Genomic DNA, 72,089 nt, shown 5'->3' with positions numbered 1-72,089 from the left:
TACATAGGAGATGTACTGAGGATACACTGGGAAGAGTCTCTGGAAGATTGCATGTGAAGCCTGGAACAAAGCAAACAGCAATCATCTGGGAACAACAAAGTTGATCAGGCAATTTCCTGTTCACCTGGAGTCCTGTTTATACCCCCAGGTAGCTGTCCATTGGATGAGCAAGTCAGCTGAGAACTGACACAACTACCACTGGATAAGAATCTATCAGGTGCTTCAGCCAAGATGGCTGCACCCATGACCATCGCCGCAGGAACTTCAATATGGAGGATTGTGTGACAGTCATCTGGGCCCCAGGGAGAATACTCAGCAAGTCACCTACCACTGCATCTGAAGTCTCACTGCTCACGCTAGTGAGGGGAAGCCGACGCTGCGGTAAGTAACAGCCAGTCCCAGGCAGAATCCTGACACCAATTTTGGTATAAATTAGGTATGAACAGCAAGCTTCCCCCGGCAGCTACCCCTGCGGACTTCACCTGGTCCAGTGCATTCTTAGCATCGACCATAAAGGCAAGCATGTCCACAAACTTACCCTTTCTTATCCGTTCCCTAATCTTTGACATAAGTATAGCCATATTCGCACAGCGAACCATATCCCCTGCTGCATCCGGGACCTTAGCTTCCGACACTATAGTAGATCTCTTTGGGCTCCCACGCTTCCCCTTAAGCTTTTGTGTCAAATACTTCATGAACTTGTGCGGCTTGTTGGTGGAGCTGGAAGATTCACTGGAAGCATCAGAAGATGGGGGGAAGCGCTGCAGAAGGGGGAACAACATGCTCACCAGATCCTGCAGAAGATGACCTGGCAACAGCCGAATGCGTGATTCCTCCTTGTCCTTCAATGCACCCACCACGTCTTGTTTTGCCGTTGGATCAGCACGGACTGCTAGCAATACCTCCTTTGTGACCCTGGAAGCCTCGGAAATGGAGACCTGATGACTTGAAATGAGAACATGTGAGGTGGGAGGAAGGGGTATACCCACCATAGGTGGATCAGGAGGGAGTGCCACTAGTGGAGCAGGGATTGCAGGGCCTGCAGGAGGGGGTGGCAGGGGGGAGGGAACTGGAGCGAGGGGCACTGGTGGGGCTTGAGTATAAGTTTCTGAATGAAGGGCTGGCCGTGTCAGGGTGAGCTGGTAAATCTGGTAAAAAACCTGCTGCCCCTTTCAACAGGTATGGCCTTAATCAGAAATTGCTAACCTTGTTGCACGCAGTGAGTACACAAGCTGTGTATGCCGTCGCAGTGGCTAATTTATGCACGCCCAGGAAAGGGCACGCCCAGGAAAGAGCACGCCTGCGTTTCTCCGACCACCGTCACCACCTCCAAATCCAGTCACTCTACGATGGCTTTGTATCTTTGTAGGTGATCACAGAGTGATTGCAATGCTAACTCATGCACGCGCAGTGTGGTGCATATGCATGTGCAGTATGCACCATCGACCGTTCTCCATACGCGGTTGCAATTGCGATCCATGATGAATCAGGCTCTTAGGCAGCAAAGAGGAAACTGTGATACTTTGCCAGCCTGGTTGAAAACTAGAAAGAGGAAGATGGCTTCTCAACCAGGCTATTTATAAGGCTTGTAGTGACCCTACCCCTTAACTATCTGCCATAGGCTATCCTTTTGACTGACAACCTCCCAGCTATGCCCCTTTCCTCCCTTAACCCTTTAATGAAACCAGCAACATTCCTTAACATACAGGGTGCTTTTCTTTCCTCAAACTTATGGAAGTATTTGGTTGCTTTAACCACTATCATTGGCAGTTATATATTATACAGTATTTTGTGCAGATCCTCCTAATCTAACATTACCAGGCATGTATTGTAGACATTCCTCTCAGTACAAGCCACATATTACAGAGAAAAAAAATTGCATGCTACATAATGCAGAGAAATAACTTAATTGCCAGCTATAACTTGCACTTATAACCTCCAAATGTAAAACATACTGTATGCTTTATGTACCAAAAATATGCTGCATACATACTATTCAATTACTACCTATTCATATGCAGACCACCAGTTGCACAGTTCTCCACCACATACATCACACCACTCGTCACAGAAAGTTACTACAGTATTTAAAATGTCCTTTTCAGTTTCCCCCAGCCTTCTCATATCCCTCTCTTTTAGGGTCTTTCAGAGCTATGCGAGGCCACTTATTGGTCCCGAAGGTGTTGTAGAGGCTCTGGGAAGAATGTGTACCATCTTAGTTTACAACATCAGTGGTCTACTTTATTTTTATTTAGGACACTTTTTGTTTTGGACATTGTGTCCATCTACATTTCACCTTGGCTTAGGTCTAAAATCACCATCCTGGGACAGATTTATCACAGCTTTGCATGCCGACAGCACAGTCATCCTACTTCAAGTCTATGATAGAGGGTTGGCAAATTAAATGGAGAACGCTTAATGGTGAGAGCACTGTTATCTCGACATTTGACCGTGGGACTAGTTTAGTTCTGAAATAAAAAGATCTCTCTGTTGACATTTATCTCTCTTCTTAAGATCCCCTTGACTTTGGATTAAACTGTTCCGTATTATAAATCATTAATGATGCAAAATTAATTGGTTTGTTATTTGAGCTTCCCATTTTGAAGGTATTTAAGAGAATCACCACTAGCTGTTATTTATTGTTATATTTGTTAAAATGCTTATTACTTTTACTGTTCTAATAAATTGTTAATACGAGGAATAGATGTGGATTCCAAGCTATCAGTATACTGCTTATTTTGCTCCTATTTTTCCCTATTAGCAGCTGCACATTTCTTCTATTATATGAGTTCTGAAGGCCCTTGTTTCATTTTTCATTTTAATAAACAGGGCCAGCGTAACCTTCCCACAATTAGTTTTACACACAGCCAGTATATACTTATTTAGTACACATTTTAGCATTTGTTAGAATGGTTCCAGTCACATACTGTAACAAGGAGTAATGCAGTATCTGTAGAAAGTGGATGATGCATAAAATAATAAAAAAAATGTTTAATGGTTAAATGTACTTTACATGAAGATTTTCTAGATAATATGTTTCATTACAACGGAGAAATTAAATTGTATAAAATACTGTAGCTGAACAAGATTGGATACTATTTGGATAATGCAGTACTTTGCAATAAATTGGTAAAAATCAATGATATAATGAGCAGAACAGTACCTGAGCAATGGTTAGATAAAATCTTCCAAAGCACTGGATAAATAAGATGTCCCGGGGCAAGGTTTGGAACACTCATGGGTCCTTTAGATATTTATTTCAATCATTTCTATAATTGTTTATTTTAAAGTGTCTAGATATGATGATTATATTGGTTTACTGTATAAAAATGTAATTTTTACTGTATGCCACAATCAATTAAGGCATGTTTTGAATTTAATATTATTGCCCCTTTAAATCCAGCAGCGGAAACCAATGAAGATGCGACAGCTTTGAAAAGTGTCATACAGCAGTAAATTTGCTCCATGAAAACCAACAATCAATATAATTGTTTTTCTTCCTACCACTCAGGTACCCGTATCAGCAAATCCAAAGACAGCCAATCAGGGGCATTATTGGCTTGAATTTAGTTGTAGATGAAAAGAATTACAGATTTTTCCTCTAAAGCTCATAAGATTATAAGTGATCTATAATATTGCATTATATAAAAAATTTAAAAAACATACTTATCTCCACAAAAAAAAAACAATACATTATTATTCATTTGGTATATAAGTATTACTAGTATAATACAGTAATAATACAGTGCAAAACCATTTACATGGCTCTGAAAACTCCTGGCCTTGAAGCATCAAAATTATCTACCAAATGGTTATTTTCAGTTACTCTTTTGCCAAATACAATAAATCGACTTTAAATCATAAAAGGAACATCATGACATTAAATCTTCCAAGGTGTAGCACATCAATAAGGAACCCATAAGTACCAATATGAACTTTAAATAGTCGTTAAAAGTATATGATGATAAAAAGGACATGCTAAAATGATTTTAAAGATAGAAAGGGTCCTGCTGGATATTCAAACTTTGCACTTTTCAGCCAGAATGACTCAATGGAAAGTTGTGTCTAGCTGCTTTTAAACACTTATTTAATTTTAAGACTTTACCATTTTGTCTAGTCTATACATTTTATTACGTAAATTCATATACAGCATTAATATACAGTATATGAATTGGCTAGGCACAATGCATAATATGACACAAAATCCCAATAATCTTATATATGCATATTTATTACACTTTACTACTGTTTATTTCAAAACAATACTGGAAAGAGATACCGAATTCACTACTTACATCATTACTTATTTCTGTTCTTTTGTGTTTATTATATTTTTGTTTTATTGTAAGATTTTTCTAGAATCTTGTAAGTGATCTAAATGCTGAATAATATAATAAATTATTTATGAAGTTAATTGTTTTATCTATTAACATAAAGGACTGATGGTTTATCATTAGGCAGTCATATTCAAGCTATAATACATTCATATTTATAATATTTTCCATGCACTTAAAAAGATCTCTGCTCACCATCTTATCCTTATACAGTACCCTACCTTGCATAAAAGAATCACATAGGTGCATTATCTGCACTGTCGCAGTGTGACGTTGCTGCTAATATCAGCGCTGTGAGTCGCATTGTTGCATTGTTATCATAAATATCAGTGCTGTGAGTCACACAGTGTGAAATTGTCATTAATATCAGAGCTGTGAACCGCAGTGTGAAGTTGGCTTTTTTTTTTTTTTTTTAAAAACCTTCATTTTACTTTTATAAAACTGGTGTGTGTTCAGGCAGGCCAGGCTGTGGTACTGTGTTAAATAATAATGCTCAGTAGGTATCGTGCTACCGCATTAATATTATAAGCGCTGTTTGTCAGATCACATACAGGGCCTGATTCAAACCCGGTCGCAAGCGCTGAGCGCTTGCACATGATGGAGCCGGCTCCGTTGTGTGCATACGCGAGACCCGGATAGCAACGGGCAATCCGTTGCTCTGGGTCTCGATGTTGAGTTACAGCACGCCCCCTTTGGTGGGCAGGCCGGGGGAGTGGCTGCCCAAACAGAGGCGTTCCCATGTGAACGCCTCCGTTTGGGGGCGGCCCCACTGACATCACAAGTGATGTCAGTGGGAGAGATTTTGGCTCTGTTTGAGCTGAAATCTCTCTGGGGCTTGCGGCATCGAGACCCTACCACAAGGGTCTTGTCGCAAGCCCGATGGTCGTGATGGTCTTGACCATCGTAACCATCTTCCTGGCCGCTCGCTATAGCTGTGGGTGGTCACCCACAGCTATGCGAGCGGCCAAGAGCCCCTTCTAAAAAAAAAATAGCCCGGCCCTGATTCAGAGCGAGCGCTTTGTCAGAGCGTCTGGCTCTGAATCAGGGCCACAGTCTCTAGAAGAGCAGGAGCAGCAAACAAGTACTAGCACTGCAGCTGCTGCCAGTCATGATTATACTAGTCCTTCAACATCTACTAAAGCCAGTGCTCAAGGGCATAGAGGGTTTAAAAAGGGCACCTGAAATCAAAACAATATTTCACAATGTTAAAGAAAAAACATCTCCTCTAATAATAAAGGGAAAGTTTCCTGCCAAAAAACATAAAATTGCCAACATGCCATACCCCACACGCAGTGACATGGAAAGGCTCAGGCCTTGGCCTTTATTTGCAAATGATGGCTCTAGAACTGCTGTCAGTCAGGCATCTTTTTCTGTAACCTCACATGATGATGCACCACCTTCTCATTGAGATTCTAAAAGAGGTGTCATATGCAAAACAGGTAAATCAGTGCCGGAAAAAAACACTAAGGCTGAAGAACAAACTGTGTGTTCAGCAATGTCACAAATCTTTTAGGAGAGTCTAAAGGTGTCCACGAGTGTTATGTGTGAGTCTGACATTTCTGATACTGTACTCGTAGAGAAGCCTCATTCCGCCATTTCTGCACCCTACACTTGTGCTACTCATCCTGAAAATGTGGGGATGAGTAGCACAAGTTAAGATGGTGACATATGTCACTGTGGAAGTACAAAAGGATGAGGGGGATATATGTGTAGCTGACACAACACTGCTGAGGATGTTGAAGAAGAGGATGCTGTTTGTGTAAGATAGGCACCAGTGGAAGTAGTTCTTGCCCACAATAAGAAGAAGGCCATTGTCATTGCCTGGGCATAATACCAAAATATCCATCTTTTATGTAAGGAATTATTTTTACCTAAATCCTGATAACAAATGTCATGCTATCTGTAGCATTTGTAAAGCCAAAGTAAGTAGAGGTGGGGATGCTAAATATTTAGGAACCTCCTCCCTGTTACATCATTTGCAGCAAGTTCATGCTAAAGTTTTGGCAATATCTGAAAATTATGCTAAAATAAAAAACAACAAGCAGTCCAGCATCAGCTAGCTCCCTTCTCTTAGCTAGATCCCAGCACCTGCAATCTGCAACACCTTCATCATCAATCTCCTCATTAATGATTGGAGGTAGTCCTGCATCCAATTTTCTGACTCCTCCTCTATCCAGAATGCCTCATAAAAATCCTTGAGTGCTAGGCCTGCTGCTGATGCTGCTGCTGTTGGGGGTGGATCTTCATCCCAGAAAAGGACCAAGAAGACTGCTAGTAGTTTCACATAACAATTTACTGTGAAACACTCCTTTGTAAGATGAAGCAAGTATGACAGCTGCCACCCAGTTGCACAGCGGAACACTGAAGCCATGATGGTTATGCAAGTATTAGATCTGCGCCCAATACCCACTATTAATGCATCTTATTTTAGACAGTTAATTGAGGTCATGTGTCCCCGATGCCAAATTTCATTTTACCAGAAAAGCAATTCCTCGTCTCTACCAGGACATTAAAAAAAACTGTAATCACAAGATAACCTTGGCGCCTGATGGAGACCTGTGGTGAGTGAACTGAGAGGTTACAGCTGCCAACTTGCAGAATTGGAGATTGCCTGTCTCCAATGCAAAAAGAGAACTAAACCAGGGATATACTGCAGAGGCGCTTATACAATCATAAAAAACAAAGGAATAATAGAAAATATATCAAATTTAATGCAATATAATACACATAAGCAAAAACAAAACTAAATGCTCCCGGGAGTAAATAAATAATAACACATAACAGTCAATAAAAACAATTATATGAGAGCTTGATGACTGGTAATAACTGGTAGCAAAGGAGCATAAATAGAAACCTCAGTGATGCTGAATGCAAAACCAAATGGTAAATAATAATCTCAAATAGAAATAAGTCTCCAGTGTTGATTGTAACAAAAGAGTATTAATATGAGTTCCACACCTGTTTAAATGGAGGGTAAATATGCTGAGATGGAAATCCTTTTTGGGAATAAGATTGATGTAACAGTATATGGGAGAAATCCCTTTATACTCACTGCAGTAAGTCCTCTTTAACAGACTCCGGTCTGAGTGTTTAGCGTGGTAATTCTGATGTCTAATGAGTGCAGTGTAACTGCAAGGCCGTGGATAGAGGACCAGGTGAGTCAGTTCCAGATGGTCGTGGTCAGCTGACCGCCAGTCTCCTGTGTGAGTCCTGGGCCGCGCTGGGCCTCTGTGAGTGGGGTCTCCATTAGGCTGTATGCGCTTGCTCCAGCAAGCCAGTGAAACAGATGCTCTACTGTGGAAGAAGTGGCAGATAAGTGCTCCAGATGAGGAGGCACCTGTAACTTCTACGCATTTCCCTGTGGTACACGGCTATTTCAAGAAGCAGGTGTCTCAGACACTGGATTGCTGGAGGAAGCGCATACAGCCTAACGGAGACCCCGCTCACATAGGCCCAGCGCGGCCCAGGATTCACACTGGAGACCAGCGGTCAGCTGACCACGACCATCTGGAGCTGACACGTCCTCTATCCACGGCCTTGCAGTTACACTGCACTCATTAGACATCAGAATTACCACGCTAAACACTCAGACCGGAGTCTGTTAAAGAGCACTTACTGCAGTGAGTATAAAGGGATTTTTCCATATACTGTTACATCAATCTTATTCCCAAAAAGGATTTCCATCTCAGCGTATTTGCGCTCCATTTAAATAGCTGTGAAACTCATATTACACCTCTTTTGTTACAATCAACACTGGAGACTTTGGGCCTGATTCAGAGCCGGACGCAATTAGCGCTCGCTCGTCCAGAAAATAGGGGTGGCTATTCAAATGAACCGTTCGCTGTTTGCAGTCTGTTCACGCCTCTAGGTCTGAACGAGCGAACAAAACTTGCGGTCGTTTTTTGGGAAACTACGCCCCCTGGCCGCTCGCATCCTACGTCATGTCCGTTATTTATTAGATTAATCGAGTACATCGACCAGGGTATGAACTGCTCGCTATTCTTGTGGTTGGTTTTTCCAACCACAATTTTGCGAGCAGTTCTGGCTATAAAATAACCCAGTGACGTGGTCAATGACGCTGCTGTTTTAATTATGCACACCCATAAAACGCCCGTTTTGACCTTTAAGCATGCCTGCGATCGGATCTCCACTCCCCGTTTTCAAGCACCTTCCCCTGTTACCACCCACATACGCCTCTTTCTGTCACTCAAATTATCAGGCATTCGCTATTTTGCGAGCACATGAATTTCGGCCGCACTGACTGGTTCGCGCATGCGTATAGCGATCCGTACGCATGCGCAGTTGGGCAAACATCGCTCGGTGCGAACGAGAGGCTGCTTACGAGTGGCTCTGAATCAGGCCCTTTGTTTCTATTTGAGATGATCATTTACCATTTGGTTTTGCATTCAGCATCACTGAGGTTTCTATTTAGGCTCCTTTGCTACCAGTTATTACCAGTCATCAAGCTCTCATATAATTGTTTTTATTGACTGTTATGTGTTATTATTTATTTACTCCTGGGAGCATTTAGTTTTGTTTTTGCTTATGTGTATTATATTACATTAAATTTGTATAATATATATTTTCTATTATTCCTTTGTTTTTTATGATTGTATAAGCTCCATTGCAATATATCCCTGGTTTAGCTCCATTAAAAAAACTGGCCTACAAAAACTGGCCTACAAAATGCCATTGTAACTACTATCCACTTAACCACAGGTATGTGGATAAGCAGTACTGGTCAAACTAAAGATTACATGATTGACAGTCCACTGGGTGGGAGTACCGCCTTCAGCATCAGGAACAGCAGCAGCATCTAAAAAAAAGCCAGTTCATTCTCTGTATCATTGGTTTCACTAAGAGGCATATCAGTGCCAACCTGTTAGAAAAACCAAGGATTTCATAACAAAATGGCTTATCCTGCTATGACTCTCCTCAGGATTTGTAATTTTTGATAATGCAACAAATAATTTGAGAGCTTTACAACTGGGTGAACTTGAACACGTCCCATGTTTTGCACACACAATCATCTTGATGATAAAGAATTTTATATGTGGGTGGACTGAGCTTCGAGGTGTGGTGACAGTGGGGGATATATCTAAGTGGGGATATGGAAGGGGGTGGGTAGGGGGTTGGTTGATACTGCAGCGTAAAGTAGGGGTACCTGGTCCTACTGTCGGTAAAGTAAATATATAGGATGGTATGTGCGCTCCTTGAAAGTGAGTGCAGTTGGGGGTGGGGTGGGGTGGGGGGAGGAAGGGGATATGTGGGGCGGGGGATGGCTGTGTGTTGAGTTATGTCTGGTGTGACAATGTAATAAGTGATCATGCATGTAACAGTTAGGATTTGTCAAAGATAGGGAAATGTTAAATAAAATAGAAATTGAATATATAATGAATGCGTTGCAACATGACAAAGTAAATCCAATCCTGTTTTATTGGAGGAGACACAGTGCTTCTCTAGGATGGTGCTATACAAAATGATGCCAGATGAGACTGACTGATTATGTAGACATGGGAGTTTGTGAACCACTTGGAATGGGTATGGCCAGGTATATTCCTTGGTTGGGAAGTGGGTAGACCCTTTCAAGGGGTTCCTTACTGTGCATTCCTACTTACCTGCATGTTCCCCTGCTGGACCTATGGTCTACAGACTTTGGAACCGGGAATAATCTTAATGCTGTTGTTGGGGACACCTCCAGTTGGCAGCGACCCCCACTGGTATTAGGAGGGATGCTTACCTACCAGTAGGTATAGAGGGTCCATGGCAGGGAGAGCTTCCCTCACTGTTCAATGTATAAGAAGGTAGTCTGCTGGCAGATGTGTTCCTCCATGAGCCCATGAGGTCTGCGCAGGGTATCAAGGCTGTTACCATTTGTTGCTGCCTGGTGGTCTGGTCAGTGTAGCGGTGGTGCGGCAGTGGTGTGCTGTGACTGGATGTAGATCTGGCCCCACAATCCTGTGGGGTCTGTATTGTGCGCAGGGTTATGCACTCTTTCAGAGTGGGCTCAACCTACAAGCCTGTGGGGAGCAGCAGCACACTTTGTGGCTAGTGGTACCTCCACGGTCCCATGGGGGTCCACTTAGCAGCATGACAAATGAGAGCTCCGGGTCTGTGCACAGTGTGTGCCGTGACCGGAGGCTTCAGTCTGTTAGTGGAAGTAGGAGTGATGAAAGTTCGTTTGGTGCATATTCCACCAACACGTTTCAGCCTGTCGGCCTTTCTCATCGCAGTGGATAATTTATGTACGCCCATGAAACTGCATTCAAATGCACTAGTACACCTGCGATTCATCGATCACCCCCCCAAACAGTACATTAAACAATCAAACAATATTGTATTGTTTATACTTAATATTCATACTTTATATTGTTTTTACTGCACAATGTATAATACTGTTTTTTGGAGTGCATTTGTGATGGTCTTCTGTCTCTAGCAAAGATATTGAGGACCTCATGCAGAGTCGGTCGTAGTGGCCGCACGGTCATACGCATCTGATGGTTTTCTTTCTGCGGCTGCGCACAGCTAGCTGTGCGCATGTGCGTACGAGCTCTACCGATGAAAAATACTGTCGGTCGTAGGGCTTCTGACACGGAAGTGTATAGCTAAAGTTGATTGACAGGAAAGAACAATTGTGGGAGTATACGGGAGTGGTGGTCTGCAAACGGAGGCTTTCTTCAGCGTTTCCAGGCGTTTTAGGGGAGTGCATAAATTATCTGCTTCGTATGACCAAGAAGCGGACGCATGACAACATCACTCTACGAACAGGATGATCGTCCAGGCTAAGGTTGGCAAGAAGCGTCCGTAAGCCTAAACAGTACAATCGTTAATCCGATATTACTTGCGATGTTTCTAATTGGAACCACACAAACCAAGCAGCTAAGATTGCTGCATTGTAACTATTAACACTGCTAATTACCTTGTAACTGATTTCACTTGCGTGTGCATTAGGGAATTCGTAACATAAATGTTTATTTGTGCTTTTTAAACTTATTTTTTTAAAACAGTTTTTTAAACATCTAGCATTGTGTTTTGCGTAGCAGCCTTTTCAGATACCATACTTTTTAAACCTTGTATACATTGATATAGTTAAATATAGACATTTTTTAACCAAATTTTTTTATTTTTTTGAAATTCGTCTTTCAGCACAATTTAACTAACAATTGTTAGGGCAACATTTGCATATAATTTAAATAATAAAAAAATAAATAAACAGAAAAAAAAAAAATAAAAAAAAAAAAAGAGCTTGAGACATTGGTGACAAGAAATATGGGGACTGGACAACAGGTGAGGGAGGAGATATCCAGGGCTACTTTCATCATTTGGGCCGGCTCGGAGGAAGAGGTAAGCTACGGACAGCCGACTGGCGTGTAACACGCCGACTGGCCTGGCCAGAGGTAGATGGGATTTCCTCTGGCCTATGCATAGGCCTCTCCATACTTGCGGGGGTGGCTGTTGGGCTGCCAGAGGTGGTGGTCCTGGGAGGAAGGGAGTCTTGCTCCATCTTGGCAGGTGGGTTTGCCTGCTCCTGGGTATTGGCCAAACGATCTAGGGCCCCAGCAATGGTCTCCAGGGCCACCGCCACCCTCACCAGAGTGGTCTCCATCTTCAGAAGAACACATCTGTTCTCCTGAGTTTGGGAGACCAACCTGGTGAGGAGAGGCACTGCTCGGTCTTATGGTTGCCCTGGAGTAGACTCCACAGGGTCCCCAGATGGAGTACTTGGATCCTCCCCTGCAGAGTCTCCATCTGTGCTGGACCCAGACCTGACCTCAGGAGCAGGCACTACCTCCTCTGAGTCTGGAAAAAAAACAAAAAAAAACATTAGTATTTTTCTTTTTAAAAAAAAACGCATACACATTTTAGCTTTATACTTTTTTGAGTCTTAAAAATATTTACATTCTTGCACATGTGGAGCGTTGAAGTCGGCCATGTCAGTGTCCATAGTGGACATGCCAACTATCTCCTCTTCCGTCACACATCCCTGAGCCAACGTCTCCAACCTCATCAAGGCCAGCTCCTCAGGGATGGGACCACCACCTGTCCCCGCAACATGGTCCACCCTACTCCGTAGCTTCCTCTTTTGTTAAGTTGGTACTTAAAATCAGTCCAGCTGTCAATGTGGTTTTGAATTTTTTAAGGGTTAGTTATTTAAAATAAGATCTCGCTTTTGACTTCAGTACACTCTCAATATCATTTTCTTACCATTTTTTAACGACTTTCATGGTTCTGTGGGTTGTCCCCACAGCATTAACAGCCCTGGATATCTCCTCCCAAATCCTGTCTTTGGCTCCAGCCCCCATATTTCTTGGGGCATGGAAAACGTTATCCATTGTCATGGTCACCAATGTCTCAAGCTCGATTCGTGAAAACGGAGGGTTTCTTGGCCTTGTCCTGCTTGGGGCCGCCTCCTCCTCCTCTAGTGGTGGAATTGGATTCCCAGCACCTACAACATTTTTAAAATTAGATAAAATAAAAAAAGTATATTTTTGGAAATATGAACTGTTCTTGTGTTGTATAAAAAATGTGATTCGCACTGACCTGCCTCAGTTGGCCTCTGCTCACCATGCTCCTCGCTTGACATTTTTCAAACATGTGAGAGAGCATGAAGAATACTGCTAGTGCAGACTTTTTTAGAGATGTGAGCGCATCCCTGGATTGGTTACCCGTGCATCCTTATTTGCCTAAATACAATGCACACCTTTCCTGCATTCCATAATCACTGCTTGGGTTGGGCTAGATGTGAGCGCATCCCTGGATTGGTTACCCGTGCATCCTTATTTGCCTAAATACAATGCACACCTTTCCTGCATTCCGTAATCACTGCGTGGGTTGGGCTAGATGTGAGCGCATCCCTGGATTGGTTACCCGTGCATCCTTATTTGCCTAAATACAATGCACACCTTTCCTGCATGAATCAATAATTGATTTTTTTTTCCTTATTTAAGGCAAAGCCAAATGTTCCATTACTTGTGGGTTGTAGTTGGAGTGATTTGTGGTGCAGGAAGGGTTTGATAGTAGTTACATTGTTTGGAGTTGTTTGAGTGGTGCTTGTGTGTTTTTGGAGTGGTGCTTATGTGTGTGTTTGGAGTGGTGCTTGTGTGTGTTTTTGGAGTGGTGCTTGTGTGTGTTGTTTGAGTGGTGCTTGTGTGTGCTTTTGGAGTGGTGCTCGTGTGTGTTGTTTGAGTGGTGCTTGTGTGTGTTTTTGGAGTGGTGCTTGTGTGTGTTGTTTGAGTGGTGCTTGTGTGTGTTTTTGGAGTGGTGCTTGTGTGTGTTGTTTGAGTGGTGCTTGTGTGTTTTTGGAGTGTTGTTTGTGTGTGGGTTTTTTTGTTTTTTTGCTTTGTTGGCTTATTTTATTTTTTTTGTTTTTTTGGGTGGTTGTTTTTTCTTTATTAGTTTTTGGTTGTTTTTATTTGGGTGGTGGTTTGTTTTAGTTTTTTTGTTTTTTTGTTTGGGTGTTTTTTTATTATTTTTTGTTTGGGTGTTTTTTTGTTTTTTTTAGGATTGTGGTGTTGGTTTTTTATTTCTAATTTTGTTTGGGGCATACATTTCCCAAACCCGGTTAGTTGGTGTGTTTGGGTGGCCGTGCTTTTGGTGGATCAAAAATCCAACGTTATTTGAAGCCTCCAGTAAGTGTGCCAGCCAACTGCAAGTTATTTTTTTTTGTTATCTAAACCAAAAAAAAACAAAAACAATTTTTTTTTATTTTTTTTTAGTTGTTTAACAGTCCATTTTGTAATTGAATCAGGTAAGTGTCTATTTATACAAGCCTAAAAGTTTGGTTAGTTTGATTATGAAGTGTTTTTTGCAGTTTTTTAAACATTTAATAATGCAGTTTTAAAATATTTTGAAAAAACAATAATTTATATTTTAATAACAAATATTTGCCATTTTAAAAGTTAAGGTTTGTTTTAACTATAATAGTAGTAATAGTGGATTTTATAAAATAGAATATTATTTTCTTTTTCTTCCACCAAAAAAAAAGCATACAACAAATACACCTGTAGGGATTCCAGAAGATGGCACTGCCCGACCCTGTAAGAATATGCACCATTATTACCAAGCTAAGTATTTTGTGGAAAATATTCAAAAATCAGTCTGACAAAATGTTTATTTTTTTTTAACAATTTTACAGAGCGAAGTGGGCCAGCTAATAATGGCCATGTTGCCCCCCACAAACCTTCCTCAAGGGCCAAGATATATAGAACACATGTCACCCTTTTTGGAATGCCTGATGATGTGGTTGTATCCACTTATCGCCTGCCTCCAAATATTATCCTAGACACTCTTTCAATAATAAAGAATGATCTAGAAAGTCAGATTCACATTCCAACAGCAATCTCACCACTTACACAGTTGTTGGCGGTGTTACATTTCTGCACCTCAGGGTCCTTCCAAACCACTGTGGGGCTGGTGGGTGGACTCTCCCAGCCCTCATTTTCACGGATCCTAAGGCATGTGCTAGATGCATTCTTTCATCATCTAGCACATTTTATTAGTATGCCTTTGGATACGGAAGCCCTTGATGCGTTAAAGCAGAAGTTTTTTGAGATTGCAGGCTTTCCACATGTTATAGGGGTAGTGGATGGCACTCACATAGCACTTCAGCCCCCTGCATGCAGGGAACAAATATATAGGAACCAAAAACATTTCCATTCGCTCAATGTAATGGTGCTATGTGATGCCTCCCTCCAGATCCTCTCCCTGAATGCCAAATTTCCAGGCTGCAGCCATGATGTGTATGTGATCCAGCATTCAGGGATTTGGCCAAAATTAAGCACACTGCAAGCTGGTGACGCGTGGCTTCTTGGTAAGTATAAATCAATGATGTAGCTATAGTAATAGTGTAAACATGTTTTCATGGTCAATTTATGTATCTTTTGGTGTTCCATTTCCATCAGGTGACAGTGGATATCCTTGCACGCTCTGGCTGCTGACTCCTTATTTGAATCCCACACCAGGGCCCCAAACTCTCTATAATGCCATGTTTACTGCCACCAGGCAGCTGGTGGAGCGCTGTATCGGCCTTTTAAAGGGCCTGTTCCGGTGTCTCCATCACTCTGGTGGTGCCCTCATGTACTCGCCGGATATGGTTTCTCGCATTGTGGTCCTGTGTGGGATTTTACACAACATTGCACTAAGGAGTCGAGTACCCATGCATCCAGAGGATGCCTTGCCCAAGGATTGCCCCCCGGAGGAAGGTGTTGTGATTCTGTCGGGGGGGGCCAGACGCGAATCTGTTGTTTCTTGATTTTTTAGGTAATATTTTTTACATTTAGTTTGTTTTTTACACTTCGAGCAAATGTATTTTAAGGTGTACCTAATTTTTGGGTTTCTTTTTCTTCCACCCAAATCCAAACACTTTCCAAAACTGAAAAACTAATGGAACCCATTGGCAATACCCTGTACTGTTTTGGGACAACTAACAAATTTGGACCGGATATACCCCAACATGTTTAGTTAATTTACCTTTTCTTTTATTATGTTGTATTTTTCCCTCAAAATTGTCTGTTTGTTTTTTAATATTGTTGTTTATGTCTGAGTAAGCCAGATATTTTATTTTGAAAAACCCTGTGGGCATTTTTTATGTGTGATTCTGTGATGAAATGCTTTTTACGAGTAAAAGCATGTTGGCAACATGTTTGTTAGTTAATAAAATTGTTTCCTAAAAAAAATGTTTTGTTTTTTTTATTAGGAAAGCCATTTTGAGGTGGATAATGTAGGCCAAACAAACTTTTCAACAACATTACTGCAAATGTTCTTAAGGTTTACCAAAACATTTTTGAATTTGTTACACTATGGAAAGGCACCCAGCTTTGTTCACAAAGTATTTTAAATGCTGAGTTACACCCTTTAATTTGATTAAAAAAAAGAGGACAAATGTTTTTGCAACAAAAATTTTAATGAAACATAATAATTTTGAAATTAGACAAAGATTAGAAACAGAAACTAAAATTGTTCCAAACTCCCCACAATACGTTAGAAGCAGCAGTAGGCCTCCAATAAATGGCCACTGGTTGTTCTCAACTCCTCCCTAATTTGCACGAGGATGTGGGTTAGATCTGTGGACAGAAACAATTTTTTTTAGTTTTTAAACTTATGAAAAATTACCAACATTTGAACATTACACATTAGTCAATGTCCCAAAAAGTGGTTAAACACAATGATGTTAGGGTGTGTTTGAAAGTTTCATGCACACAACATTATTAATATGTTTATACTTTTAAGGTGTAAAAACGATTGGAAAGCCTAGCTATGTGGCATAAGCCAAAAACCTCTATGATGCTGTAAAAAATAATGGGAGGTGTATTCTTAAGTCATGATTGCCATATCCTTAAAACACAATGCACGTATTCACTTCTAGAATGTTCTTGATAATCCACAAATACAATGTGTTTGTTTGCTATGGCAAACATCAATTTTCCTAATGAAGTTACATCTTAGTACATTTTAAACACAGTGTACACAATATTAACAAGGGTAGTCTGGTTCCTAGCACCTTGCCAAGTTCTGTGACATGTTTGTTTAAAATATAAAATACTTTTCCAAATGTAATCATTTTTTACAAAAACAAAAAAATTTGGAAAACCCAAAAGGCATACATTTTTGGGCTCCCCAAAACAAAAAAAGGCCCAGGCACATAACATAAGCTCTAAATTTTGAATAACAGCATTACTGCACAATGATTTTGACACCCATACTGAAATTAAACAACAAAAAATACAACACCCAAAAATGTTTAAAAAAAATGGATAACAACAACACCAAAGACCAAAAAACAAAAGAAAAAAAAAACACATACCATCAGAGTGTTGAACCAAAACCCCCGATGTAGATGGTGCAGGAGAGGGTGTTGGAGATGGGGAGTAATTTGGAGTTGGGGGAATGGTGGGAGGGGAAATGGAATGGCAAAGATCAAAGGGAGGGGAGATTTGGGATGTGGACTCGGCCACAGTAGTGGATATTTGGGATGAGTGGGCAGGGGAGGGAGGAATACTCGGGGAGGATTGGAAGAGAGAGGGAGAGTTACTGGGGGAGTATGGTGGTGGGGAGGGAGGGCTGGGTTGAGCGGATGGGGAAGGTGAGGGTGAGGGCTGCAGGTTGGGCCCTGCATTTCCTCCAATTCTGCGTGCCCTTCTCTGTCTCCGCTGTGTTTCTAAAATATAAAGATATTATAAAAAAACAAAGTTTAGTTTTCTATTTTGGCTACACAATACAAGTACACTTTACACATTCAGGACAATAGGGACAACATACAGGAGGGTTTTTAACATTAACTAAAAGATTTGGAAAAGGAATATACATTTTTAACAGTCCAATAATTATTACATTTATACTGCGTAGTTGCACCCGCAAATTCCGCAAAAGGACAGGCGACCGGCAGCGCAGATCTGACCAGCGCCTCTCTAATTGCGCTATATTGCGCCTGTATCCCGCACTTCTTAGGGCTTGCCTCACCTCCGCATAGGCCGCCCGCTTTAAGTGGTTGGAAATGGGCGGCTGTGCGGTCATAATCCGCCTGTCCATGATCTGGACGAGAATCGTTAATTCTCTCCTGGTAAAGGCCGCGGCTCTCATGATGGCAATGGCCGAATTTTCTGAAAACATGAAATATACATGGGCTAAAAAAAAGATGATTGGCTAAAATATTTACTCAGTTTCCAAAAAATAAAACTATTGGCCAATCCTTTAATCATGTGCCCCGAAAAATAAGGTCAGATTTGATTGGCTAAACCACGCAGTGTGCAATTGCAAACATAAGAGTGCAAATGATCCTAACGCAAAATGCACATGCATTTTTAAAGTTAGCACAATTAGCAAAAGTACATTCACAGATAATAAACCTTACTTTGTTTTTTAAATTGTGTGAAAAAAAAGAGAACGGAGAAAATACCCACGAAATGAACAATAAAGTTTATTGACACATGATAAAAAACTTGTTTTAAAGAACAGCAAGAGTTAAACACTTAATTAGATAATTGACAACAAGCTAATAACAAGCTGATCGATAGTCCATTTAAACATGACATGTGACCATCAAAACAACACATACGGCCGCAAACATCAGAACATAATTAGCATACAGTGACTGACAGCGCCTGACTACGATTGACTCGTTCGTTCGTTCAGATCAGTCGGTAGCTAGAGGAGGTGCGGTGCTAACAAATGGGCGTCACTTTGTTTACGATCGCCCTGCCGTACGATCGGATTTTGCGGTCGTTGACCGTACGACCGTGCGGCCGCTACGACCGACTCTGAATGAGGTCCTGAATCTCTTGTATTGTCCTTACTTCTGAGGCCTATGATTTGCTACATGGATCAGTTTGCAATTGCATAAAACTCACATTTGGATGCTTTGTTTTTAAAACTTTGCTCCACATCTCATATTTAATTTTCTTAATCAATCAATTAATCAACTGATCAATCAATCATTTATCTGCCTTCCACTACATATGTTACCTCCATTTCCCTGCACTGCCCTCAGGCCTCTGATCTCTTGGTTAATGAAAACATTATTGGTTTCTTTCTATGGGGTCGTATAGTTTATTAAACTGCCATCCTAAGTGGCAAAGTTTCATATATGTGCAATAGTCTTTTAAACTGCATTGTGTTTGCTCCGCTGCTCTGTTGATTAGTTTAGCCAGCCAGCCTTTGGACAATATTGGTGAACAATATTGTGAGCTGTGAGGTGGTTACGATTGACTGTAAATGACTGGAAGTTAATGTTATTGAGGTTAATAATGCCGTAGGAACAAAAACAGGCCAAAATTACATGACTTTAGTTATTTTTATCATTTTTTCTTAAAAAATACAGATTCAAAACCAAAACACGTAAAGGTGGTATTGCAAACCCAAAACACAAAGATCAATCCAGATCCTAAACCAAAACACGGGGGTCTACGCACATTTCTACTAGTAAATGGTCTTATGTAGTTGGACCGAGAAAGGAAAACACACACAAATAGGGTTAGAATCCCCAGTTGATACCTGCCAGACAGGGAAGGAAAATACATTTTGGGAGCGATTCAATTCTTTTACTGGGTGCCTTCACTAATGGGCACCCAACGGAGCAATTCAATTCTTGCTCAGAATGCCATAATGCCATTCTGAGATGATGTTATGTTTTTCTTTCAAAATGCATTAAGATTAGGTTTTCAGAATATGATAAATAACAGAGCTTTGCAGAGGAAGAACACAAAATTAGAGGCACTGCTGGAAATTACAGAAAAAGGGGTTATCACTGCTTGATAAGTAAACCCCCAAACTGAAATTGTTTACTTGTTGAAAAACTGCATATATGGTGTGAAGGTGTGCTGTGCATTGGCCTTTTACTTTCACAGAGCATTGAAACACGTAACTACAACTTCTAGCAGCAAGACATTAACAGAGGAAGTGACACATTCTGTCATGGGTTATCTTCTTTATCTAGAGATGCCATGCTACTAAAAGGCTGATAGTATTAAATAGTTTGATTTGTCCATAGGGAAGCAGAGGCCTAGACTCTTCCTCTCCTCTAATGTCATGGTCACATGAAGCAACATAATTACCAGAGGAGGATGTAACTGAACAAAGCAACAATCCTGCTGCTGCAGACCTTCTACTACATTATATTGTCAATTATGGTTTCCCATGAAATAATAAAATGAAAACTTAATAGGATAGAGAGACTACTGTACCTGATGGCATTCACAGGATTGACTCCAATCCCGGTGATGCCTCTGTACGAACACAGAGTCCCAGTTCGGAATCACTTTGGGGTTTCGAGTATAATCAAATATTGACCCGGGTCTTCTCGTAATTCAGAACTCAGATTTTAATGGATCTCACATGTTTTGGATTGCATGTAAGTCCCTACCTCGTGATTTCAGGTGCTTTGAGGTGGTCAAAATTGACTGGAAATGGCTGGAAATGTTAATAATACTAAAGGAACAAAACAGGTCCAAATTATAGCTGTTTTTATACATTTTTAAAGAAATCCAAAACCAAACACAAACCAAAACAATTGAGGGTGGTTTTGATAAAAAACAAAACACGATGATGATTTGGAACCAAAACACGGTGGTCTGCGCATATATCTAATATATATCTATGTGTATATGAATTTTATAGAAATAAGGGCACTCTACAGATAAATTCATACATCAAAGTGTTTATTCAAAGCATATCAGTAATGTTTACAGTAACATTTCGGGCAAGCCCTTTGCCAAGACTGTTAATAGTAACTGCATCACAGGAATATAAAGTCATAGATATTTGAAAATGGCACCTAAAAATTATGCCATAATGACGTCATTGTGCTAATGTCCATCACCAAATAAAAATACATAGTATGAATGAGTTTCAAAGTAAAGTGCATATAAATAAATATCAAATGACATCAGGTGAAGGTACCTGAGCATGTTGCTATTAATAATCAAGCAAAATGGAATAATATTACATGTGCTGAAAGATGGGGTACATGGGTAAAAAAAACATCTACACAATAATTACTCAAGACTCAACCAACTATCAGGAAAAATTACTAGGGGCACCCAAGTCATATAAAGAACATCATATACTGGAAATCACTAATAGTGTATAATTACCCATCCCAAGGGGTAAATTTACTAAGATTCGTTTTGTTCCGAGATTGAAATCTCGGGTGAAAATATAACTTTTTTGCTTTTCGGGAATTTACTATTAATAAACTTGGGTGATTTTTTCATCTTTTGGGGATGAAATCGGGAGTGTTAATCCCGCAAGTTCGGCCGTCTTTTTAACTAGAAATTAATACACAATCAACTGGAATCGGAAGTACTTTTCATTCACTTCAGCATAAATCGGGAATTTACCATTAATCATTTTGCTGTATTTGGCCATTTTTGCTGCCAATCGGAGACTAAATAAAAGTTGCAAATGCACCACCTCCTGAGCTGCGAGTTTACATCAAACATACACAGATTAGTGTGATTTGTGTATGTTTAATTTTGGAAACATTGTTTTAAGGGTTATTTTTTTTTAAATGACGTGGGGTCCCCCAATATTTAAAACCAGCACCGGACCCAAACCTACCGGGGTGTAATGCCACAGCCAGGAGACCCTACAACCGGGTCTACAGGGACAAAGCATTAACACCCCAAGCTGGTCAGCCCAAGCCGGGGATCTCAGGGAAGGTGGGGACCCCCCCAAGAAGGGGTCCCCCCTCTCGCAAAACTCCAGGCTTAGCCTGAAGCCCAGAGCTCTTCCCCGCACCCCTGGGCTGTGGGTACGGGGGTAATAATGTGATAGTATATAATAAAAACACAACAGACCTTGCAAGGTCCAGACATCATTTTCCCCTAGGAGAATGGGATAACAAAGGCAGGGTTAGCAGTTATTACCATTTAATTTTAACAATCCTGGACAAGGAACGTGATGAGGTGGAGTGGCCAAGGGCATGTTCAAAACCTCAGTAGGGTTACAACCTTATTATTTGTCAGATTTCAGGGAAATATCTAAACAGTCTAAAAAAGAGCCATGCATGCCCCTTTCTATGCCTCAGAGCCCCCTCATGCCATATTATATCCCTCAGAGCACCATCATACCATATTATATGTCTCAGAGCTCAGAACCTCACATGCACCTTCATATGGCACAGAGCCCAGGATACCTCATGCACCTTTATGTGCCTCAGAGACCCATCATGCCCATTTATATGCTTCAGAGACCCCTCAAGCTGACCCAGAGCACCTTTATATACCCAGCCCTGCCATAGAATTCCTGGACACCCCACATGCTGGAATGGCAGTCTCCAGACTCCAGACAGACTGTAAAATTTAGGATTTTGCTCACATGTCCCTGTTCCTCTTACAGACTTATTGAGTGCTAAGCAACACATTGGACCTTATAGATGCACTTAATGCCCATCGCTTTTGCGATCCAGTCCATGAAAATATGCTAATGACTCAGCTGCCATCTTGAACCAAGAGATGCCCATCTCCAGCATCTCACATCCACCACTTACATACAAGTAAGTGGTCGCACAACAAACCTCTGAACATGCCTATGCTGTCTCAGAATGAGTATCTCACCTAAGACGCTGGGGCCTCTCCAGCTGCCTATAAATTCTTAGAGGCTCACTAGGGCACACCCAGATAATGGTCCCTACACACCAGCATTTTTCTAGCCATTCCCAGCCCCTGTTAGCTTCCCCAAACGCTGACTATTTGTCACACACTTTGTAATCCTCTCTCTGCGAGCTCTAGCAAAAAACTGCACGTGCGCAGTGCGGTTTTGGTACAGTAGCAGAAAACCGCTCCACTGCATCCGACTTCGGGTGCATCTCTGAATCAGGCCCATTGTGCTTATAAAAAGGAATGTGTATTCTGATATATTTTTTCGCCAACTTTATCGATATTTCACACAATGGGCAAACCATGCTGCAATGCCAGGGGTGCAAATACATTTAATTTTTTTGCATGCATAGTAAATACTGGCCATTTTTGCATGTAGCTAACAAATGGTGGACAGCTCTATTATTTACACTGCAATTTAGAGTTTGGACACGTCCCTCTCAAATCTAAATCTCTCTGCACAAATTAAATCTCCCCCACCTGCAGTGTAACATGGCATTACCAAGGTGCAAAGTTACCAGCTCTTTTGATTTGCTCCCAGCTCTGAATCAGTGAACCCATGGTAGGCGTTCTATAGCATGTCATCTTTTATGATACGAGACTTACAATGGTTAAGAGATATTGCAAGGTATTAGTTGTTACGTTCAGTCCATGTCAATCCAAGGACTCAGGACCTCATTCAGACCAGCTCGCCAGTTGAGGCCGCTCGCTCCCAACGTATTTAAATTTTGCACAGTGACGTCAAGGCAACCGCTCGCACAGCAAGGCATAACCATGCCCACTATGTCTTGGCGAGTGAACACTTTGTGTTTATAGACGCCCACCAGCCTGTCTTCAGCCGCCCACTAGCGTATGTCATCTCCAGGAAGTAAATTCAACCATCGATACATCGAGTTCTATCGGATCTGACCGCAGCACTTGCGGTTGACTCTACAAGCACTGCGAGCACTTCAGTGTATTATTCAACTGGGTGACGTGTACTATGACGCTGCCTGTTAATTATGCACGGCCCTGAAACAGCGTGAAAACACTCAGGAATGCCTGCGTCCGCAACTCCACTCTCCCGTTACTAATGCTCTGTCCCTGTTACCACCCACAACGGTCTCTCTTGTCACTCATTCTACTGGGCTGTCTTTGCAGGGCGAGCAAGATAAATACGATCGCTCAAACAAGTTTGCGCACGCGCACTGCGAGCTACACGCATGCACACATTAGCGATCATCTGCAACGAGCGGCTGCTTGCTAGCGAGCGGGTCTGAATGAGCTCCTCAGTTGCTAAATTGCTGCAAATCTCTCAAGCGATTGCCTGACTGTTTCCCAGGGCCCACCACCTGGTACCGCCATGGAGTTAGATTGCAGAAGTGGAGGCAGGCCGCAGGGTGGGCTGGAGCAACAGTGATGGTCGGCCAATGAAGCACTGACAGTGATGTTGCACCGCCACGGGATTCCCGGACATCTTCCATCAGGGATTACCATGCCTCTGGCCTCCGGACAACGTTGCTTATTTCTGGACTGTCCAGAGAAATCCCGTGGTAACCCTAGCAGAAATAGAAGCTAGCACTGCTACATATGCAGAGATCATATCCTCAAATGTTGAGACCCATTGTTGTGAATAACTCTCCATCTCAGTCCTTGGTCAATAATGACAAACTGTTTCAAACTCAGCCACCTAACTAAGCAAATATAGGTTACCAAGAAATGCATAGATATGAGTAGCATACTACCGCCGACCAGACCAGAAGACAGTTATCATTCCTAATTTAAATATGGCTATAAAATATGAAAATTATAAATATAAAAAAAAACAATTTACATAAGTGAGTGTAAGAAATAAAAAAAAATAAGAGTACATACATACATGCTGGACTTATTGTAAGTTCCCAACCACAGGGTGCCTGCATGTGAGCTGAAGATTTAGGGAAGTCCACATGCAGCCAATTGTAAGTGAAAGCATGAGAGTGGGTTTAAAGAGAACAGAAATGTAAAGCAGAGGCAGACTAGAAGCTACCAGCGAAAAACAAAACAATCTCTTCAATTGACTATTTACATTTTATGCTACACACATTGTTGTATAAGAACTGATGCATGCCCCATGTCTTTTTTGTTGGAGGTACACCTGTGAGAACCCAAAGAACAAACAGCAAGACTTCAACATCCAGCCTCCTTCCTGTTCCAGTAACAATGTATGACCCCCCTTGGGGAGCAATGATTTATAAGTACAAAACATTTCTACAATAGATTGCCATCATCTGATTTCTAAGGACAATCAGACCTTTTTGATAGAGGAAAAAAAGGGGAGGATGGGCTGCACAACCCAATTACAACATTATCAGAGGTGCTACCATGCTGAGACCTGTAGTTCTATTGCAGAAAAAAGGGGGGAAGCTGATGCACACTTTAAGTACTAAGAATAATAAATATAAAAAAAAAATAGTAAACTATCAATTAACATGGTGTTATATAGAGGTTCTTATAGATGTTTTGCCAAAGATGTTTGCCCACCTACCACTTCACGGTGACCTCATCAGGTGGGTCCCTAACATCCGTGGCTGGATTAACGGGGGAGCGACAGGGCCGGTCGTCCCTGGGCCCCCACAAGTTTCCCGCTGTTACGGACAGTTCAAGAAATCCCCCGGATTTCTCCCCACTGCACTGCCCGCTGAGTAATCAGACTGCACATGTGTCGGGGGGTGGAACCTGAACAAGAGGACATCACCCGAAGGAGGTAGCCGCTGAGGACTGGAGCGGGGTTACCGGTGTAATTACAGGGAGGAGGAGCCCTCTGCCTTACGAGTAACCGGGGCGGGGCCTGGATAAGAGAACATCACCTGGAAGAGGCAGCCGCTGAGGACCAGAGCGGGGTTACCGATGTAATTACAGGAAGGAGTAGCCAGGAGATATCCGTGCGCGCAGCCCCATTGCAGGAGGGGAGAGGGAGGGGAGAGACTGCAAGTCTCCTCCAGGTACATGGATCTCAGCTAGTGGGTCGAGTAAGTGGCCAGGATAATGCTGTTTCCTCTGCAGGCTGCCATGGAAGGATGCTGTAATGGCTGTGGGTGGGTGACACACAGGGTGTGCTGTGCTGGGTGCCGCACAGGGTGTGCCGTGCTGGGTGACGCACAGGGTGTGCTGTGCTGGGTGACGCACAGGGTGTGCTGTGCTGGGTGACATAGAGTGGGAGCTGCGCTGGGTGACAGAGAATGGGTGCTGTACTGAATGCAGGTGATACAGTGCTGGGCGATAAAGACCTGCCACAGTCACACACTGGAAGTATGGGACTTGGAAAACAGGATATGAGTTGGAGGAGGGGGGAGGCAGAGACGTATGGAGAGTAAGAGCTCCAGGATTGATGACACTGCTAGGGGGGGACAGAGACCTGGAGAGTGGGGGCTATGGAGGAAAGTACACTGCAGAAAACACCCCTGAGTGGCAATAGATACACCCATAGGTGGAGCTAGACACACCCTGTGGGCGGAGCATGACATGCCTCCTCAACGGCGTGCGCTGTGAATTCTATTACTGAATATAATTTCCCTGAAATTTGTTTTCAAAAGTAGGCAAGTATGTCCCACACCCATCAGGGTTAAAGTGAACCGGAGGAGACGGAACCAGTTCCGCATCCTCTGGCCAACCTAACCCCGATGCCGCAGGGAGGCACTATTTGCCAGGCGCCCGCAGTGGCAGCCGGAGACTGGAGCTCATTCTTGAGCTCCGGCTTCCGGCTCACGCAGTGCACTATGGGAGAGACGTCATGACCTTACTTAAGCCCCGGGAACGGGGCTTAAGGAGAGTATTAGCTTTTTTTTTGCGCAAGTGGCTTTTCTACTGGGGACATTACTTGGGGGGGGTACAGGGGGCATTACTACTGAGGCCACTACCACAGGGGGCATGCCTACTGGGGGCATTACTACTGTGACACAACTACAGGGGTATTACTACTGGGGGCATTTATACTGGGGGCATTACTACTAGGGCATTACTACTGGGCACACATGGGGCATTACTACTGGGGGTTATTACTATTGGGGGCACAACTACAGGGGTATTACTACTGGGGTCATTTATACAGGGGGGGCATTACTATTGGTGACACTACCACAAGGGTATGACTACTGGGGGCACTACTAATGGGAGTATTACATAGGGGGCACTGCATAATGGGCACCACTGCTGGGTGCACTGAGTATAAGGCACCACTACTGTGGGCTCTGCATACGTGTACATTGACAAAACTGGGGTCCCCATTGCGCATACCCCCAGTTCATCACATTTAATAGGGGCCCCCATATGTTTGTTCCCCAGGGGCCCCCACAGACCTTAATCCGGCCCTGCTAACATCCCTACTACTGACACATTGTATAAATTTATCTAGGACTTACCTGTAATAGTGCCCATTACATACTAATTAAAATCACCTGGGGCCGGTAGGAGGCGTGCTATTATTATTATTATTACCAGTTATTTGTATATAGCGCACACATATTCCGCAGTGCTTTACAGATCATATTTGGCCACTCACATCAGTCCCTGCCCCAGTGGAGCTTACAATCTATATTCCCTACCACATGTACACGCACACACATACAAACTAGTGTTAATTTTTGGTAGGAACCAATTAACCTACTGTAGTATATTTTTGGAGTGTGGGAGGAAACCGCAGCACCCGGAGGAAACCCACACAACCACAGGGAGAATATACAAACTCCGCACAGTTAGGGCCGTGGTGGGAATCGAACAAACAACCTCAGTGCTGTGAGGTGTATACTGTCTGTGCTAGCCCAGGAGAAGGGGTCTTGCACCTTCAAGTGTACCTTAAATACACATACATGGGAAAACACAGGGGGATGGACTGCACAACCCAATTACTTTTTGATAGAGGGCATGATTCAGCAAGGATCGCAACTGTGAATGCAATAGCGATTATGCATGCAGTCTCACTGCGATAGTATGCTAATCTATTGAGATCGCTATGCCGCAGCAGCACAACATAAGGATGCCCACTTTACCTTCCACACATCCGTAATCCTTAGCTAGACTGCAAAACCATCTGTATCATCGAGTACTATGGCCATGGCAGCTTCACGCACACTTGCACAAGCTCTGACCTTACTCAGGAATTGCTAACTTCCTCCCACGCTATGAGTACTCAGTCTGCGTAAGGCATCACCGTGGATAATTTATGCACGCCCATGCAATGGCATTCAAACGCACTGGCACACTGCGTTTCGCCGACCAACCCCCCATCACCACCCACAAATGGCACTTCCTGTCAATCACTCTGCAATGGGTCTACGTAGTCACTGCGATCGCAGTCCCGATCGCAGTGGCAGGTTCACGCACGTGCACTGCAACGGTCGATTGCATGCGTATTAGCAGTTGCGATCCTTGCTGAATCAGGCCCAAAGACTATCAGTGAAGACTCATAGGGGAATATTCAATGAGGTGCATGAATAGCAAAAATCCCGCACCTGTGGGGCTTTTCTGCCAGGTGTGTGATTTTTGCTTTTCAATGAAGTGCGAGGCTTTTAATTTTTTGAGCATCAATAGGTTTTGTTTTTTGCGCACCTAAAATCCATATTTTGGGGAAAAATGGTCAGTAATTGCTCTGTGGCCCCTCGCCCCCATTGACCAATTAAGCAATTGGAAGTTTCCAATTAACTTAATTAGTCAGTATTTAATTTTCAAAGCGGTGTCTTCTCCCTCCATCGTCGGGACTGGTCTTCTGCAGCAGCGGTGTTAGCATTGGTTTCATTCTTTATTATTAATTTGGGTCAGACCACCAACAACGCCAGTGGCTGCTGAGCATCATATCATCCTACACATATAGTTATACATGTTTTGTAGTCACCTGTTGGCAGTGGCGTCGCTATGGGGGTGCGGGTGTCAGTATCGGATGGGGTGACACCAAAATGCCGGCTCCTCCTCATTGACAGGGGCCGGGTGCTGCAATATGACATTCTCCTGCAGCACTCTGCTCATGTCACAGAGAAGGAGCAGGAACTAGTCTCCGGTGGCAGCCCAGCATCACCAGGGCTGCTGAGCGAACCGCTGGAGGGATTTCCTGTGAGGCCACATCCCTTTTTGTTAGTCCACACCCTCTTTTTGAGGGGGATACAGAGTGTACACCGGGTGTCACCAGACTCGGTGACGCCTCTGCCTGTTAGTGATCTGAGCTTAGGGTTACCTTGTCCTTTTCTGGTCCAGGATCATGTTACATATAATAAAATAATATATTTGTTACCCACTACCCTAGGTAATTTATTTACCCCACATCATAGGGAAGGCCAGTATCAATGCTTAGGCCTGACCGGTAACAGTACCCCAGGATCCTCTCAAGAAATCCCTATCTCACCTGACCAGATTCTCTCCAACCTTTAATATTTCACTTGCTCTCTGCTCACTCCCTCTGAGTTTTATTTAAAAGGGTATAGTCCCATTTTTGCTCTGAGCCTCACTACCTTTTATTGTCTCTACATTGCCCTCTCCCTCTAGACTGTAATCTCTCTCTCTCGTATATCTCTCTCTACTCTCTGTCTCACTTCTCTACATCTTTCTTAAACCTAATATTTTCTTGTTCTGTTTTTTTTTTTATCTTTTATTTGTCACAGCAGAGAGAGAAGACAAAGTGACTGACATTTAGAATGACTGATGAGTAATAAGTAATACAGAAGTGTGTAAAATATGCAAACAGTCAAAGACCAGATAATCTAGTAAAAACACTTTAAAGAACTGCCGCTGTATGGAAAGAATCAGGATCTGCTGGGGGGTTTTATTTTAGTGTATGAATGGTAGAAAATCATACATAAAAAAATAGAATAAAGAGTGGGAGAAGAAGGGAAGGAAAAGGAGGGAAGTGGGGAAGGGAAGAGGTTAAACAACATCTACAACAATAACAACAAGCATAACTGAACCACATATGACCAATTAGGGCTACAGACTCAGTAGGGGCAGGTGACAAAATATAAATAGTAATCTGTTGCATAACAGTGCCCATTAAATTGAGCCTGGAAAGGGATTATTATATCTGCCATGGACCCCAGACCCAAAGGAATGAATGCACTGTGTCATGTAACAGGCCAGTAAGGTATTCCTTAGAGGCAACATACCATATTTTGTTGGTAATCGCAACCATGGAAGGTGGAGAAGCTTTCTTCCAAATTGTGGCTATCTGTAATTTAGCTGCATTACAGATATGATGAGCAAGCTTGTCCATGTGCTTGGGGGCATCTTTGATGAGGTTGCCCCGCAGAACAATCATTGTGTCCCTAGGAATGGATACCCCAGTTGCTCTATTAATAAGATCTAGAACATCATTCCAGAAGGTAAATAAAACAGCGCACTCCCACCAAATTCATGTTCTGTTTTTATGTATGATTTGTATTTGTGCAAAATTTTGTGGAACCTTACAAATAAATGATGATGTTGATTATGTTGTAGATACAAGATAAGTGGCCTTGATGTGCCAGCAAAAAAAACTCATGGCGAGTGCGTCAGTGGAGTAATAGATACACTCCCAAACAGCCCATAGAACCAATTACTGCCAAAAACTTTTTGTCACAGCTAAGCACAGATGAGCCACATCACTTCACTTAAAGTTAATGGAGTATGAAAGTGAACCAGGAGGGCTCCAGATGACTGTACTTTATTATGGGGAGGATGAAGAGAAAGAAATGGAAGACATCCTTGGTTCCACAATAGATGGACACTATTAAATTGTCATGTCTCCAAGCATGGCCATAATTAGGGTGGTGCTATATGTGCCATGGCACAGAGGATGCTGCTTGGGCCTGTCAATTTTCTCCTTATACTCATTCTCATTTGTAGCCTTCTTTTTTTTATCTCCAGCATCTCCTGGTCGCCATTTTCTCTCCCTGGTCAAGGCCGACTCCCCGTCCATTGGGCCATCTCCCCAAGCACCTTCAGTCACATCCTCTTTTATTTAACACACACATTTCAAAATACTGTCATACCCGGGACTCAAACCTATCACCTCTTAGATGGTAGTTAGATACCTTACACATAGAGCTAGCTGCTCCACAATATCTGATGGCAGCCCTGAACACAGCCACTGATTTCCAAACCAGGTGTTACCAGCACACCTTGAGTATCTTTGCTGGAGAGTTCAGCTGCGGCACATGGTACATACACAGATCTCCCTGTCACTGATATTTGCTTCATATACACTACAAGTAGCAGTCTTTCTATACTCTTTCTATACCTTCAGCCAGTGACCTTCACTGCTGGCTCCAGGCTTTTGCATTGCTGTTCTGATGGACAAATCCTTCTGCAGGTGGAGCTTCACAGCGTTCTCTTACATCTAGAGCTGGTGAGTTATTATGTATAATTATTGTGTATTATCACTGCAGCCATTGCATTCAAACTGTATTTGGCAGTGACATCTGGATAACAGTGGTACATCAGGATCGGTACCCCTTGAAGCTACGTCTCTTTTTTAGGCATCTGTTTTACTGTATGTCCCTATTTGAAGAATAGGGGGAGGGGGTGCCAATGCTTTTTCTGGCCCAGGGCACCAAAAACCCAAGTTACGGCTCTGTCTCTAAGTCAATTACTATCTGCATCATTTGCAGCAATCATGTATAGATAAATGAGTTTACGTAGCAATTGGTGCATGTTCCTTGTATTCATTTGTTCTGATGTAAGGAACTTTTCTGTGCACATGGCCTGGAAAAATGTAAACATCGTCACAGTCATCGAAGTGAGTATATTATTTATCATGTTGACCTATGTTTATTTAAAAAAATACTACTTGTTTCTACAGTAATGTACTGTAGCCAGGGCCGGACTGGGACTAAAAATAAGCCCTGGCAATTAAAGCACACAGGCCCACTTCAGCATCTGGCTCCGGGCAGCATCTGACTCCTCACCTTACTATTTGTGACTCCTCCCATTTCTTAGTCTATGCTCTTACAAATATAAATAATATTAAAACAACACACAAGTGTACGTCATGCTCTGTATTAAAATACACACTACAGAGCTCTTCCTGCAGGGGATTCAGTCATGTGTCATAAGGTGCGTACACACTGGGCGATAAAGTGGACGACTGAACGATATCGTTATCGTTCAGTCGTCCACTTTATCATCCATTTTTAACCCAAAAAGATGAACGATGACGACGACGCGCGTTCCCGCGGGTCGTTCGTCATCATCGTTCATCGGGCTGACATGCAGGCCAACCTGACGATCTCGTCAGGTTGCTGCATGTCAGGGAATGGGGGAGAGAGCCCGGCGCTGAACGATATCGTTAATGATATCGTTCAGCGGCTGTGCTCAATGTCATGAACGACATTGAGCACAACCTGCCGGGGACACACTACACGATATCGCTCAGGGAGCATATCGTGTAGTGTGTACCCACCAATAGTCAGATATTTGGTATTTGGTTGGTTTCTGTTAGGCAAAGATGGCACTTATTTGCTGGTCACACACAGAGAAAAGGAAGGCATTAACCAATTGACCAAACACTAGCTTAGCAGATATAGAGGATTAGATAGTGCTCACTGTAGGAATTATTTAGGGCAGGGGTGCTGAACGCAGAGGAGCACACATCTGTGCACACCAAAGCAGAGCCGTAACTACACATATTGGTGTCTTGTTTTATAATAGATATATACCGGCGCTATGTTAAGTTGTTGTATATAGTTAAAACACGGATATGTGTGCAATTTAAATCACATTTATTCCATCACAATACTATTCAACATAAGACGTACTGGTAAAAATGATATAACATATAAAATATCCCTATATTTTATAGGCGCATAAAATGCAGCGTCCAATGCAATCGCTATTGGGGGACTATTAGTCCAATTGATAAGACACTGGTATTGGGACTATTTAGAATCCATACGTAGGGTCCAGCGAATATTTACCAAGTGGATTGTCCTGATTGCTCAGTCCAGATGGTGTATCCTGTGTCCAAATCCTGTTGGTGAAAGCACAGAGTATAGACTGGATAGGACCCACTTGTAGCTGCTCCCCTTGGGTGATAGTAGCTGCTGTCCCAGTGACCATGTGTCAAAGTGTCCAAGATGAAAAATAGCGTTGTCCCTGAAGCGATGTGCGGTGGAAAATAAAGCTTAACGCGTTTCGCTGGCAAATATGTATCCAGCTCCTTAAATACCCTATTCATTATAGATTAGGACAAACAGCTGCGTGTCCATTAAAACAATCAATTGCACACACGTCCGTTATTGAAAATACATAATCAGAGGTTAAACTTACATAAATGAAGGCGATCCTAAATATGTTTAGAACCAAAAATTCATTTATTACTACAATAGATCATTTAAATCGAGTGTACCTTATTCCCATACACTTCCTGGTTTCGTCCGGTCACGTGACTACCACATGATCCGCAAGCGTATCAGGTGGTATGTTACCTCATCCACATTGTGTGTATAATGCTGCTAGTCAACGCTCCAACATTGTTGGTCTATACTGCGTGTGATGTCATACACCCTCTGGCTTCACCCGATCACGTGACAATCACGTGATACGGAAGTGAACCAGATGATGTATTATAACCAATCAACTATTTATATCACCTGTTGCTAAGCAACCTTGTAGAATGCTTGGTGATGTTAATATTCGTCACTCATAATCATTTAATTAATCCTATTACCCATAGCAAATATATACTCTTATAATTCATAGATGTCATATTTTATAAACAATTTAGCATATATATAAATAGTATATTGCATACATTAGATGTTTGAAAAATATATATATAATATTCAAAATTACCGATGTAACATATTTAGTGAATGCAATATGAACCCCCTGCATATCATTAAAAAATCATTCCTATTTTATGACACTATTGAGAATTTGTAACATCCTCAAAACCAAAATAAAAATAAAAATAATGATAAAAAATATAAAAATAAAAATAAAATAACTAATATGAATGGAATAGTATACCTATTAAATTCTACCTAAAGAATGTATGTAAATTATTGCAGTGAACCTATGACCATATAATAACATGATAAATCTTGCCCTAACTGTTATATTACTTAAATAAATGTTTGCATATTGATAAATATTGGAATAAATGTGATTTAAATTGCACACATATCCATGTTTTAATTATATACAACAACTTAACATAGCACCAGTATATATCTATTATATATTCTATATTCTGTTGGAGCTGACAACCCCTACTGGCTGCTTAAATAATAATTTTTTATATTTCTACATAGTGTCTTGTTTTTGTTCACTTTGTTAGAGCATTAATGATCACAGATTCATGGCACACCTTTGCGCACACCAGAAAAGGGGTGTGCCTCCCTGTGAGGGGCATGGTCTCATGGCATGTCCCCCCTTTCCATCACTCATACAAGAGAAAAGGAGACATATGATGGTTGAATTAATATAAATATGAGTCATAAACACCCAAACCACAGCATAATGTGTGCCCAGTGTGACCTCACATACTAAAGAAACACAAGGAGAACACACATTTGGATGGAAAATAATAATATACAGAATTAATCTCACATTTACTAGACTGATGTGTTATCTGCTCAGCAAGATTAGGGAAGGTGCCGCACTCATGAATCCTCCTCACCTGAGCATAGGACATGACACAGTTACACCTGCACTCATGTTAGGGGGACTGCGATGTGAGTGTTACAGTTCTTGCATGGTTGTGTAAGACCTCTAGAGCCATTGAGAGGATGTTCCACCAATAACAGTCACCCACTGTTCTCTTAGTGATTTATTTACATACCGGTACTTAGGTGGCCACCTGGATTTACGACTCCAGCAGTAGAGGCTTACACAACCAACGAGAGACCACAGGACTGCTGACTAGAAACACAGCTGAGGAGTGGCAGTCCTTCCTCTACTGGTACTAGCTGGACTGAAGCTGCAGGTGATAAATACAGGAACAGATGTGATCGACAGGTTACTCTAGCAGCGGCAGATGATGGGTCTCAGGAATGTCTAGGGACAATGGTGCAGCTGGGTAGTCAGGCAAGAAGCGAGAGGACAAACTAAGCAGGCTGCACAGCAGGAATGACCAGGACTGTGATACTGCAGAATATCAGAAAAGGACTGGACAAGCAAGATACAGACAAGAACTAGACAGACAAAATGCAGACAAGGACTAGACAGACAAAATACAGACAAGGACTTGACAGACAAAACACAAGCTAAGACTTGACAGAGAATAAACAATGAAGTGGAAGGACCAGTGGCTGAAGCAACAAAGTTCAAGTGACGGCCTTGAGGGCCGGGAAGCATCTAGAACCTTAACAATGTGGCCTTGCAGACCGTGGTGCTGCTATGACAGCCGAGATGCGGCTTGAGAGCCGAGATGGAATGCAGGTTAAGATGCCGCCTTGCGGGCCATGGTGCGGCTAGGACAGCTGAGATGTGGCTTGAGAGCCGAGATCAAATGTAGGCTATGATGCGGTCTTGCGGCCATGATGTGACTATGACAGCTAAGATGCGGCTTGAGAGCCGAGATGAAATGCAGGCTGAGGTGTGTCTGGAGCAATATGGCAGACAGGTGAACTCTGGCATGACAGGAACACAGGCAGGAAGCAGACTGTGACGAATGACTCCGCATACAGAAACTGCGGGAGAAGGTAAGACTGGCAAAGATTCAGACTTCTGAGCACAGAACAAACATTCTCCAGACATCAGATAATATAACCGGCCCTGAGTGCAGGGCTGGTTGTAACTTAAAGGAAGCAGGGTCCAATCAGAACCAGTTCCTGGAGAAATAAATTCCTAATCAAAGGCATGTGAGCACCTGCTCTGCACACAGACAGCTAGTTAATTAGTGAGCACAAGAGATCAGCACACAGACAGGCAGGAATGACAGGCTATGAGCTGTACACAGACAAGACAGGATTAGATGCAGTATCCCAGTCGCAACTATGGCTGGGACCTGCCACCAAGATGATCTGCTACCCGTGGATCCTAACAGTGTGACACTGAGCCCGGTTTCTCAAAGTGACAGCAGTCCTGATGCTTTAGCCTGCAGTGATATCACTTCTTACCTCCCCCCAAACAGGCCTATACTAAACTAGGGGCCAATTTATCATTCCATATTTGCTGCTATATCCCCCCAAAACATCTGTTTTCAGGGGTTAACCACAAATATAAAATTTCCCCCGGATGTATGAAGGAGGTACCTGCTGCGATCCCTCCATTCTCGCTGGCAGCCGCATTCCCCATAGGTTTCTATGGGGGGTATGATGCTGAAAAATTTACCAACATGCAATGCATTCCCGAGATTGGCCCCTGCAACTAACGCCATCTGAAGATGGCATTACCTGATGTAACCTATGGGCTACACTGCGCATAATTATCCAGTGTCTCCCCGGCAATGGCGACCGTGCATGTGCACCAGCCACGGCAGCTCTCCAGGCACATTACAAGGATGGGTGCCTTTCAGAGCCCCTGTCCCTGCATGTGCTTGATGATACATCTAGGTGCTATGATCGCATCTTGCAGTGCAATAATGGGCGGTAATGTCATGCCCAAATTGCATTGCAAATGTGATCATTAATAAATGGGGGCCTAAGTGTAGTATTGCTAAAAACAATAAATTTTATGTTTGGAATAACCTCAACGAACATTTATATAAACCTATATAGGCATAATGAAATATCTGGGCTGAATGTAAATTAAGCCTGTGGATTAGGAGTCCAGTAAATAGATAGCCAATTAAAATACAAAAACACTTGACAAAGTGTAAAGGCGAAAATGGGATACGCTCGGCATCCCAGCGGTCGGGATGCCGGCACTTACATTACCGGCACTGGTCAGAATCCTGGCACCGGCATCCCGACTGCCGGGATAGCGAAGATAAGTAGCAGAGTTGGGGGAGGGTTAGAGGTTAGGGTTAGGTACTAGGGGGAGGATTAGGGTGCGGGTAGGGGGAGGTTAGGTTTAGGTAGCAGTGGGGGAGGTTAGGCACCAAAGAGGACCGGTTAGGGTAGGGAGAGGGTTAGCATACCGACCAACAAGCAGGGCCGGTGCTAGGTGCCTCTGCACCAAGCGCCGTCCCGTACTTCTCCTCCGCCTGCTCCTTCCATGTACCCTCCCTGCCGCCGATGGTTGGAGGGCGGGGATTTTCTTCTGCCGGACCCGGTGTCCCTGTGAACAGACCAAACGTGCCTGGAGCTGGCCCTGCCAACAAGTGTCAGTATGACAATCCTGTCTGGATGCCGGCGTCGTGATTCTGACAGCCGGGATCCAGACTGCCGGCATCCCGTACCTAACCTGGCGAAAATATGTGGTGGGTGTGACAAGGGGAATGAAACAACAATTGTAGACAAGATTAAATTAAAACGCCACACCAGCCTACATATGTACAATTTATAGTGGAATCCCATAGTTATATTACACCTGAAAATCCATATAATGCTAGTAGGTAATTTATATTGTTAGAAAAACAAGTACACTAGGCATGGGATACATTTAGTTTCCCGACAAAAGGGGCGCTTGCGGTCAGAATGCAGATGCCGGAATCCCGACACTTGTCAGAATCCCAGCACCGGTATCCCAAACTCTGGCATACCAAAGGTAAGTAGTGCAGTTAGGGGAAGGGTTAGCAATTATGGTTAGGTTTAGGGGTTAGGCACTGGGGGAGGATTAAGGTTAGGAATTAAGGGGGGAGGTTAGGTTTAGGCACTAGGGGGGAGGTTAGGGTCAGGCACCAGGGAGGGAGGGTTAAGGTTAGGGAGAGGGGGGAGAGTTACGATACCGACCGACATGTGTCGGTATTCTAACCCTGTTGGGATTCCAGCGTCGGGATATTGACCACCAGGATCCCTATCACCGGCATCCCGAACCCATCCCACTAGGCACACATCATGCAAGTAATGTGAAAAAAATTCAAAAGGAATCAAGTCTCTGATTCAATACAGAGCCAATCTGATATGTACAAACACAACATCAGTGAATGAATATGAGTGTATACCTTCAAAACCCAAATATTCTTAAGTGGTTGTATATGCATGTATATGCAGTGATAAAACAGGGACTTGAAGATGAAAAAGGCTAAAGTAACAGCCTTATGATAAAGGCAGCTAGTTAGTGTACACAAATGAAGGGCACTGCAGGGGTTAAGACCAGTCAATCTCCCAGTGTGTGTGCTATTACCTCCAGCCTTGTTATCTCTCTCTTTATGCTCCCACGGAGGTGTCTGCTTTGTGTGCACGGCTGCGTGGGGGTGGAGGAAGCAGAAACATCCATTCCACAGCCGTTGGGAGGTGCAGACTGTTGAGCTGGCAGAACTGTAGACTGACAGTTTCGGTGGCATCACAAAAGGGGCGTGGCTTACAAGTTTCTCGGCTCCGAGACGAGTCCTAACAATTCTTTACAAGAAAACTGCTGCAGCTCGACTGGAGTGTACCGGCCCATCTGGCCATCGGCCCTTCTGGCATCTGCCAGAATTGCCAGATGGCTAGTCCGGCCCTGACTGTAGCTCACTTTGTATAATAAAATGTATAGAAGTGATGATACAGCAGTGTTACAGCACCTTTATTTTATTTGAAAAATATATTTACTGAATGAGCTTTAAAACATACAGTAGTTATGCTTGCAACTTTTTGTATTTAAACTAGAGGTTTTGACTCTTTTCCCAAATTTGCGTAAGTTTGTATTTATGGTATTACCTTATTGGCAATCCAAAACACGAGAATGCCGGATAGTCAATATGATGCCGTTTTTGAGAACTGAACTGAGCCTAGTAAAACCGAACCACTCAGGTATAATTTATACTGTAATTCTTACACCTTGCTGTACTTTTGTACTTACTTATAATTTGAATTAAAATCAGGCCATACTCTTTGAAGTGTCTGATTTTTCAGATCAATTTTTGAAACCAAGAAAGTTAAGCACCCTTCACATACATACCATGTCTGTCACAAAACTTAAATGTCTCGTTCAGTAAAACAAAAATCATGTTTGTGCAAATCACCTATACATGGAAGTACATTTTGCACCTATCCAATACTAATGAGAAATAAGCTTTCCTTGCCAATTTCTTCCCACATCAAGCGTAAGATTTACTAATTCAATAACTGCAGGAATGTATAAATTAAGGGTGTGCACCGGCCACTTTTCGTGTTTTGTGTTTTGGTTTTGGATCTGGATCTTTCTTCGTGTATTGGATTTGGATTGGTTTTGCCAAAACCAACCTTCCGTGTTTTGGGTTCTGGGTTTTGTGTTTTGGATCTGTATTTTTTTTTTTAAAAAGCATAAAAACAGCTAAAATCACAGAATGTGTTGGTTTTTCTGCTCCTATGCTATTATTAACCTCAATAACCTTAATTTCCACTCATTTCCAGTCTATTCTGAACACCTCACACCTCACAATAGTGTTTTTATGTCCAAAAGGTTGCACCGAGGTACTGTAGCTGGATGACTCTGCTAAGCGACACGAGTGGGCGGCACAAACACGTGGCCCATCTAGGAGTGACACTACAGAGGATGGCAGTTTGAAAAACTAGGCCCCAAACAGTACATAATGCAAAGAAAAAAAAGAGGTGCAAGATGGAATTGTCCTGGGCCCTCCCACCCACCCTTATGTTGTATAAACAGGACATGCACACTTTAACAAACTAATCATTTCAGCGCCAGGGTCTGCCACACGGCTGTGGCTGAAATGATTGGTTCGTTTGGGCCCCCACAAAACAAGCTGGCAATTAATCTGTCCCTGCACAAACTGGCTCTACGGAGGCAAGATGTCGTCCTCATCCTCCTCATCCACCAATTCCTCACCCTCTTCAGTGTTGTGTACATCCTCATCCTCACAGAGTATTAATTCGTCCCCACTGGAATCCACCACAACAGGTCCCTCTGTACGTTCTGGAGGCTGGTCTCCCTGGAAGAGTTGATAATTCATTTTTATGAACATCATCTTCTCCACATTTTGTGGAAGCAACCTCCTATGCCTTTCGCTGACAAGGTTCCCGGCTGCACTAAACACTCTTTCGGAGTACACACTGGAGGGGGGCAAATCAGGTAAAATAGAGCCAGTTTGTACAGGGGCTTCCAAATTGCCTCTTTTTCCTGCGAGTACAGGTACGGACTGTCTGACATGCCTACTTGGATGCTGTCACCGATGTAATCCTTTAACAGACAGACGCATGCTTGTCGCTGCTGCTTTGAGGATGCAGTGCGGCTACAGCCCACACAATTCACAAAGACAGGAAAAAAAAGAAGAATTTTTTATTTTTTGTGGAGTGCACTTTGGGGGTTACAGCACCCTTTAACGGACAAACCACCCGGCCCTTTACTTATGACACAGGTGCACACTTGGCACTGCTCTTTTGTTGATGCAGCCACAATGTACACAATTCACAAACACAGAAAATAATTCCTCCACCATTCTGTCAGTGGTGACAGTATCATATGCAGTGACAGTAGCCATGTCAGAAATTGTTGGCAGAATTGTTTATTTTTGTTTAGTTTTTGTGGAGTGCACTTTGGGGGTTACACCACCCTTTAACAGACTTATGGGATACAGGCGCACGCTTGGCGCTGCTCCTTTGTTGTTGCACCTGCAGCCACAGTGCACACAATTAACAAACACAGAAAATATTTTTTTTATTTTGTTTGGAGTGCACTTTGGAGGTTAAAACACACGTTAACAGACGAGCCAGCCGGCCCTTTACTTATGACAGACAGACGCACGCTTGGCGCTATTTTGTTGATGCACGTGCGGCTACTGCGCACACAATTCACAAACACAAAAAATTATTTTTTATTTTGTTTGGAGTGCACTTTGAGGGTTACAGCACCCTTTAACGGTCAAGCCAGCCAGCCCTTCACTTATGACACAGGCGCACGCTTGGCGCTACTTTGTTGATGCACGTGCGGCTACTGCACACACAATTCACAAACACAAAAAAATATATATTTTTTATTTTATTTGGAGTGCACTTTGGGGGTTACAGCACCCTTTAACGGACAAGCCAGCCGGCCCTTTACTTATGGGACACAGGCGCACGCTTGGCGCTGCTCCTTTGTTGATGCACGTGCAGCCACAGTCCACACAATTCACAAACACAGAAAATAATTTTTTATTTTGTTTGGAGTGCACTTTGGGGGTTACAGCACCCTTTAACGGTCAAGCCAGCCAGCCCTTTTCTTATGACGACACAGGCGCACGCTTGGCGCTACTTTGTTGATGCACGTGCGGCTACTGCGCACACAATTCACAAACACAGAAATTTATTTTTTTTTTTGCACTTGGGGGAGCACCCCTGATGGACAGAGCACCCCCTGGACAACACTACAGCACCCCTTTAGGACTGGGACACTGCACAGGACTTTTTTGTGGACACAGCCCCTATGGACAACTGACTGCACAACACAGCCCAGCCAGCCCCTATGGACTTTGGAGGAGTGGACACAGCCCCTATGGACAATAGCAGCACAGCACAGCACAACCAGCCCCTATGGACTTTGGAGGAGTGGACACAGCCCCTATGGACAACAGCAGCACAGCCAGCCCCTATGGACTTTGGAGGAGTGGACACAGCCCCTATGGACAACAGCAGCACAGCACAACACAGCCAGCCCCTATGGACTTTGGAGGAGTGGACACAGCCCCTATGGACAACAGCAGCACAGCACAACACAGCCAGCCCCTATGGACTTAGGAGGAGTGGACACAGCCCCTATGGATAACAGCAGCACAGCACAACACAGCCAGCCCCTATGGACTTTGGAGGAGTGGACACAGCCCCTATGGACAACAGCAGCACAGCGCAGCACAGCGCAGCACAGCACAGAACAACACTACACTGCACTACACTGCACAGCCCAGCCAGCCCTAACTCCCACTCTCCCTCTTCACTGTCCACTGCCGAGTGAGAAAATGGCACAGACACGGGTACTTTATATAGAATCCAAAACCCGCGAGTCCCGGAAGGCGGGATGATGACGTTTTGCCTCGATTTCAGATCCGTGTCAGGCGGGAAAAGTCGAGCCTGACTCGGATCGGCCTCGGATCGGGGGGGCTCGGTGGGGTTCGGATTTCAGAAATCCGAACCCGCTCACCCCTAGTATAAATACATGGGTCAACTGGTATATCGATACTCATGTTCTACAAAAGTGGAGGAATGGCATTATATTGCCATATTTTTGGTTTACAAGTGAATGCTCACCCTTTTCAATCACTTTATAGGGACTGTATAATGTGCAATATCCTAGCTTTTGTCATTACTGGACCATTACTAGATGGTACCTTTATTTCCCTATTTTTATGATGCAGTTGTATAATGTTATTCATGAACATTCATGTACTTTTTAAATATATGCATGTAGCCATGTACAGCTTTCATTTTGATAAATTGCACTTTAAGAATATAGCCCTTTTTTAATAATGTTATAATAATGAGTAAAATATTCCGTGCACCATTCAACCTGTGGTCTTTATTTTATAGAGAAAAATAATTATATCCCAAGGCACCAATGCAGTTAGAGACGTTTGTTTAGGAATCTAGTGAGCCCTATCATTGAAGAATTCCTCCTTTGTCAAATAAAGATTAATCACACTAAAGACGCCTTGCAAGTTGGTCTGAAAAAATAATATGAGAAATATTGCCCAGTCATTTCTTCCATAACCCACCGCTGGAAATCTGTTTGCTGTCAGTTCACAAGTGCAGCTCTCTTCCCATCACTAACAGGTTGCAATGGAGTCAGAAGTGATCTTGACAATCAGCCCAATGGGTCTTCTCTAATATAACCAACCATGTGTGTGACCAAATTAAACGTTAATACTGTTGGGTTAAGCTGCAGGATCTGACCATGTTTGGCCTGTTGAAATATAAAGCGCACTACTGCGCTGTCTTCATGCACTGCCGGATTAAAGGCCAAATGGGCCTGGGGCTGAATATGCTCAAGGGCCTTTAATGACAAGTGGGGGAGGTGTGACCAGTGCTGTGTGGGTGTGGCCAGTGCCATATGGGCATTTACAATATCAATTCCAATATCTCTCTAATGTGTAAAAGTATAAAAGTTGTGAGGAAAATAAAACTACAATTTTAATATCTATGATTTATGGCTAGCTGGTCGCTGGCCATCATCATGCTATCATGATGAAGGGCCTATTTGTAGCTGGGGGCCTGGAGCTGTAGCTCCATCCACCCCATTGTAAATCTGGCGCTGCCTCCATGAGGGATGTAATTAGCAGACCGGTGACCGGGCTGCCACCGGTCTAAATCCCGACGGGGTAAGCCCAACACAGGACTTAAGATAGGCGTTGAAACATCGATGCCTATCTTAATCCCGATGCTGGAATTCAGAAGGACGCCATCCCGAATGAGGTAAGTCCGGGGCATCTTAGCTGTTAGCCGCGGTGGGGGGTAGTGTTAGGTATAGGTAGCGCAGTGGGGTTAGAGTTAGGTTTAGGGGGGAGGTTAGGGTTTGGCACCCCTAGGGTTTTGGGTGGCTCCCACACTGAGCCTCTCCCTGACAGAATTCACACCCGGCGGCTGCAGAGAGAAAGGAGCAGCCGCCGGGCAAATCCTCCTCTTCTGCCGCCGTATATATATCGGCAGCCCGGCGGCTGAAGAGACAGCGCAGCCACTAGGCAAATCCTCCCTCCTGTGGCACCCAAACTCTGAGCCTCTCCTCGGCAGCACCCACACCTGGTAGCTGCAGAAGCAAAGGAGCAGCCACCGGGCAAATCCTTCTCTCCCGCCACCATATAGATAGCAGCAGCCCGACGGCTGAAGAGACAGTGCAGCTGCCGGGCAAATCCTCCTCCCCTGTGGCACCCACACCCGACGGCTGGACCCGTCGGGTGTGGTCCTAAGTGGACCCGTACCAAATAAAAATATAAATAGGCTTATTTCAATATATCCCACAGGTAAACATGGATGTCTCCGTGTAGAATTTAATGGAACTCCAAAAACATACATAGGATAAAAACAAAACACACATAGTGCAAGATGGTTTGTACACAAAAGCACAAATGTACATATATAAAATGCCCATACATCAAAAAATAGAAAAAAAGGCTAATCTGAATGAGATCATCTAGAAGTAACCAACGCATTTCATCTGGATGGGGTTATGTCCCATCTCCTGGACTTCCTTAAGGGTAATATGTATATATATATATATATATATATATATATATATATATATATTTATATATACATATATATATATATATATATATATATATATATGTATGTATATATATATAATATATGTGTGTATATATATATATATATATATATATACGTGTGTGTGTGTGTGTGTGTATATGTGTATATATATATATATATATATATATATATATATGATTCTCCTTACTTTACTTTCACCTACTTCTTACCCCCCACCAGGGTACCTAACACTTGGTTGCTTACGCTCTGTTGCATATCTAGGTGTTATGGTCACTAATGTTGCAATGTATATTATCCATGTCCTTGTCCTACTTTGTACTGTACGAAAGTTGTCAAATTATTTGTTTATGTACTTTGTAAGGTGCTGCGGAACACTTGTGGCGCCATATAAAGGATAGTAATAATAATATATGTGTGTGTATATATATATTATATATATATGTGTATATATATATATATATAATATATGCATATATATAGGTATGTGTCTATATATACATATATATATATATATAATGTCCATGGATTCGGCCCTCCTTGCAAGTAAAACGATGTCTTTACCCTGTTGCAGTAGTGTGCACCAATAAAGGGTTAATGCTGCACTGCTGGCAGTGACAAAAAAATACCAGTATGATGTTGTGCACCAAGGGTTAATGCTGCTCAGTTACAGTTAAGTTACTTACATCACCCGTATGACACTGACAACAAGTAGTAGTAAGTAATATTAGAGATGTTCCTGCACTATAAAAATAAAAAAAACAATTATTTGCTAACTGCCTAAACTAGCTCGGCAAGTATTACACTAAGGGACATGTGGGTGCCACTGCTCCGCAAACAGAATGCCTGAAAGCCAAGGTTCCTCCTATCTAACATCCAACTTGTCTGGCAGTCCTGTGTCAAATGGTGCCCGAGTCAAAGCAGGAGGGACTTATATTGTATCCTAAACACATGAGATCTGGCGTCGGATAGATGGCGTTTTGCTTAGTTTTAGTTAGTTTTGCTTAGTTTTGGAATCCGAAAATGACGGGGAGATCCGAGGCCCGGCTTGCATCCACTAGGATCAGGTGGGTTCGGTTTCCTGGAAACCGAGCCCATTCATCTGTAATTTTAAGGGTATTCAAAATACAATTCTTGTTAAATGTATGATTTATTCCACAGAGCAGAATTTTAAAATGTTATTGAATGACTTGGAAATGGCCTTGGCAAAAGATCATTAAGTAAGAAACACAATGGACAATTGTATGTGCTTGAATAATTTACAAAATAAATTCAATTCAATAGTCTTTCCAATGTATGGGAAACAATACTTACCTTCCTTTAGAATTGTATTTGTTGTATAGGCTGAAAAGGCAAATGTTTAAGTATTTACATCATAGAACCGTACTTTAAATCCTTAACAAAGATGGTGCAAAAAAAAAACCTGAAAGAAAAACTGTGTTTTGAAATACAGAGATCATGAATTTCACCATTAAATATTAGTGAAAAAACCAAAGCAAAATAATTTTACTTCTTTCTTTAAACACACCATAAAAGAAACACTTTATCTTTTTTTTTTCAATACAATAATTTCCCCAAAAGGTTTGATGCCTAGAGTGCAGAGACTTTTCCCGAGTCACCTGCAGGGAAATCTTTCATTAATATTGAATCCCCGCTGGGTGTTGAAGCTGAGCTGTGTCAGTGGAATACGGATTCATTAAATATAAATGGCAAGATGCCCTTTTAGAAAATGTAGCTTGGCTGCTTTGGCAGCATGGAGGGTAGTCCTCAGCTAATCAGAAAATGTGGCATTAACCCTTTCAAGAGTGTTTTAATAAATAGGTTGCATCTACTATCTGAAAACAAAACAACATATATTGGCCTCATTCCCTGGAGTCTTCATTTACCTAGTAAGATTTGGAACATTGTAACACGTCTCTGAAAGATGTTTACTGAAATTCCATATGTTGCCTCAGTAACTCACACTTCTATACTAGATATATGCCGATTGTTACAGATTAAGGGGCAATTCAATTAACTGCAATAAGCCACTTTTTTTAAAAAAGTTTTCACCGGTGCTAACTTTTCTTAAAAAATGCGTCTCACATTAGCTGCGACTGTTATTCACAGGTGCGAGTTCTCCATAGCAAAAATCCACAAAAAGTTTTCACCACCTCCTGAATGGGTGATAAGTTGTGGAAAACCCTTATTTGTGGCCAAAAATTTTGGGACTTTGTTCAGAACCACTGGAACACCCTCCTTAATGACTAATTAGGTCAAAAGTTGATTTTAATTAGCTTAATTTGGCCAATAATTAAATTTTTTGGGGTGAAAAAGTGCAAAATGTAGGAAAATGGGTTAATTAATGTGCGACAGGTATATGGAGGTGCTGAATTAATAGGACAGGTGTTTTTAAAATTGCATGGGAGCATATTTTTAAGTAATTTTAAATGTGTCTTTAAATGGCACAAATATATACTTATAGCTATTTTTATGCACTCTCAATTTAAGTAGAACATTTATTTGCCAAAAAAAAACATTTCCTCTCTATCATCATTTATATGTTTTTTATTTAAATGCATATAACAATCATTGGACACATTTTAAGAACCCCAAATACTTTTTTTAGGGCCACTATTAAACTTCTAAATAGTTTTCCTATATCAGTTTTCATTTTTTTTGTGGTACAGGCCGTTTTCTCCATTTTTACCTATACTTATCACTCCAAAATACACATGAAATTATTGCACATTTATGCCATTGCGAGTTTTGCAATTGGATTGTGCGAAAAACAGGAACGCACACTGGCAAAATACGCAAAATTATCATACAATTGCAACTTTATCATGGCTAATTTAATTCCCCCCTTAGTGGCAACAACAACTCTGTTCTTTTTTTGTATCTATACATACTACAGCCACTTAGCTTTCTAAAAATATATCTACCTTGGTATTACTTTGCATTGTGTATATTGTGACAAAATTATCTCAACAATATAATTTTTTTCATGCCTGGATTTTGACTTTCTTAGGGTTTTAAGTCACTGTCCCATTTATTAATTTTTTGTTTTATTTATTTACTTATTTTTTTACTCTTTTTAACTGATTATGCAATGCTTATTACAAAAAATAAAACCAGTAAGAACAGTAATTAAAAGATAAGGGTAGAATTAAACAGATTAGGATAAAATTCAATCACACGGAAAGTAAATAGATTAATATTTTAAAGGACTTTCCAGAGAAGAACATTGTCTGCAAAATATACTGAACAAAAATACACCAAATAACATTTATATATTAAAGGGGAACGCCAATCAAGAAAAGATCTTTTATCCCGTATCCCTCACACTGACCTCACTAAGTCCCTGGATCCCTAATAAGTGTTCAGTACTGTATTCTGTAAACAGTAGAATTTATACACACTCCACATGTAGAACATACCAAACCAGTGCTACAGTCACAATTATGTGGCTTTATATCAATAAGACTATACATGTATACTGCCTGCCTGCCTACCTGTCTGTCTGTCTGTCTAATACTTTATATGTCAATATAGATCCATCATCATCAATGAGACACAGCCTAGAAATCAAAGTGTAAGCTTGCGAGCAGGGCCCTCTTGCCTCTTTATCTGTCTATTATTCTCCAGTCTAATTTTGTTTACTTTTTTGTTCACAATTGTAAAGCACAATGGAATATTTTGGTGCTACAAATATAAAACTATGAGCAATTTATACATTCCTGGCTGACGTCAATATTATATCCTTATCAATTATAAAGTACTGTATAACTATCTAGCATAAAAAGGAATCCTAAGAGTTTGTTCACAAAGGAGGTTTTTTATTTTTTTATACAGGTGTTTTTTTTGTCATTTTAGTAATTACACAAAAGATAAATTATTAACGTAAAATAATAAACTAAATAGATAAAAATAAGTATACATGTTTAATTATATATTTATATTTCTAGATGTATCTAGTATTTTCATTTTATTAGATTTATTATTTATTTACTTACAAAACTCAGCTAATCTACCTCATTTAATTTTTGTTACTCCTATTGCTATTTCCATGCAACATTCTAGTATTATCACTTTCACATTCTTCCACCACAGCTCCAAATACTACTCAACAATCAGGTTCTTCCAATTAGCTATTAAACCCCCACTCATCTCCAACTTGTCCCCATACCCTTTCCACATTATCTCTACTCCCTTTTCAATTCTGATATTTTTAATTCTCTTCTAATTCTATTATATTACTTGAATCTTACCACTTTACACTGTCTCCCTCTTAGTAATTTATATGATACTTGCATTGAATGGTTTACTGTTTTAACCTATTCTAAAGTTTGTATCAACCTCCACAACAAAAATTAAAATGGCTCATTACACATGCGGAAATGCTTTATCATCAGGGGTCTGATAGAATACCTCATCAGACCCAGACTAGAGGATAAGAACTAACCAAACTAGATCACTGATTTCTTCCCCCACTAATATCCATCCAAAGGATGACACCTTGCTGAAATCCCACCCAATGCTGCAACAACAAGCAAATAATAAGACATAACATAAAAAAAATACCATTCACCACACTAGCAATATACCTATCCTGAAACCAGATGTTACATTCAAGAAAGTATAAAATAAAACTATATAAAATAATTGTCACTGGAGGGCAAACTATTTATATCAACCACTACCCCTTAGTTATCAGTCCAGAACAAAAATTCCTGGCAACAAATATCAAACAACCAGAATATTACAACAGTCAACCATGACAAAAATTGATAGATTAGTCAGAAAACCTTATGCCTCCCAAAACCCAGACATGTCTCTGAATACCACCATGCAGTGTAAAAAGTCACAAGAACTAGGGGCGGAAATACAGGACAAAATGGAAGGCAGTCGCCTCCAGGTGCCAGCCCTAATGGGTACACACTGACTTCCTCCATTGCTCTAAGTAATGCTTTATACACCCCAGAGCAGGAATAATCAGGAAGCCCAGGGGGCATGTGCTGCAGTCCTCCATCTCCCAGGGCCCCCACCCTGAAGTCCAGGCTCGAGGGACAGATCTCAAGCAAGGAAACTACACCAATGTACATAAAAGGGGTGGGACAGTGGCTGGAGTGCATGGTCCCTCCCTCTTTTGTTGGTTCTTCCCACTCACACATGCATGTCCTGCTGTCTCTGCTGTTGCTGTGGGAACAGCAAATAACAAGAAAGGAAGACCCTGATCAGCAACAGGTAGTGTTAATGTGCTGGGGTGTTGGTACTTAGCTGGGGAAAGAGTGTGTGTCTAGATGATACTAGGGTGTCAGGGCCAGCGCTACCACTAGGCAAGCTTAGGCAGCTACCTATGGGCGCTGGCCACTAGAGGGTGCTTCTGAGTCCGCCTAACTATGGAGGGTGCAGGGGGTGCAGTTGCTATGGGGCCCGGCGGCTTAAGGGACCCGCCTGCCCAGCGATCGCACCCCCTGCACCCTCCATTTGCCTGGCACCTGCTGTGATTGTGTTACTAGCGGGTGCCCGATTCTTTTTTTTTTGTGTGTGTGTGTGTGCACGGGGGGGGTGGCTTACTACAGGTGCCTTACTACTGAGGGCACTATTGGGAGAACTACAACTGGGGGCAATACAGGGGCCCATACTACTCGGGGGCACTTCAAGGGGCATTACTACTGGGGCACTGCATGGAGCATTACTATTGGGGGCATTACAAGGGTATTACTACTTGGGGCACTGCAGGGAGCATTACTACTGGGGGCACTATAAGGTCATTACAACTGGGGGCACTACAGGGGCCCTTACTACTGTGGTTACTGCAGAGGGAATCATCCCTTTAATTTGGGTGAATATTATTAGGGCGCTGTGTATGTGTTTGTGAGCTGGGTGGAAAACAGGGGCGGCATTGTGAACCTTTGCCTAGGGTGCCCTGAAACCTTGCACCCGCCCTGTAGGGTGTTAGTAGTGAATGCAGGGAGGGGGTGCTGTAGTGTTGGTAGTGAATTTAGGTGTATGTGTATGGGTGCTGAATGCAGTGGGGAGGGTGTGTGTGGTGGTTGCTGCTAAGGTGTTAATAGTGAATGCAGGGGAGACTGTCTGGTAGCTGCTGATGTATTAGCAGTGAATGCAGGGGGGGTGACTGGGTGCTGCTGGGGAATTGGCAGTAAATGCAGGGGGAAGAGAGTGTATGTCTGCGTGCTGCTTGGGTGTTAGTAGTGAATGCAGGGGGAAGAGAGTGTGTGTCTGCGTGCTGCTTGGGTGTTAGTAGTGAATGCAGGGGGAGAAGAGTGTATGTATGGGTGCTGCTGGGGTGTCATAAGTGAAAGTGGAGGAAGAAGGGGGTGAGTGTATGTGCCTGGGTTCTGCTGGAGTGTTAGTAGGTGCTGCTGGAGAGTTGGAAGTGATTGTGGAGGGGTGAGAGTGTACGTCTGGGTGCTGCTGGGATGTTGGAAGTGAATGCAGGGGGGGGAGAGTGTGTGACTGGGTGATGCTGGGGTGTTGGTAATAAATTTGGTCTAAGGGGAGTCTGTGCCTTGAGTGCTGCTGGGACTGAGGTGTGGTTTGTGAATGTGAGCGGAGGTGGGGGGCACCAACAACTATCTTGCCAGGGTATACTGTACATACTGTGTAGCCCTTCATAAAGTCAACCAACCAAATTCAACCAAAATTTACAAAACTTCCTGACACATTTGAACTAAGCACATATGTATAAGCACATTAAAAATGTACTGCGGATGCAGCATTTAAACTGCAGTGAGTAAGAGGTCTATTTTATCACATCTGTTGTTCAGAACATAGCAACAGTGTTATGTAATAACATCTTAGTCAAAAGCACTTTGCTCTCTCATAAGGTGAAATATTGCTGTTGAATCACAATTGATGCAGGCATGGAGGAATAAAAGATTTCATTGACCTTGTTCAGTATTGAAGTTTAAACCTCAAGCAGGAAAAGTAAGAAAAGGTGTTTTAAACCATTCCATCAATGTAAATTGACTTCTTTAGAAAGCTTCTGTTGGCATTCAATTTAAAGATCTGGTTACTTGCTTCCAGTGAAGAATGTTTGTGTTTGATGCAGGGAAAAGCAATAAATGTATAGAATATATTTAGCTGTATCAGTGATAATGTACTGCAGAAGCAGCATAAAACGCCATTTAGAATTCAGCTATTTTGTAACTACCCTAAAAAGGACTGCATTGCATTTTGAAAGTTATACCATGAACAGGATTGATTTTAGTGAGTCCTTGTCATGCTGCAATAATGTATTTATCTATGTATTTCCAGAAGACACATTGTTTGATTCACATTGAACTGAATAGTGTATTCGTTACTAGATCTCTCTTTAAAAATAAATCCTTGGTTTCCAAACTGAAAGTGGGATGTAGTCAGCATCCCTGTACTCAGAATACCGTCTCCGTAATCCCGACGGGGAACAGAATACTGGCTCCGGAATCATGAGGGTTAGAATCTCTCTGCCAGAGTCTACTGCACATGTGCAGGTCTCCAGGGAAATGGTGCGGCAGTCATTTTTTCGTCAGTTTTCCTACCCAAAATACGGAAAATGGCTGATTTGTGCAGCGCTGCTGCCACCAATGTGGGTCTCCAGAGAGTTAGGTATTGAAGAAAGGGGTGCAGGGTGTGAGGTGTGAACCATCCTAAACCATTGTGCACCGCACACCCTGCACTCATTACAGATAAGCCAGTGGTTATGCACTAGGGGCAGGGTTAGGCTGCGGGAGGGGTGGTTAGCATTAGGCTGCGGGAGGTAAGGGTTAGGCTGCAGGAGGGGAGGGTTAGGGTTAGGCTGCGGAAAAGCATGGTTAGGGTTTGGTTGCGGGAGGGGACGTTAGAGATAGGCTGTGGGAGGGGTGGTTAGGGTTAGGCGTAGGGATAGAGTAAGGGTTAGAATACTCACCAACATGCTTCAGGATGTTGACCGTAGGGATTCTGGAGCTGTCATTATCACTGCCAGGATTCTAACTGCCGAGATCGTGTACCCTGAAAGCAATAGCAGGAGGTTTCAACAGCCCTAATCCAGAACAAAAGTAGATCAGTTGGTAGAGTCCCTATAGCAGTGATTCCCAACCTCAGTCCTCAAGGCACACTAAAAGTCCTGGTTTTAGTGATATCCATGTTTCAGCACAGGTGGTTAAATCAAAATAACTGAGGTACTAATTAAGTTACCTGTGCTCAAGTAGGCTATCCTTAAAACATGGACTGTTAGTGTGCCTTGAGGACCATGGTTGGGAACCCCTGCCCTATAAATTGTAAGTTTGTGAGCAGGACATTCCTACCTCTATGTCTGTCTGTTATTACCCAGTTTTGTTCTATTAATGCTTCCAATTGTGAAGCTCAACGGAACATGTTGCGCTATATAAGAAAATGTTAATAAATAATTAATCAATAAATAGAGTTCTCAAGCAGCAATTTTGCAAAACACACACTTCTCATGGTTTTTAAATGTGTTACAAACCATTGAATTTATTAAAGTAAGATTGCCAGAAAAACGCAGTTGCCATTTTAAAAATCCTGTCCGCGTACCATTCAAAAGAGGTCTCTCTGAAAGTCGAGATGACTCATATCGCACACCATTGGTCCACTAGGGCCTAGAAAATCTGTAAAAGATTACCCATACCTCTTTGCAAATGTGTCTGTGGCATTGTGTCAGAGGTGAGGGATGACCACAGTCATGCTCATTGATAACACTCCACATGTGAATGTTTCTTCAAAATTCACTTTCAGTATGATCATGTTGTTTAAGTCTTTATGGCAAATCTAATTCACATTGTTTTTTTGCTATCATACCAGAATTGCCCAGTATAGCTTGAATGCCATGTAGGCTAACCCTGTGACACCACTAATCCAGTATGTAGTTTTATTTATTATCAGCTTTGCTGATCTATGGGGGAAAAAAACATGTAGCATGGCACATTGTTGCTGTTTCTTGTTCTAAATTTCTGATTCAGGCCCTTACACATTTGATATGTTTGCTTTTTAGTCCTCAATCTGATAACAATTGGTAACTTATCAGTGCGCTATACAAGCTGCCTATGCACCCCACATGGAAAATAGGAGTTCACTCTAACGCTAATGTACATATGTATCTGCCCTGGTCATCACCATTTGCCTGAGGGCAGAATAACCAGATTCTGGTTTTACTTAGGAAGGGTATGAAACGTGGTGAAAAAAGGCATCCTGGCACATTGAAAAATAAAAATTAAGCCAATTTGGCATTCTCCCTTACCAGTTGATGATATGTAACTAAATAAAATATATAAAGTTCCACATGCATTTAAAATTAAATTTACAGTTATTAAATATCTTGGGAGCCATGAAGGAGCCCACCCACAATTTCTGTGGTTATATATAGACACTTGAATGAAGAGAACGTCTCTGTAAGCAGACTAAAGCTACACAGATATAACCACTCCCCAATCTCCTCTCTGAGTGAGCGTATGCCCAAAGCTATTGTTTAAAAGTCCAATTGAACCTTTAACAAATACTGTTTGTGGTTGGTAAGTAGTGGTGTGCTGCGGATATGTCCCAAAACATTCACAGAAGTTATAAATTTGCTCACTTTGAAACTGTGATCTAAGGGCCTGATTCAGATTTGGGAATATAGTAAGATATAGCAAGTAACTGTGCCCCCAGGTAAAAGTATGCTGCACTGCAGGTGGGCAGATGTATAATGTGCAGAGAGAGTTAGATTTGGGAGGGGTGTGTCCAAATTGAAATCTAAATTGCATTGTAAAAATAAAGCTGTGCAGTATTTGTGGGCTACATGCAAAAACAGCCAGTATTTATTTACCCTGCATGCAAAAAAATGTATGCATTTGCACCCCTTGCATTGCAACATGGTTTGTCCAGGTACACAGTTACTTGCTTTATCTTACTCTATTCCCAAAGCTGAATTAGGCCCTAAATTCGCTAGAAGATCTGAAGTGCGCTTAACCTTAATTTTTCATCATGCCTGGCACCCTGTTCTAGCCACAACTTATTCTCACTCAGACTTTAAAATCATGTTACATTGGTGATTTTATATGGTGGAGGAGGGCTTATTCTCTGCTGCCTTACAAATGGAGATGAATTCCATGGTAACCATAGAAAGATAAAGAAAGGCAGACATACTGTACAGTACCTTTATCTTTACAAGAAGGTGATGTAGCACACAATTGAAAACTGTATATTAAAGAGAACACCACTTGTTTAAATAAAGAGTTAACCTACTTTTCATTGTTGGCATTTGCATAAAATAAATTTGCAAATAGTATTTATTTAAAAATGTACTGGTAAAAATAAAACTTGTTTGAGACTGTGTTCTAGGTTTTAAAAACAGGTTGATCTTTTTTAAAAATGAGGTCCCCAAAGGAAACCGCTATGGTAAAACAATAAATTCAGTATAGAATTTCCTACCATGACCTAGTTTGCAGAATACTCTTTGTATAATATGGATAGAAGCCTTTTCGCTGTGGAATGATATGTTCAAGAACATTCTATTTCAAAGACGAAGGCTAAACTCTGTTAAGGATACTTTCAAATTAATAACACTAAAGCAATATTATATACTTTATTACTGTTGATAAGACAAAGCAAAAATATACATATACAATATTTATTTTTTCGCTTAACAGTTTAGTGCAGACCTCTTTGGGTGATGCTCTAAATGGTGTTTCCCTTTAGTAAGCAATCTCCCAGGGTAGAAGTTTAGTGGCACTAGACCCATTGCCTTATCTTGCAATTTCCATGTATCAGTGGCCAGACATGCCATTTTGTCAGCATTGCAAGTAGTGGTAGATAGGAGGAACTGGCAACTTTAAAATGTCAATAAGGAGTATTGCTATAATAGCCAGCTAAAGCGGCACCTGATTATAGGACCTAAATATATGCAATTTATTGGTGCACATACATTTTAGAATATACTTACTCTGTTATGCTGCATAAAAAAGTCTATCAAGTTAAATACAGTATTCTCAGGGAAATGTGTCCTGGGAAATCTGGCCATGGGAATGTGAAGAATATAATTCTGAAAGGGTTAAACAGAGTAGGGCTGGTGTCTACTTAGACAGTGAGAGGAGACAAAACAAACTATAACAATGTCTTGCTTCCTATCTTGGCACCTCTCCCTGTAGCTGGCTGTAACTGACCATGACAATAACATCTCCCAAAGTCACTCCATGTTTCATGTGTAACATGTGTCATTTTTCCTCTTTACCAGTGAGTCCAAAGGCGAGTTTCCATTATGGGGCCATATCAATTTGAGGCGAAAAGCCGTTTTCGCATGTTTTTGGTGGAAACTTTTTGCTGATTACGTTATTTCGCCAGGCGGAAAAGTATTGCAGTATTCAATTTGAAAGACTTTCCGCCTAGGCGGAAAGTCAAGGCAATGTAATAGGCAGAAACGGGCGGATTGGGGATTTAAAGTGGCCCTGGAAAAAATCGTGAAAGTGGGCTCATGTGTGCGTACCTTCGGCGCGCGCCCAAAAAAGTTGGTGTGGCCTTGTGGAAAGGAAAGAGGTGTGGCTGCATATGAAATGCTATGCCCGCAAGTTATTCCCTTTGTTTTCATTATGCTGGGGGCATGCCCACCGCTCCTGGAGCTGATGGATATGCCCCCCCCCCCCCGTCCCTCTCTCCAGTGAAAAAATACAGCGAGCATGTAAATAAGTATTTTCTTACCTATATGATTTCTCTGCAATAAGGTACCTCTGAAAGAATTGATCCTCCCTGGACAGGCAGTGTCTTGAGTCGGTATTCACTATTCATGCAGGAGATCACGTGGTCCGGAAGCCACCAGTTAGGGCAGGAATAAAGACTATGTCATCAACATGCAACAGAGGTTCTCACCAATACCATCCCCCTCTATCTCGCCAGCACCATCCCACTGTCACTCTAAAATACCATCTGCCTGGGTCTCTCTAATACAATCCACTGTCCAGCTCCAGCTCCTCTTCGCGCCCAGGGTCATCTCCTTTTTGCCCCAACACCATCTCATCTGTGGACAGTGTGAGAGTGGCCCCTGGTCAGTGTGACAGTATGTGAGTGCCTGGACAGAGTGAGAGTGGCCCCTGGTCAGTGTGACAGTATGTGAGTGCCTGGACAGAGTGAGAGTGGCCCCTGGTCAGTGTGACAGTATGTGAGTGCCTGGACAGAGTGAGAGTGGCCTCTGGTCAGTGTGACAGTGTGTGAGTGCCTTGTTAGTGTGAGAGTGGCCCCTGGTCAGTGTGACAGTATGTGAGTGTCTGGACAGTGTGAGAGTGGCCCCTGGCCAGTGTGACAGTATGTGAGTGTCTGGACAGTGTGAGAGTGGCCCGTGGTCAATGTGAGTGTTTAAGTTCCTGGTGAGTTTCAGAGTGGCCCCTGGTCAGTGTGAGTGTCCTGGCCGAGGCTGGTAGAGCCAGGGTGATGCTCTGAACTCAGACAGCCATGACCACCACTCTAACCCCCTCTCCTGCCCTGGCTGGCCATGCACGTTACCTTGTGGACCTGGTGAGGGCCGCTGTCTGGCCTGGGTACTGCTGAATCTGCGGAGCTGGAAGAGGTCAAGACGCGGCAGCTGCAGCTGCAAGGGGAGCTCAGGATCCACGCTGCAGGCTGCGCTGGCCGCAGAGCAAGGATAGCTTCAGACAAGTGGATCCTGAATACTGCTGGGTGCTGCTGCTGCGGGCTACGATGGTCATGCGGTGGATGGACAGGCGCTCCAGAAGGGACTGGTTGCCAGGCTGCTGTCGGACAGATGGTCCGACTGTGATAGACACAGAGTGCGGCATCCACAGCACGGGATCAGGAGGAGGTGGGCTAGATTGATCCTGAAGCACAGCAATAGGTGGCTGGTCCCCGGGGAGGCGAAAAATGTATCGCGGGTCCACTCAAATTGAATACGGCTCATGGTCTGAAACTGAGCTGACCAACAAGACTGATTTGATGTGCTATAGTGCTCAAATCTTATTTTATCTGAGTTTTAGCTGCTTGTTTGGCAGACCATTGCATGACAATCCCTGAATGTGCCTAAAAGAAAACACTGGAATATACTGTATATTACGAAGGATAGATGAGGCAGGCCTGGACCACGGGGCCCAATCCATCCTTACTATAATTCTCTGCACATCATTCCGTAACAAGCAGTTCTATATAATGTTGTCTATTATAAATAATAATGATTTGCACTATAAAGATGCAGTACACATTAAACCAAATGATAATATTTTTTGTATGCACCATAGGGAGAATGACTGATGCACTCAGATAATCAGTGCCTATTGCAAAGTACTGCACTAGGAAAATGTGTAACTAACAAAAATTCGAATGTATGCATAATATCTTACAATATTACATTTAGGTGTACTGTATGCAATGTACTTAAACGTATGGGTGAATGTATAATGTAAACAGTAATTTTATCACAACTGACCCATCAAACTGCATAAAGAACGTTCTGATGGGCAGTTGTAGAAAAAAAATATTATTATACACAAATTAGCAAATCTTTCCAGATATATTCCAAACATTGGGTCTATATTTCTATTTTTTGAATAAGCATTCACCAGCCTATTGTCATAGAAGTCACACAAAGCATGCCGTTTGTTTGTGGGTTGCCAGCTGCATATTACAGTGCATAATAGCATTACCCTATTCCTTCAGCTGTTAATGGCAGCTGGGGAGTTCAGCATCAAGATCAGGTAACACCAGGTCAGATCTTGGCTGTATTGGGCAACCCCTAGGAGGAGAACCCTCCTGTCCCCAGCACTACAAGTAAAGCCAAGAAAGAAATGGATCTCATTGTGACTGACTTGTCACTTACAATAGATCTGGAGTTGAGCGGTTTGGTTTTGTTGAAAACCGAACACACCCAAACTTGGGGGTACCATGCCTCGACTCCTCCAGCCAAATCTTAAATCTAGGCAAAACTTCAGAATCCCAGAAATGTCAGATCTTGCATGTTTGGGATACTATATAAGTACTTCCCTGTCTACTTCTATTCCTCCCTAAAGCAGCTCTGCCATTGTAGGTGGGCTGAAAGCACTGCATGGATCAGTATAATTTGTGCATGCTTAGTTATATGTAAAAAATGGATGTGCTCAGGGGCTGGCTGGCAACTTTCTGCCTGGGGGAAAACACAAGCAAGTGGCCTCGGCTTATCTACCAGTACATTGTGAAACACTCCGGACAGGGGCGGATTGGGCCGCCGGGACACCGGGCCATTTCCCGCTGGGCCGGTCCCTTTGTTCACTGCAGTGGCTGGTGGTCATCCTTTTACTCATCCCTCCTGCTGGCTGCCACGATCGGAGCTCAGCTCAGCTCCGATTGGGCAGAAGTAGTACACTGTAAATAAAAAAAAAATGGCCGTCGGGGGAGCTACTGCGCATGCCCAGCCGCAGCAGCTCCTCCCATAAGCCTTTGCGGAGCCAGTCAGTCACCACTGATGGCTCCTCCTCCAGCCTGACCGAAAGCCCGCCTCCAGGACATCTCCATTTGCACTGCAGTGTGGACTGACTGATCTGCAAGCAGCCGTCTCAGCAGCGCAGCCTAGACAGAAGGTAGGTAGTCAAAAATATACTGTATATGTGCAAATAACACCCAGCTCTCTCCACCTATCCCACACAGCTCCAAAAACAAACCCCCCCAATCGCGGCACCCCCCCAACCACACACGTCTTCTTTCCTGATCCTCATAGCTCCAGACACTTCCCCCACCCCCAATAGCGGAACCCCCGACTCCCCCCCTCCCCCACACAAACAGGACCTCTTACCTGCTCCTCACCTTATTGCTCCAGACACTTCCACCCCCCCAATCGCGGCAAAACCCCCCCCTCCCCCACACACAGGTCCTCTTTGCTGCTCCTCATAGCTCCAGACACTTCCCCCACCCCCAATAGCGGAACCCCCGACTCCCCCCCTCCCCCACACACACAGGACCTCTTACCTGCTCCTCACCTCATTGCTCCAGACACTTCCCCTCCCCAATCGCGGCACCCCCGACCCCCCCCCCCCACACACAGGTCCTCTTTCCTGCTTCTCACCTCATAGCTCCAGACACTTCCCCCCCCAATCGCGGCACCCCTGACCCCCCCCCACACACAGTTCCTCTTTCCTGCTCCTCATAGCTCCAGATACTTCCCCCACCCAATCTCAGCATCCCCGACCCCCCCCCTCCCCCACACACAGGTCCTCTTTCCTGCTCCTCACCTCATAGCTCCAGACACTTCCCCCACCCCCAATAGCGGCCCCCGACCCCGCCTCCCCCCTCCCCTCCCCCACACACACAGGTCCTCTTTCCTGCTCCTCACCTCATAGCTCCAGACACTTCCCCCACCCCCAATAGCGGCACCCCCGACCCCCCCCCTCCCCTCCCCCCCACACACAGGTACTCTTTCCTGCTCCTCACCTCATAGCTCCAGACACTTTCCCCACCCCCAATAGCGGCACCCCCGACCCCCCCTCCCCCACACACACAGGTCCTCTTTCCTGCTCCTCACCTCATAACTCCAGACACTTCCCCCATCCCCAATAGCGGCAACCCCGACCCCCCCTCCACACACAGGTCCTCTTTCGTGCTCCTCATCTCATAGCTCCAGGCACTCCCCCCCATACACACACATAAACTGGTCCCCCTTTCCTGCTCCTCACCTCATAGCTCCAAACATTTCCCCCACCCCCATCTGCAGCCTCCCCGCCACACACACACAGGACCCCTTTCCTGCTCTCTCCTTATAGCTCCAAACACTCCCCCGCCCCATCCACGGCACCCCCGACTCCCCACACAGGTCCCCTTTCCTGCTCTCTCTTCATAGCTCCAAACACTTCCCCCACCCCCATCCGCAGCCACGCTTCCCCCACACACAGGTCCCCTTTGCTGCTCATAGCTGCAAATATTCCCCACCCCCAATCACGGCACCCCCCTACACACACACACAGGTCTCCTAGCCTCACAGATCCAAACACTTTCCCCACTCCCATCTGTGGCACCCCTGACAACCCTCCTCCCCCACACAGGTCCCCTTTCCTGCTCTCTCCTCACAGCTCCAAACACTTCACCCACCCTCATCCTCAGCACCCCCCATCCCCCTCCCCCACACAGGTCCCCTTAACTGGTAGAATAGTGTAAGTGACTAGGGTCCTCGATTATTAATGAGTGATGAAACTCGTTGCATATGATAATAGTGCTCCAGCCAATCACCCTCCCAACTGTCATCTGTTTGAAAAATGACAGTTGGGAGCTGATTGGCCGGAGCACCATTATCATACACAATGAGTTGTATCACTTGTTGTGAATGATAGAACTCGTTAGTAAATGAGGCCCTTAAAAAGATTAACTTTTTCTGAAATGTGTACAGTATGGCGGTGATGTGCTGTTATTTTGTCAGTAGTGTCTCTCTGGGGGAGATTCAATTCAGCGTGATGTTGAATAGCCCGGAAAGGAGCTATTCAATTGACCGTTCTGTTAAGTCCGACTGAGAGGATTTCTGCTTGCACCCTCCTGAGGTGAGAGCAGAAATCCTACTAAAGTGCCAGCTGCAATGCTGTTTTCCGGCTTAGCTGAGTGCTAACAGCATTGTGGCCATTACAATTGGTCGGAGGATGCCGGTTAGCTCGACTAAATACCTTGCTTAAGGCGCGGTCACTGGCATTCCCTACTTAAGTGGTTCTAGTCAGACTTAACAGGGCGGTCAATTGAATAGCTCCAGTAACTCCTTCCCAAGGCTATTCAACATCGCACTGAACTGAATCGCCCCCTGTGCTAGTGTTTACAGGTGGATCTGTTTACCGGTTATGCTGGAAACTGCAGTCAGGGAATAATGTGCAGTCATGTGATCTAGCATTCCTACTAGGCTGTTTCAGCGGGGCTCTGTGTCCTGCCCTATTTCTAAAGGGCAGAAAGCACCCTGCCCTCCGTCGCGGTGCCCTGCTGAAACAAGCCTGTTCTGTCCCCACCCGCGGGCCGCAGTGTCCCGCGGGTGGGGTAAATGGTGGTGCAGCGGTCAGCTTCGGTGAGTGGATGCTGGGTGCATGCTCCCGGCATCCATTCACAGTGACTGCAGCGCTTGGGGGGCACTCTCCAAAGACTGACATAAAGGGGATGTGTCATAAAGACACTCCCCCTTTTCCTTGACCATGGCTCTTTTCGCCTTAGGCACGCGCAGAAGTGCCCTTTCTCTAGGTCCGGCACCAGATCTAGGGCCTCATTCAGACCCGGTCACAAGCGTTGTGCGCTTCCAAGTGATGTTTAGGCACTGCGCATGCACGAGCCCCGCGGAGCAACTGAAGTTCAGTTGCTACGGGGCTCGCAACAAGACGGGGCGGCTGTCGGTGGTGAGTGACAGCTCGCCCCGTTTTGTGGGCGGTTAGGGGGGGTGGCTGGACAAACGAAAGCGTTCCCTTAGGAACGCCTGGCATTTATAGGGAGGCCTTACTGACATAACTACTGATGTCAGTAGTGGACTTCCTGCTCAATTAGAGCAGGAAGTCCACTCTGCCTTGCGGCAGCCTAGACCCTACCGTAGGGTCTCATCGCAAGGTCAATGGTCGCAATTATCGCGATTGTCTCCTGGCTGCTCGCACAAGCTGTGGGTGGTCTCCCACAGCTTTGCGGGCGCCTGGAGAACAAAAAAAACACCTGAGCCGGCTGCGACGTGCACATGCGTGAGACCCGGCTAGCGACGGGCTCTCCGTTGCTCCAGGTCTCGCACCAAAAGGGGGTGGCTGTCAATTTTAATCGACAGCTTACCCTGTTTTGCGGGCGGGTAGGGGAGGCGGCTGGTCAAACAGAGGTGATCCCGATGGAACGCCTGCCGTTTGGAGGCGGCCCCACTGACATTGCGAGTGATGTCAGTGGTGAGCCTCCGGCTCTATTAAGAGCCGGAAGCTCACTGGGGCTTGCGGGAACGAGACCCTACCACAAGGGTTTCGTCGTAAGCCCCAATGGTCGAGATTGCAGCATCTGTGCACACTGACAGTGGGTGTCTTTGTCCTTGCACATTCAGCTGCATGGATGTACACCAGGGAAGGGCTTTGTTGGCATTGGTATTAAGTTGCAGATGCAACTGCATCAAAAGATGCATGGACGGCCTCTATGGGAGGGAGTATCCCGCTTCCCTCAACATTCCCTGCCCCTTCAGCAGACCTGCCCCTATTAGGGCTGCTACCAGAATTTTCCTGGGCTGGTTTTTCATCCCAATCCGCCCCTTACTCCGGAGCTTGGTCCCATTAGGGTAATGCCATCTCCAGATGGCGTTACCCTACAGTAGCCTATGGGCTACTAGTTAGCAAATTCTTCTGGAGATTGGTGCTCCGGATCCCTCTCCATTGGCCCCTGGTGACATATGCACAGGCCATCAGCCATGCATGCACAGTGAGCACTGAGATCCCAAACCATAGAGCTTCCAGGGGATAATGGGATAGTGGGAGAGGCTACAGGGAAAGGGAACCATGGGAGAGACTGCAGGGGAGAAGGGGGTGCTGCGGAACACTTGTGGCGCTAAATAAATAAATAAATAATAATAATAATGCACAAGGGGAAATATTGAAGCCCAAGCTGAAAACATGCAATCTAGTTACAGTTGTTGGATGATGAGGTACAGGGTAAAAGTGTGTGGTGAGGGCTAGGGGTAAAAAAAAAGTAGAGGCATAAATTGATATACAGTATGTGATGGAGCTTAGTCCACATGATGAATAGCTTAACCAGGGATTGGTTTATTAACCAGGAAGAGCAGCAGGATTTGAGACAACACAAGGTTAATGCAACACAATACAGGAACATACAATATGGGGCATATCTAGCCAGGAGCGGGTTAATGTAGGTGGTGTGTATTGGTTATAGTGCACACTTGCAGATACATGCAGTGGTGGCAGTGGGACTTGTAGTGCAGCTAGAGGTGGTGACACAGTGGTATGTGATGGCACTACCACTGGCACCAGTGTTTCTGCGGCACTCTCTCTCTCTCTCTCCAGAGACACTTAGGGACACAGAGAAGGGATGAAAAAGAACACATGAGGCGCATTGGGTTGGAGGACTCGCATGTGCAGCGGCGCACCTCCTTTACTATGGGGACGCAGGACCTAAGAGGAGACAGCGCAGAGTGCACTCCTCAACAAGACAACACAAAAAGGGGTGGGAGAAAGAAATGACAAACTTGCATAATGATAAGGCAGAGATACACACTGGGGTGACACATACACACACAATTAAGTAAGGTGGAATGAGCTGACATGATGAATGGGGGAAGTAGGAGAAAGTGCACAATTGCCAGTACTAAGCAGTACAGAGTACACACTCTAGCAGGAGGGGCAGGAACTGTATGTGATCATCAGCAGTGAAGCAGGACTCCATTCCACCCTGTTCGGCCCCGCCCCTCCTGGAGGTGCAGGGCAGCTGGCAGCAAATACTGTAAAGCTGCCCGGATGCTCCGGCTGGCTCTATACAGTGCAGGGTGCATGCCCAGAGCATCCTTTGGAATCTCCAGTTGGCACTAAAGCAGCGCTACAGGGTGCCGTCCCAGGCATTCTGTTAGGGGATCCAGTCAATATCCCAGCAAAGGGGATCCGGGCACTTAGAACACTGGCATCGGAATCCCAACACCTGTCAGAATCCCGGCGTTAGCATTCTAAAGGTAAGTAGCGGGGTTAGGGGGAGGGTTCGGATTAGGCACTAGGGGGAGGCTTAGGGTTCAGGAAGGGGGAGGTTAGGTTTAGGCACTAGAGGGGAGGTTAGGTTTAGGCACTGGGGAGGGAGGGTTAGAGGTAGGGGAAGTAGAAACAATGGAAACAGAAAAGCCACATCCTGCTTCTATAAAGCAAAAGGCAACATGAGGTCAGCTATGTATTCTGAATGGGGGTGCTGCCGCTGGCACCCCTGTTGTCTCTGCTCTATTTTGGAGACTGTTCCTAGTAGTCCATTAATTGTGGTTATGGGCAACAAAAAAATGAAGTTGTAATATGCTCAGATAGCACACCTGGATTGTACTGGTGCCTGGAGTATAAGCTACACCCCTGTGTGTTAGGAAAGAACATGAGGGAGAAGGGCCCTGCCCGCACGAGCTTACATATTAACTGAATAATGGTAATTATCTTTTCTATATGGTTGGTTATTACAAGTATATTTTTGTGAGCCCTCCTTCTTCAGATATATGCAAATTTGAAAGCATGTTCATAATGTTTGTCACAACACTGGGGTTTTGTAGATTTGGAACGGAACCCTTGGAATTAGCTTTAATAGTAGTAGGGTAGATGAAGTTTGGAACCTTTTTTAAACTTCTTCTTATAAGGACTAATGCTACTGGTTAGTGTTCGGACAAATGTGAGCAAACTGAATCGGTATCTTAATATCCTGAGTAATGACTGAGCACTGGTATAGTCTGTAGGTGTACGGAAGGAAGTGCTGGTAGCATGATGGATACAGTCTATTGCAATAACTTATCTCAGTACAGAAGAAGGCCGTTGGTGCAATAGGAATGGAGTGCCTGTAGTATTTGTGACAGACTGCAGAAAATGTAGATACTGAGTGCCAGGGCCGGCTCTAGGGGTGTTCGACCAGTGCGGTCGCACAGGGGCGCCACCCTTAGAGGGCGGCACCCCTCCCCAGCATCCCGATTTCAGCGGGACAGTACTGTCCTGCTGTTCCACCCGCGGGCCGAAGTGGCCCGCGGGTGGTCAAATCGGGAGGCTGGGGACCCCCACCGCCGCAGCTGTGCGGCGGTGCTGGGTCCCCGGAGAGTGAATGGATGCCGCGCGCATGCGCGCAGAAACCATTCACTGACGGGAGAGGGCTGGGGGAAGCCCAGCCAGTGACGGAGTGCTGGGCTTTACCCCCAGCCTGACGTTATTTGGAGGTGTGCCATGCGGGCACACCTCCAAATAGCGTCACACGGGGGGCGTGGCCTATGGTAATTAGGCCACACCCCCAAATTTGGTCACGTAGGGCGCTCTCTCAAGAGCCGGCACAGGGTGCTCAGAACCCTGGAGCCGGCCCTGCTGAGTGCTACATATGAATGCAGGCTGCAGATGATATTGGACCTGCGAGCTGTAGGACACCCACTGAAATAGGTGTGGAGTGCAGGAACAGTACTGATTAGAGATTTGCGGGTTCGGTTTTACTCGGTTCTTTCCGCCAAAATTATCGCAAGTTTAGATTAGTTCTGATTTATTTTATTGGCTATCCAAAACACGTGATAGCCGATAGCCAATAAGATGTCGTTTTCAGATTCAGACATATCCGAGTAAAACTGAACCCGCACATCTCTAGTACTGATGGTAGATAATTGGAATATTTGCTGAATGCTGTAGGCTGGAGACTGAATCAGATGCAGAATGCACTTTACAATACAGGTAAGTGGAGGCTGAGTCAGATGCTGAATACACTTTGGCAATGCAGGTAACTGAAGAATGGAAGAGGGTAAGCTACAAATATTTTACATTAAATTAATCATGTCTATGACACTGTACTGTGATTAGAACTACCCTTACTCATCCATATAGGGAGTGCTTATGTGTAGTTTGGGAGAAGTCTAAGTAATTATCACAGTTAATACAATTGGGTAACACCTTTAATAAGGAACTTAAATAATGGAGGATGTCCCTTTATGTTCAAATAACATTTATTATATATACATTTATAAGTGGCATTAAAAGTATATAAAAATTTCTGTCATGGACAAATGTAATTTTAAAATGTTTTTGCTATTTACAGACAGTAAATCGTTAATATATAAGAAATTAATATTTCAAAATTACAGATTCAATAAAATATCATCAGGCATAAAATCCAAATAAACCAAAAAATATACAATAAAATGAATAAAATACCTCTTTTCTAGGAAGTGAGCTATTTTATTCATTTTATGCTGAGGTAGAATGCTATGAGAAGCAAATAGCAAAACAGGTTTGTTGGATTCCACTGGAGATACAGTATGCTGATGCATATAACTGGTTTAGCTTGCAGAGATGCAAAACAGATCTAGGAACTAAGGTATTGATGTTGTACTGGCAATGTATGATCAGCAGCTCCTGGCTTAGATAGGGTGCAGTAAGTGCTGATAGGCTGAGCTGAACATGTGACTGCAGCTACTGGAAGCTGGTTGGCAGAGCATGACATGTGATCACATTCAAGATGGCAGTGTCCATGTTTCAGAATGGCAGAAACTGCTGGGAATAGGATGCCAGCCACGTATACAGAAGAGTTACCACAGATTTCAGGGATGCCACAATGGGCCATAGATGGCAGTAAGGTGACACCTTCGGACCTGGTAACAAGTACTTGAACCCCGATGCCTGGCAGCTTAGAGATGACAGTTCTTTCTCTTAATTGCAGTCCGTTCACCCCAGTAGATATGTATCCTGCTAGGACCCTCCAGGATGAAACTTTCTCTTGGGGCTATGCATGCTGGGAGGGAGTTTCCTGTTTGTTAGTTAGTTCAGTTCCTGATGTTAAACTTAGTAAAGTTGTTCTCCTGCACTCCAGAGTCCATGAGTCTAGCCTGATTTGCAGCACATCTACATGGTGTCAGAAGTGGGATACAGTACCATGGCTCAAGGACTCTGCCGCATCGATCCCCTTCTGTTTGATGAAATTATTGCTGACAAATGGGTGCAGTTGTGTCTGAAAAATGTAAAAAGGTACAAGCGTACACATTGCTTAATCTGGCAGGTGCAGAGGCAGTTGTTAAAGCTAATACATTTAGATATGCAGATGGGGAAAACAAGGAAGACCCAGACGTATTACTTGCAAAGTTTGAAGAGATTTGTATGCCTGTTAAACATGTCATAATGGACAGACACACAGTCAACTTCACAAACCAGAAAACTGGAGAAAATATACAATCATACGTGTCCACTTTGAGACTGTTGGCAAATAAATGTAATTTTGGAGCCATAACTGACGAGCTGATCAGAGGCCGCATTGTATGTGGCACCCATAGTGATGCGGTATGTGCACACTTACCACAAGAAAAGGATCAGACCTTAGACTCCGCCATTCACATTTGCATGCTGCATGAGCAATCACAACAGGGAACAAAGGAGTTATGGAGGGAGGCTGAAATATGCAGTGTACAGTGCACATAAATGCAATACAGGCCATGTTACAACTGTGGGGTACGCCATGCATTTGCATGGGAGACGTGCCCTGCTTTTAACAAATGCTGCAACCACTGCAAAAAGCTTAACCACTTTGCAAAGTGCTGCAGATCCAGACATACACTGGCACACAGATGCATAAAGTCACTCACTTGGGCACAGAGTCAACAGTACACACCACTGAGACCATATATTGTGAAAGTGTAGATCTAATTGCAAGCCAAGGAGAGAATTTCACTTTATGGAATAAAAAGAGTGGCAATATATTGAAGATTAAAATTGACATGGGTACCAAATGCAACATAATGTCCAGGACCCTGCTGCACAAAACCAGCCCACAGGCAACAATAGACCATGCAGACACTGTAAACTTAGTGGCATATGGAGGTCAAATTATTAAGACCATCGGCACTACCACCATCAAATAGACCATTGCTATTGCACATAGTAAATAGTGACCATTACTAGGACTGCCTGACATCGTGCGCCTTGGTTTGATACATTTTGGGCCCTGAAGTACACATGATACAAAAAGACACCCCAGAGTTCTGTGACATTAAGGATTTATTCACTTGCGACACCATCGGCAAACTACCTGTCATCTACCACACGCGTTTGGATGAATCCATCACCCCTACAGTGTGTGCACCCTGGAGGGTTCCAATTGTTATGAAGGATAAAGTCCTAGCTGAGTTGGAGTGCATGACCGCGCTTGGTTTCATAAACCCTGTTGAAGAAGCGACCCAATGGGTTTCTGCAATGGTGGTTGCTGTTAAAAAAGATGGGACTGTCAGGATTTGCATAGAACCCATACACCTCAATAAAGCACTGCTAAGACCCCGTCACCCATGAGAACTGTAGAAGTCATTGCTGACATGCCGGAAGCCAAGGTCTTCAGCACATTATATGCCAAATGTGGGTTTTGGCAAATCCCATTAGACAAAGAATCGTCACTCCTCACTGCTTTTATGACACAAGCTGGGAGATAAGCCTTCTTACGCTTGCCATGTGGCAGTGAGGTGTTTCAACGTTGAATGGAACAGCTGTTTGCTGGGTACTCCTGTGAGATTATAGTCGACAACATCCTCATCTGGGGCTGTAATATGCAAGAGCACAATGAGCATCTCCACCAGGTATTGGAAAGAATATGGGCTATCAACTTAAAGCTCAACCCAGACAAGTGCAGATTCAGAGTTGCTGAAGTTCCATACGTGGGTCAACTCACGGACCAAGGTGTTAAACCCGATCCTGACAAAATGGCAGCCATGCAGCATATGCCCTGCCAGTGGACAAACTTAGTCTGCAATGCTTCTTAGGGATAACCAATTACCTGTCAAAATTCATCCCCAAATATAGTGATATCATTGCACCCATGTGGCATCTTTTCCACCAAGATACAGAGTGGTGTTGGTTGGAACCACACCATGACGTTTTGTCAAGACTTAAGTATATTACTCACCAGCCCTCCTGTTCTGCAATACTTCAATGTACACCTACCGGTAGTAGTCTCAGCTGATGTATCACAGCACAAGCTGGGTGCAGTTTGTCTCCAGAAGAATAGAATAGTTTGCCTTTTCATTTACAGCTCCCTGACGGAAACAGAATCACTTTATGCACAGATCGAAAAAGAGCTGTTGGCTTTGGTGTTTGCTTGCCAAAAATTCCATGATTTAATCTACGGACTGCCAGTCACTGTCGAAACTGACCACCAACCTATCATCACCAGCATGAGAAAGCCCCTGCAAAACGCATCTGCACGTATTCAAAGGATGATGCTCAAATTACAGAGGTGCCACCTAGATGTCGTCTACAAGCATGGCAAGCAAATGTTCGTGGCTGATGTCCTCTCTCATTCTGTTCCTCAACAGGTTGACGATGACTATGATGTGATGTCAGTGCAATTCGTGTCCTCTGCCCGTATGGAGGAACCGTGAAGAGAATCTTTGGAGGATGATTTATGTCGATATCTCTCTCAGGTTGTCCTGCAAGACTGGCCTCAGTCCTTAAGGAAGCTTCCCCAAGACTTACGCCCATTCTTTGTTATACCTTACACATTGCAAAAGTACTACACCACGCAACTGCACTAAGGACACCCTGGTCTGGAGGCCACCAAGTGCAGGGCCAGGGTACTGCTCTATTTGCCACCATGTTTCATGATCTTGAGAGGGAGGTCTCTGTTTGTGGCCCATGCGCTGCCCGTCACGTACACCAACCTAAAGAGCTTCTGCATCCACATGACATCCCAGATCTTCTGTGGTCTGTCACTGCTGCTGATGTTTTTATATGGAGGGGTAAGGAGTACCTGATTCTTGTAGACTCTTACTCAGGAAGGTTTGAGATCAATCATTTACCCACTCTGACCAGCACCACCATCATTCACAAGCTCAAAAGACACTTCGCCACACATAGAATACCTCAGAAACTCATCACAGACAATGCCACACAGTTCACAAGCAGTGAGTTCAAGATGTTTTCTATTACTTGGGATTTCACACACATCACCAGCAGTTTACTATATCCACAATCCAATGGGCTTGCAGAAAGAGCTGTTCACTCTGCCAAGCATCTACTAGAGAATTGTGCACAAGACCAGACTGATGTCTGTTTGGTGCTCTTAAATCTACATAACATACCACGGGATGGAATACCATCCCCTGCACAATGGTTACTATCATGTTGCACCAGAACCCACATTCCAATAACTAAACAGCAATTACATCCTCAATTACAGACAGTGCTGGCTTCTAAGTGCATGTCTAATGAAAGGAATTATGACCGTACAGTGCACGCTCTCCCTCAGATGGTCCCAGGACAAGCTGCTCGAATACAGATCACTTGAGGATATGACAAGCTTGCTACTGTTGTAAAGGAAGCCAACTGGCCCAACAGTTATGTTGTTAAGTCAGATGAAACTGTGTATGAGCGTAATCGTTGCCACCTGAGGAGACTATTACTGCACCCAGTGTGACAGTGGACGACACAGACCCTCCTCACATCACACCAAGCTCCAGGCTGTCAGAACCTATGTCTTCCTCAGCCGATAGTGAATCACCATCTGACTCAAAGGCATCTCCAGCTATCACTCACAATGACCAGGCGCCCATGCCACACCTGTATACCACCAAGTCGGTTGCAAGCCTAATACCCAATTTCAGGACTATGTTACATAACTACCTCCACCCATCTTCTCTCTCTTCGTTATCCTCTTTTTAATGTGTTACCCCTTTTTCACCATCTTCCTGAAGGTACGGATGTAGATATGTATCCTGCTAGGACCCTGCAGGATGAGGCTTTCTCTGGGGCTATGCATGCTGGGAGGGAGTTTCCTGTTTGTTTGTTTGTTTGTTTGTTTGTTTGTTTGTTAGTTCAGTTCCTGATGTTAAACTTAGTAAAGGTGTTCTCCTGCACTCCAGAGTCCATGAGTCTTGCCTGATTTGCAGCACATCTACAACCCTAAAAATGCTTTGTTGCTTGGATGATTAGGGTGCTAATTGCTACCAAAACTGACTCTTCAGAGCTCTGTTTCAGTGAAAAGCGCTGGAGCTGGATGCTGCTGGAGACAGGGCAGAGTACTGCTCAGTTTGGAATTGCTATAGTATTCTGTTCCTTGCCCTGGTGGACTAACAGGTTATAGGAATTTTCTTGTCTATGTTTAACATATATGGTAAGGTGGCCTTGTCACATACACAGCCTGACTGTACATTGCCTACATGGAAATGCCTCTTCCCACTCCTATTCTATTTCTAAAGTCATAAGAGTCGATATGTTCAAATTGCATTGGACTCTGCATTTGTGCATTTTCGTACATTCGCATTCTGTGGCTGTGCAATGTGCAATGTGAAAATGTACAAAATATGCACGTCAGTTGGCATTAGCCCCTATGTAGGTAGTGAGTCCACTGTAATACATGGCATGTCAACTTTAAATTGTATTTTTGTAAATCCCTTCTGATTGTCAGTCAGTTCTGTTCTTATAAAAAGCAATACATTTAATCAAACCAAAAACGGGGAAATATATGTATTCATTTGCTAAACTACTGTACATTAAATCAGCTACATAATCAATGAATTTAAAATGCATCTATATAAATAAGAGTTTAACACAGTAACAGCGCAGGTGACAGAACTGAGCAGAACAACAGTGAATAAATCACCATAGTTACAGAATCTTGACCTTTTCAGCGTTAATGTTGAGTACTCTGATTTCTGCTGCTACTTGAGTACTATGCAATCTAAAGTTTTATGCTATAGTTGAAGAGAGGAACATTCAGCCTCACAAAAATAAGATCTGTAGTCATTTAAATACTAATAAAAAAAGATATGTTGCAAGAGTGAGAACACCACTGATGCACTGGGACTCAGAGTACTATTTCTGCATGTGATACTATACACAAGTCTGAACCATATTGAATAATGGCACAAACAGGTCATTTTGACCCATTAAATATCACAAAGCTGGGAGCTGGATAGTTTTTCTTTTTACAGTTTTGTCAAAATGACCTCAGACAGCATAAAAGATTTCAATAGCATTCAAAGCTACTTGTCAAATGATTACTTTATTTTAATTAGATAAGATGTAAATGATAAAGCCAGATGAATCATGTCCACACATACTGTAGACTGGGTCAATAATGGCAATTATTATTATTATTATTATTATTATTATTATTATTATCATTTATTTATATGGCGCCACAAGTGTTCCGCAGCGCCTTACAAAGTACATAAACAAATTGTAGACAAGCGACTTACAGAACAATACAATACAGGACAAGGACATGGATAATATATATTGCTACATTAGCGACCATAACACCCAGATAAGCAACAGAACATAAGCAACCAAGTGTTAGGTGCCCTAGTGGTGAGTAAGAAGTAAATGAAACTAAAGTAGGGAGAAGCACAAGAGGGTAGAGGGCCCTGCTCGTAAGAGCTGACATTCTAAAAGGAAGGGGAAGACAAACAGGAATGCAATTGTAAAATCATAATGTTAATCAAGTTTAATTGTGCCCGATGGCTCTTAAAGCAGGTATACAAGGATAAAAGCTGCTTAATAGTTACTCTACTAAGCAGCTTGTAAAGGAAGCAATCGCAGCTTCACCATGCATGATCTTACTGTATATTCTGGTTTATAGATCCATGGGAAGACCTCAAATAACCAGTTTTACAGAAACCATGCCACACATACTGTAGCGGGCGATTCACTTGTTTTTGGTGCCGTGATAATTATTGGCCGCCTAATTTTGCAAATCGATTGTTTTTGGGTGCCCATTAATTATCTTGCTTGTCGCGCCCAATTAGACAGGATTTAACACCCAAACCACGGGCTTTTCGCACATTTCTGCTCGACTAATATCTTGTTATGAGGCCAATCATTTCTAGTTATGTCTCTTTGTTGAAACAGTGGGCAGTAGAGGATAACTGGAAAATAGGGTTCTGTAAAGTGAAACAGAGAAAGGGTAGGAAAGGACGGGAAAGGACCAGTAGA

Source organism: Taudactylus pleione, unplaced genomic scaffold, assembly GCF_031769625.1.
Source record: "Taudactylus pleione unplaced genomic scaffold, aTauple2 ptg000019l, whole genome shotgun sequence".
NCBI classification, from domain to species: Eukaryota; Metazoa; Chordata; class Amphibia; order Anura; family Myobatrachidae; genus Taudactylus; species Taudactylus pleione.
This window is presented reverse-complemented; position numbering follows the sequence as displayed.